The following is a 71,629-nucleotide window of genomic DNA, read 5'->3' as shown; positions in this document are numbered from 1 at the left end:
CCCACCAATGGTTAGTCATTATTATGACGCCCGTCAAACATGTCGAGCTCCTATTTGAGGCAATCCCTATTTGACGTTTCAGGCGTCATTTTGCAAGCGGATGCCTGAAGCGCACACCCCCTTCTGCGCTTGGGTAGGCCCTTTTGATTTTCTCTTTTCCAGTTAAAACTGGGAAAAAAATGAATGTGTTGTGACAGGTTAGAACCAGAAGCATCAAAAAGAATAACGCAGCAACCACTCGGACAACAACCCGCATGTGTCGATTTACATCTTTTTTGCCTTTCATTCTTTCTATAGATCGCAATGCCTATGGATTTTTTCTTTTACTTACTTTTCTCTGTTTATTTTTTGTTTATTTTGCAAATGCGACTTTTGCTATTTCTTTTCAAAAATCCATGGCCTCTTTTTCAAATTTGTAAAAAAATTCAGAATTGATGAACTTTTTCGCAATGCCTGAACTTTTTCAATTTCGATGAACATTTTTCAAATTTGAGAAAACAAATCAATATCGGTGAAATTTATTTCAAAATCAATGCACTTTTTTCGAATTCAGTGAAAATTTTCTAAAATCCTATGAACTTTTTTCAAATTTGATGAACTTTTCTTCAAATTGATGAACTTTTTTTCAAAACCATGAACTATTTTATCAAAATTAGTGATTTTTTTAAAAAAATCTGTGAACTTTATTTCAAAAGCCGGTGAACTATTTTCGAATGCATGATTTTTTAATTCAAAATTGATGAACTTTTTTCAATACCCCGTGACCTATTTCCAAATTCGTTATTTTTAAGTCCAAATTGATGAACGTTTTATCAAATCAATCAACTATTTCGAACTAGTTTTCAAATTGATGAACTTTATATAATTTCATGATTTTTTTAAATTCATGAACTTTTTTTAGATCATGAACTTATTTTCGAATTCACAAAAAATTTCCATTATCTCAAACTTTTTCCAATTGGTATGATCATTTTTCAAAAAAAATATTATTTTCAATTCATTGGTTTTGTGAATTGTTTTTCAAATTTATATTTTTCTTTATTCAATTTATAGTGGGTATAGAATACTACTATATGCTACTGTTGCACTAAAGGAAGGGTTAACGATATCTCTTTACTCTCTGTAGGCAAGAAAGTTGAGCCTGGTTTAGTGGTTAGTGCGCGGTGCGGTGGACTTTGGCTTCTGTTGTTCGAGTCCCACTTCACTCGAAATAAATTGAAACTTTTCCATCGCGTTTGTTTTTCAGCAGATTGCTGGGCTAGCACTTAAAGCGCTGAATAGAAGCTCCCCCTATTACCCCTCGAAAAAAAAGGAGCTCCCCCTATTCGACGCGCTGCGCACTGGAAGGAAATGCAACATGCACCATTCAGTCCCCCAGCGCACCCGTTTGGGCCTGCCCATTTTCCGGGCCCCATTTTGAAAGTCAAATTTTTTCATTCTTTTTTCTTTTCAGTGTATATTTGTATTCTAGTACATATTTTGGGATTACAAAAGGTTACAAAATTTTAAAAAGTGTGTGTTTGGAAAAAAAATATAAAGAAATCATAAAATGTTCACGATCTTACAAAAGTGTACACATATTCAAAAAATATTCATGATTTTGAAAAAAAACTTTGGGAAATCAAAAAATGTTCATGATTTTTGTAAAAAAACTTGTATTTTGGAAATTTTATGAAATTGAACAAATGTTCGCAAATTCAAGAACAATCATGAATTTTGTAAAGAAATAGGGAAAAATGAAAAATGTTCATAATTTACAAAACAAGTTCATCGATTCAAAAAAATGTTTGCTGATAAAAACAAAATCACGTATTCGAAAAATGTTTATGCATTTCAAAAAAATGTTCATCTAAACAAAAGAATTGTTCGTGAATTTAACAAAAAAAATCCCCCAATTACCAAAAATATGTTCATCGATTAAAATTAAAATTATCACGGGTTTCAAAAAGATGATCACTTTTTTCCAAAAATGTTTGCACGTTTGTAAAAAAATGTCAATTAAAAAATGTTCATGATTTTAACAAATGTTCGTGAATTTAAAAAATTCTCACGAGTTCAAAAAATGTTCATTACTTTGAAAAATAGTTCAAGATTCGAGAAACTATGTTCAAAAGTTTGAAAGATGGCCGCAAAAAAAGTAAAAAGAAAAAAAGGGAGAGAAAAGGAAAAAACAGAACAATAGAGGAAAAACGAAAAAGGAAAAAATGTAAATGGAAAATAATAAAGAATAAAGAATAAACAAAGGGAAAAAAGGCTCGGGGAAGGTGTTCTAGAACCTTCCCAAGATCGGCGGCGGAGAAGGAATTCCGAAATGGGCCGGACCAAAATGGAGCGGACACAGGGGGTGGCAATAATTCACCTTGAACAATTTATTTGTGAAAATGTATGTCTATTCAAATCGCACATAAAAAAATCTGGTCAAATTTTTATTGTAAATATGGATTCCTTTGTTATAAGAGCAGCTAAGGCCTCTTTTGGTTCATAGGATAGGATTATCATAGGAATAGGAATCTTATAGGAAATGAGATGACATGTATCTCAAATCCTATGAGTAGGAATAGGAAACAAGATGTCATTTGGTTGACACCAAAGGAATTTTTCCATTGAGTCTAGGCTCATTTTTATTTTCCTATGAAATGTGGAGGATATGAATCAATCCTATGTAGGAATAGGAATCCATTCCTATGAACCAAAAGGCTCTAAAGAAAAAAATCCTATAAGAATCCTATCCTTTAGAATTCCTATAAAATTCCTCTAAACCAAACCAAAGGAGGCCTAAAACTTATTTGGTCACTACAGGAGCAACTATTAATGGTCGTTATGGAGAAGCCTGCCTGCCCATCTATTCGTGTCGGCAGTACCGCGCGCGACGTGCCAGCTTCTGGGCTAATTTTGACGCAAATACAGTAATAGATTTTCCAAATACGAACAAGACCAGAAGCACCTGGACAGGACAGCCAGCCTACACCCAGGAGCAGGCGTCAGGTGTAGGCAGTGCCTGCCTGGCAGCGGGGCACGCACGCCGGGATCTGACCAGTGACGACCCGACTGCGGCGAGCAAGCTCAACATTTATTCCGCCAGATTTCATTAGATCAAGGGTTTGTCTAGGACACATTTAGATGTGACATACTTATGTCACATCTAAGCTGATATCCACTCTGTTTATGGTCTATTATTTTATCCTAGTTTTTTTTTGTTTCTTGTTGTTGCATTATATATTTGTGGGAGCTTAGATGTGACATCCTTAAAAAACATCTAGATGTGAATTAGACAAACTGTTAGATCAAATATTATCAAGGAACAGATAGCAGTGCACGGTGACATTACGAAAACCGAATAACCTATTCTCAACATTTGTATTTGTTGTTCCTGCTGGACTGCACAAAAGTGAAATTTGCCACAAGAATATGAAAGCATTCTAGGTTATCAATGAAGAAAAGATAACAGTGAATTGGTTGAACTCATCCATGTCGTTCTTAAATGATGTAACACGTGCTAGAGGTTTTTTTGCCTTTTTACTTCTCCTTGTCGAATTAGCCCGGCTTAGGTGAACAACTTTCATTTTTCCCGACATTTCAACCTAAGAGAGTTCAAACATCAGAACCAGAAACCCTAAGTTATCTAGGATCTGATCCAAAGGCATGCGATATTGTTTATGGTTATACCTTGCAAAGCAAGATCCCGATGCCATGCCAAGCACATACATCATTCGTGTACTCATCAAGGATGGACACAGATGAGACATCATAGTAAGAGTCTGGTGACTACAGAGGATTCCTGATAAATCAACACGAGCAAGCTTTGTGACTTCGACAAGAAAAAAGATATATCGCCTAATAGTTGTCACTAGATGATAATTTGTGGTGGAAGTACAATCTGCCATACCTGGTAAGCAACAACTGCACCATACGTGCCTAAAGGAATGCTGTAGAGTATGGATGCATGCAAGGACAGACCCCTAGTACCGCAAATGGCCAGAGAAGAATAGCAAGACCTACAAATGGCACACTTTAAAAAAGTACTACTTCAGTACTTCTCTCCCAATCAAATCCTTGATCAGTCGTTTCCACCATTTGAAAAGCATCACAGGGCACTTGTAGTCTTGTAGATGACAATTATTGTGGACATTGGTACATCCAGAACGAGTCCACAAGCAACAGTTAACAATGCCCCAAGAATATGAAGTAATCTGCCAGCAGATATTTGTGCACCGCATTTACCATTTATAGTTCTCCAAGGAAGAAAAGAAAAGTGCTGCCTAAATAACAGAGTATTGCATCTAGGGCTCGTTTCTCTCAGCTCTGACTGAGGTCAGGCATAAAAGGTCATATATTTTAGAAGGACCAAAGAGGAAAGATAACATAGAAAAAACACACAATCAATGTAATGCATTTTGCAGCAGCGCAAATGTATGATTTCACACAGTGGGGATTTCAAACGTTTAAGCCATAAAAGTTCATTTTTAAATAACCTGCGTGAGTCAGCTTCTGTGGGTGCCTAAATTTTTTTCTGCTAACCATGGACCATCAATCTGTAATATGTGCACTAGTACCCTACGATTAGAACCAGAAAATGCTTATTGAAAGAACAGAAACCTACTGTAGATGGGTCAACAAGATCCCACCTTGCTATCAGGCCACTCGCCTGCACAAAGACAGCCATTTCAACTCATATTTGAAAGATGCACGCATATTACAATACAAGCATAAATTGCTCTAGCCAGAATGTACATTTAGCGCTGTTAACATACAACCAAGGGGGAAGCGAAGAAACGAACCTGCATGGCCTGACCCTCAGACATGACAAAGTGAATGACACCAGAGGCCGGTAGTAACAGTGGCATGCACATTTTCATGACTTCCACCACTTCAGCATATGGTGTATCAGCAACCACATGAGAACCATCCGCGATCAAAACCAAAAGAAGTTTGCATGGTGTATCAGCCAACAGCACTAGGAAGGATCATGCTCTTTCAGTAATATTGTCATTCAGAGAACATAACTAATTCATGTGTTTCCATACAATTTGCAGTCACAATTACAACTGAAACAGCCCGTATATTATGGGCCTGTTTGGTAATCCACCAGCTCCACGAATCTGGCGGAGCAGGAGCACCTATTCCACCGCTCTGGAAATTTGAACTGCAGCCTGGCGGAGCAGGAGCACCTATTCCACCGCTCTGGAAATTTGAACTGCAGCCCGCTCCGCTCCGTGGCAGAGTTGTGGAGCGGAGGGGCTCCGAACGGGCACTATGTAGTGCTTCAGTTAGATATCCCCGTAGTGAGGATTTCTCATAGTCCCTCATTTACTACCATGAATTGAATTCCAGAGGTTGTGCACAAAATAATATGGTCTTTCTAGCATTTTCTCCTGAAATATATGTCAAATCAGCGTAATAGAGTTCTGGAAACAAAGCTAAAAATATGCAGCAAATATGCATCCTCACAAAATGTGGCATTGCATGCTCCCTTGACTCCACAGAACAAGATATATTGTGCTGCACACATCACAACTCACCTGAAACATACAGCTGTTAATGCCTTTCTATTCAGGTGCAACTAATTCATTGCTGCATGCTTTCAGTAATATGCGCTTCTGCTTGGTTAGCACTGAAGGCCTATATGTTATTATTATTGCCACAGGCACACAGAAATCCCCAGAGTGGTGAACCATGCATATTGTCTCAGAAGGAACATTTGACTGATATTCATAAGAAACACTAACAAACTCAATTTCTCAAAAAAAAATCAGAAAAGGTGTTCTAAGATTCCATGAATTGATTGTAGGGGTGTTCAAACAAGATTCCACTAACATTTCTCAAAAGGGGCCAAAAGAAAAAAAAGAAACAAAAAGAAACGAGCATACATGGACATTTCAACATATTGGACTTCTGGAACAGTTGAACTCTGGCAAGAAATCTTTGTATTGATAATTCATTCAAAGCAGCGCCATAAACCCGACAACAGGGAAATTTGATACCATTACACATTAGTCTATGCAGCCTGGATCACTCCTTAGTAGCATCAAGTGTCGGCAAGAGACTATTTACTGCAACCTGTGAAGCTTCAACAATCCCACCTTAGCATCAAAACATCTGGTAAGAGCGTATTTACTGCGGTGGTAGGTTGCTGCTGCCGCCACCACCTAATCCCGCTTTCTGTCCCAGTTCTGCGAGCTGCTGAATAAATTCCACCCCATTGAGAATCTCCGTTGCTCCATATATGACATGCTTTGAAGGCTGTGAGCGCTGCCCTAGCTCAACTAAGCTCCTATACTCGATGTAATTTCCACCACCAATCATGAAAACAATGGCTTCTCTGAAGGGTCCTCTAAACTGCCCACCAGTTCCTGATCTAGGGGCCCGTGGATCGAACAGTAGGTAGTTGTCCACCTCTGGGTTTGGTTTCCCTTCCATGAGGGCTTCGACAGTCCTAGTAAGAGCCAGCTGCCTCCCATCCGACAAGAGATTCTTCACGCCTGCTGTCACGGCACTAATGGACTGTCCGTAAAGCTTCTCTGCCCAGTCAACAATGTTGCTCCTGCTTGCCGTGCTTGATGCAGCAGCAAATTGAGTGTTCAACGACTTTATCCTCTTCACATACTGGAACGCAGACATGTCTACTTCTGACTCCCGCAGCGCAGCCTCAACCTGCTCAAGTTCAGATGCCAGTGGTGCCTCAAATGATAGCAGGTAGGTAACGGCCAGACGGAGCTTGTCCTCCTTGGTGCCCTTCCCTCTGAGTAGACTCAGCAGCATGTTCCGATCCACAGTACCATTCACGAGCATGTCATTCTCACACTCATAGTATCCATCCAGAGACCTCTCCTTGATGTGCCCAAGCAGCGCAGTTGCAATATTCGTGTGTTTATCGATCATCTTCTTCCGTTCGGTCAGCTCCGGGAGCGAGTTCACCGCATTCATGAGGTGCTTGGTGTTGCCAATGAGATCTGTTCCATCAAACTCAACCCCATCCCTACCGCCACCGGTGCGCTGGTTCACCTCGTCCACATCCTGCTTGTACTTGGCGAGCTGCGCTTCTATCTCCTCGGCCACTTTCGGAAACGGCGACCAGCTGTTTGCCACCCAAAATGGGTCAGAGTCATCGAGATCATACTTCTCTGTCGGCAACTTCAGCTTGTTGAGCTTGAAGCTCAGCACGTCGTGGACCAACGGGCGGTAGCTCCAATCGTGCTGTATCCCCACCGACAGCTCGAAATTCCTGTCAAACAGGCAGAGGACCGGGCGCTGGAACGACGAGGCGGCACTGGATGCAGCCTCCGTGAACAGGTTTGGCTTGGCTAGGAGGTGATCTCGAAGGCGGGCGTCCAGCGCGGCGGCCACCATCTCGGCCGGCCCGCCGCGGGCGCACCTGATGATGGGCACGGCGCCGAGCGTGGCGACGACGCAGAAGAGGCCGAGCGCGACTGCCTCGACGAGTGAGGTGATGTCGGAATCGGCGGCGGCCGGGTCGTTGAGGGCGACGTAGGCGCGCGGCTGGGCGAGGGAGAAGAGGCCGTCCTCGAGGCAGACGAAGTCGAGGTACTGGTCGGCGACGCGGGCGACGCGGTGCGCGGAGCGGGACGCGGCGGTGGCGGCGGCGAGGCGGTCGAGGACGGGCCGCGGGACGGAGGTGGAGAAGTTGACGTGGAAGGAGGCGTAGAGCCCCGCGGCGGCGTCGGCGGCGATGCGGTCGGCGTTGGCGGGCGTGGGGCGGACGAGGTAGACCGCGGGCGCGTCGGCGACCTGCTGGCGCGCCTTGTCGATGTTGAGGTGGAGGGTGACGCCGTGCTTGCGGAGGTCGCCGACGCGGAGCACCGGCGAGAGGAGCGAGATGCAGGGCCCGTCCATCACCAGGATCTTGTACGCCTCCTCGTCGCCCTCCCCGCCGCCGCCGCCGTCCGGCGACGGCTGCTGCTGGTTCAGGTGGAGCATCCGCGTGATCAAATCTGGATCAGACACGCAACACAGTTGTCAATCAGGGGACAGCTGCCAGCGGTGATGGGACTGGGGGGAGCGCCGCGGGACGCTTTGGAGCTTACCGAGCTGCTTCTTGCGGAGGCTGAGCGCCATGGCGGTGCTCCGGCCGGCGACCGGCGGGGCGGATCGGATCTGGGAGGGGAGGTGGGGCGAAGGGAGGGAGGGAAGTCGGGAACAGAGAGGAGAACTACCAGCAGTTTGGCGAGTGAGATTGTTTTGTGGGCTGCCACCTCATTTTGGGTCCACATGGCAGCCTCGTAGCTCCTTTTCTTTCTTTCTTTCTTTCTTTCTTTCTTTCTGAAATCCACCCATTTTGTTGAATGAAACCACAGCAAACGTAGTCATGAAGGAGCTCGCCAGCAGTCTAATAAGTGATTGACCGGACGAATACAAACACGGTTTAACTCAAATCAGCAAATTCAACCTAAAATGGAACCAGCCTGAAAGGCATCCTCCAACACTACCTACAACATCATACTTGAGTGAAACCAATTGATGCTCGCAGCAAGAATCTTGAGTCGCGAAATGGAGGCGAATCCAGCAAAAAACCGCGAAGGAAAGAGAGAGATAGAGAAATGAGCAAGCGTCGGGGGGAAGAAGACGGTCGTGACATATCCCAATTTCTTTGTTCATGTGTTGAACAAAGACCGCTTCTTCGGTCTCGATGCAGCTGAAGGTCATCTCTTTGGCCCACTGCCTAGCAAAGACCGCTCTTCGGCCCACAGGCGACCGGGGAGGGTATCTTCGACCACGCGTTGGATGAGGTGATCCGGCCTACGAAAGAACGAAGGGTTCCTCTTCTGTCCACACGTGGACGATAGAGGCATAAAACTGAAATATCTGAATTAGGGTATACATTTTCAGGATTTGTAAAAAATAAAATTGAGAAAAACTGAGGGAGGTGGGTATGAGACCCACTTAAGTTGCCATGAAGGTAACTCAACCTATGTGATCCGAGATCCCGTGAAGTAGGACCTGAGAAAACAAGCTACTAGCTAACTAGTGAGAGTAACCTTTCAAAGATAGACGCATACACATCAAATAATATCTACTACACTTTTGCCCTCAAAAAAATCTACTACACTTCTTTAGACAAATTTTATGTCATGGCAAAAACAGCTTTCGTGCCATGAAAACATTCCTTTTGACCGATGAAAGCATGTACTTTGTAGTGTGGCGGAAGCATATTGCTCAACAGAAGCATTTTCATCTGTGCGTATTTTTAAGAGCTTCAGAGCAATTCTTGCCACCATAGAAAAATACGAACAAAAATGTGAAACCTTTAATTTCCGCCAACATTTTTGGTATCTGTGTAGATTTATTTATTTATTTTGAAAAAAAGAACATTTTTTAAATTCTGAACAGCGTGAACATTATTTGAACTCCCCAAACATTTTTTTTTAAATTTGCAAACAATTTGTTTTTGCCTTATATGACCAATTCAAGACCCCATGCCAAATTATTTGGGTTCCAACAAGTTTGGTAATTTCTGGAGTTTTCTCGATGAAAAAAGGTCGATAAAGGACCGATCATGTAACAACATGCATATAGTGTCGAAAGTCATTCAAACTTGACATGGATGCCCATCATCTACATGCCAACCTGATGGCAAAAGTTAAGGTCATTTCAAGAATGTTAAAAAAACACCATGTTCAATGTAGGGTGCCTAAATAGGCCAAAAGGCTCCGTTCGAGAGCACTTTTTTTCTAACATCCATTAAATAGCCTCAATTTTTTCCATGGTCTTATATGACCAAGTCAAGTCGCCATGCCAAGTTGCTTACGTTTTTCACTACTTTTCCAGTTTTTGGAGTTTTCTCGATCAAAAAGACCAATAAATGGTCGGACATACCGCAACTTGCATACGGTGTTGAAACTCGTTCAAACCTAACATGGATGCCTACCATGTGTATGCTCACTTGCTTGCAAAAGTTGGGGTCATTTCAAAAATGTCCAAAAATAACCCATGTTTAACAGAGGGTGTTCGGTCAGAGGCCTGAAGGCTACGTTTGAGAGTACGTTGTTTGTCGACATCCGTCAAATGGCCCCACTTTTTATTCATTGGCTTGTATGGACAATTCAAGGCACCATGCAAGTTGTTTTGGTTTTCGTCTAATTTTGCATTTTTTGGAGTTTTTCTCAATCAAAAAAGGTTGGTTGATGGCCGGATGTGTCGCAACTTGCATACATTTAGAAATCGTTTAAACTTGACATGGATGCCTACGATGGGCATGCCCACCTGCCTGCGAAAGTTGGGATCATTTCGTGGATGCTCAAAAATTAGGGCCATTGGTAGGAATCACGCCTACCCAAACACTCTGTTGAACATGGTCTAGTTTTGGACATCATTAAAATGAACCCAACTTTTACAGGAAGATGGACATGCCCATGGTAGGAATTCATGCTAGGTTTGAATGATTTCCAATCGGGTAAGGTTACGACATGTCCAGCCATTTATCAGCCTTTTTTCATCGAGAAAACTCCAGAAAATGCAAAACTTATTGAAAACTCAAACAACTTGGCGTGATGCCTTGAATTGGTCATCCAAGGCCATGGAAAAATTTTGGGCCATTTCAAAGATGTCAAGAAACAACATGCTGTCAGACGGACCCTTCTCGTCTACCCGAACACCCTCTGTTGAATATGGTCTAGTTTTGGACATCCTTGAAATGAACCAACTTTTGTAGGAAGCTGGGCATGCCCATGGTAGGAATCCATGCCAGGTTTAAATGATTTTCCAACATCGTATGTAATTTGCGACACGTCCGGCCATTTATCCGCCTTTTTCACCGGGAAAACTCCAGAATGCAAAACTTATTAAAAACCCCAAAAACATGGTTGGTGCCTTAAATTCATCATACAAGGCCATGGAAAAAAATGGGGGCATTTCAAGGATGTCGAGAAACAACGTGCTCCCGGACGGAGCCTTCTCGCACCCGAACACCCTCCGTTCATCATGGTTTATTTGGACATCCTTAAAATGACCCCGACTTTTTTTAGCAAGTGGGCATGCCCATTGTATGCATACATGTCAGTTTTGAATGATTTCCAACACCGTATGTAAGTTGCGACACGTCCGATCATTTATCGGCTTTTTGTCACCGGGAAAACTCCAAAAAATACAAAAATTGTCAAAAACCCAACAACTTGACATGGTGTCTTGAATTGGTTATCAATGCCATAGAAATTTTCTTGAGCCATTTCAAGGATGCCGAGAAACAACGTGCTCCCAGACGGAACATTCTAGCCTATCCGAACACCCTCCGTTCAATATGGTCCATTTTTGGACATTCTTGAAATGACTCCAACTTTTGCAAGTTGGTGGGCATGCCCATTGTAGGCATTCATGTCAAGTTTCACAATTTTTGACACAGCCTATATGCAAGTTACGACATGTCCTGGCATTCATCAGCCTCTTTTCAACGGAAAAACACCAGAAAATGCAAAATTTGTCAAAAACCCAAAAAACTTGGCATGATATCTTGAATTAGTCATACAAAGTCATGGAATTTTTTTGAGCCATTTCAAGGATGTCAAGAAACAACGTGCATACAAATGGAACTTTCTATCCTACCTGAACCCCCTCCGCTCAACATGGTCTACTTTTGGACATCCTTGAAATGACTCTAACTTTTGCAAGCTGGTGGGCATGACCATTGGAGGCATCCATGTCAGGTTTGAAAGATTTCCGACATCGTATTCAAGTTACAACACGCCTGGACATTTATTCACCTTTTTTCATCGGGTTTGCAGGAAAATGTATTTAAAATCATAATTTAAACAGTAAATGTTTCTTACAAGCATTTAATAAATTGTTATTTTGGTATTCCAACAAGTATTTCAAATTTCTGGACATGTTTCAAAAAGAATAATAAAGTTCAAAAAGGAGAAAAGTGAATTAACGAAAAAGACAAGAAAAATGAAAAAAAATAGAAAAAAGAACGCTTATGCCTTGGCCCAACTAGGCAACGACAACGCTCCCATCAGGCGTCTCTTGGGTCGGACGAGCGCTTGTGGATTTGAAAATTTTCACCGATTTAGAATATATCTCGATTTTCAAAATGTGTTCATAAATTCATAAAATATTGATATTTATTGCATTATGGGCTGTTATTACACATTATGTCACAATACTTATGCATATTCTCTCTTATTTTACAAGGTTTACACGAAGAGGGAGAATGCCGACAGCTGGAATTCTGGGCTGGAAAATGAGCAAATATTAGAGACCTTTTCTGCACAACTCCATGATACGTCTCTATCGTATCTATAATTTTTGATTATTCCATGCCAATATTCTACAACTTTCATATATTTTTGGCAACTTTTTATACTATTTTTGGGACTAACATATTAATTCAGTGCCCAGTACCAGTTCCTATTTGTTGCATGTTTTTTGTTTCGCAGTAAATCCATATCAAACGGAGTCCAAATGGGATAAAAACTAATGGAGATTTTTTTGGAATATATGTGATTTTTGGGAAGAAAAAACAACGCGAGATGATGCCAGAGGGGGCCACGAGGCAGGGCGCGCCCTGGGCCCTCGTGGCCACCCCGTAAGGCGGTTGATGCCCTTCTTTTGCCGCAAGAAAGCTAATATCCGGATAGAGATCCCGTTAAAATTTCAGCCCAATCAGTGTTACGGATCTTCGGAAATATAAGAAACGGTGAAAGGGCAGAATCTGATAGCGCAGAAACAGAGAGAGGGGCTCTCGCCCCTCCGCCTCCATGGAGGCCATGGACCAGAGGGGAAACCATTCTCCCATCTAGGGAGAAGGTCAAGGAAGAAGAAGAAAGAGGGGGCTCTCTCCCCCTCTCTTCCGATGGCGCCGGAACGCCGCCGGGGGCCATCATCATCACCGCAATCTACACCAACAGCTCCGCCATCTTCACCAACATCTCCATCACCTTCCCCCCTCTATCTACAGCGGTCCACTCTCCCGCAACCCGTTGTACCCTCTACTTGAACATGGTGCTTTATACTTCATATTATTATCCAATGATGTGTTGCCATCCTATGATGTCTGAGCAGATTTTCGTTGTTCTATCGGTGGTTGATGAATTGCTATGATTGATTTAATTTTCTTGTGGTTATGTTGCTGTTCTTTGGTACCCATCACACGAGCGCGCGCGTGGATCACACCATAGGGTTAGTTGTATGTTGATAGGACTATGTATTGGAGGGCAAGGGTGACAGAAACTTGAGCCTAGCATAGAAATTGATGCATACGGGATTGAAGGGGGGCCAATGTATCTTAATGCTATGGTTGGGTTTACCTTAATGAACGTTAGTAATTATGGATGCTTGCTAATAGTTTATAAGTGCATAGAATTCCAAGTCAGGGATGACATGCTAGCAGTGACCTCTCGCACATAAAACTTGCTATCGGTCTAGTAAAGTAGTCAATTGCTTAGGGACAATTTCACAACTCCTACCACCACTTTTCCACACTCGCTATACTAACTTTATTGTTTCTTTATCTAAATAGCCCCTACTTTTTATTTACGTGTTCTTTATTATCTTGCAAACCTATCCAAAAACACCTACAAAGTACTTCTAGTTTCATACTTATTCTAGGTAAAGCGAACGTTAAGCGTGCGTAGAGTTGTATCGGTGGTCGATAGAACTTGAGGGAATATTTGTTCTACCTTTAGCTCCTCGTTGGGTTTGACACTCTTACTTATCAAAAGAAGCTACAATTGATCCCATATACTTGTGGGTTATCACTCCAAAAGTCCTGAAACTCCATGGGAGTCATTTTTAGAATATATAAAATATATTGGGCGAAGGAAGCACCAAAGGGGAGCCACCCACCATCCACGAGGGTGGGGGCACGCCCTATCCCCCTGGGCGCGCCCCCTGTCTCGTGGCCCCCCTGGCAGGCCTCTGCTGCCCATCTTTGGCTATATGAAGTCTTTTGCCCTGGAAAAAATCATAAGCAAGCTCTCGGGATGAAACTTCACCGCCATGAGGCGGAACCTTGGCGGAACCAATCTAGGGCTCCAGCGGAGCTGTTCTGCCAGGAAAACTTTCCTTCGGGAAGGGGAAATCATCACCATCATCATCACCATCGACCCTCTCATCGGGAGGGGGTCAATCTCCATCAACATCTTCACCAGCACCATCTCATCTCAAACCCTAGTTCATCTCTTGTATCCAATCTTTGTCTCAAAACCTCAGATTGGTACCTGTGGGTTGCTAGTAGTGTTGATTACTCCTTATAGTTGATCCTAGTTGGTTTATTTGGTGGAAGATCATATGTTCAGATCCTTTATGCATATTAATACCCCTCTGATTATGAACATGAATATTCTTTGTGAGTAGTTACGTTTGTTCCTGAGGACATGGGAGAAGTCTTGCTATAAGTAGTCATGTGAATTTGGTATTCGTTCGATATTTTGATGAGATGTATATTGTCTCTCCTCTAGTGATGTCATGTGAATGTCGACTACATGACACTTCACCATTGTTTGGGCCTAGGGGAAGGCATTGGGAAGTAATAAGTAGATGATGGGTTGCTAGAGTGACAGAAGCTTAAACCCTAGTTTATGCGTTGCTTCATAAGGGGCTGATTTGGATCCATATGTTTCATGCTATGGTTAGCTTTACCTTAATACTTTTTTTGTAGTTGCGGATGCTTGCAAGAGGGGTTAATCATAAGTGGGATGCTTGTCCAAGTAAGGGCAGTACCCAAGCACCGGTCCACCCACATATCAAATTATCAAAGTACCGAACGCGACTCATATGGGCGTGATGAAAAGTAGCTTGACGATAATTTCCATGTGTCCTCGGGAGCGCTTTCCTTTATATAAGAGTTTGCCCAGGCTTGTCCTTTGCTACAAAAAGGATTGGGCCGTCTTGTTACACCGTATTTACTTTTATTACTTGTTACCCGTTACAAATTACTTTATCATAAAACTATTTGTTACCGATAATTTCAGTGCTTGCAGAGAATACCTTACTGAAAACTGCTTATCATTTTCTTCTGCTCCTCGTTGGGTTCGACACTCTTAATTCTTGAAAGGACTACGATAGATCCCCTATACTTGTGGGTCATCACCTCGCAAGTCCCATAAGGCTGCAGACGCAAGAGACTTGGCGCCACTAGAGCTTATACATTCTGATCTTCGTGAGATGAATGGCGTGTTGACAAAAGGTGGAAAGAGATACTTCATGATGTTGATTGATGACTCCACTGTATATTGTTATGCATCTTCTGAAATCAAAATGTGAGGCTTTAACTTTCTTCAAAAACTATAAAGCTGAAGCAGAGAACCAACCTGATCGAAAAATTAAACGGCTTAGGTCTGATCATGGTGGAGAGTACTTTTCCAATGAATTTGATTTGTTTTGTGCGGAACATGGTATAATCCATGAGAGAACACCTCCCTACTCACCTCGGTCAAATGGGGTAGCCGAAAGAAAGAACCGAACTCTAACTGATATGGTTAACACCATGTTAGACACACCGGGTCTCTCCAAGGAATGGTGGGGGGAGGCGCTAATGACTGCGTGTCATGTCCTAAATCGAGTTCCCACAAAGTATAAGACCATGTCTACATTTGAGAAATGAGAAAGGAAAATGTTGAAACTCTCTTACCTACGTACTTGGGGTTGTTTGGCGAAAGTCAACATACCAATTCCCAAGAAGCGCAAGCTTGGACCAAAAACCGTGGATTGTGTTATTCTGGGCTTTGCTTTTCATAGCATTGGCTATAGATTTTTTATAATAAAATATGAGGTATCGGACATGCATGTTGGTACGATTATGGAGTCGAATGATGCAACTTTCTTTGAGGACATATTTTCTATGAAGGATATGTCGAGTTCATCAAATCAGGAGATACCTACTCCATCTAGTGAGGAATTTGTTGTAATTCCTGAACCCCCCCCCCCCCATTGTGATGGAACACGTTGAGAATCTTGTTGAAGGTGACAATGAAACTCCTGTGAGGAGTGAGAGACAGAGGACTGCAAAGTCCTTTGGTGATGATTTCATTGTGTACCTTGTGGATGACACACCCAGGACCATTTCAGAAGCATATGCATCTCCTGATGCTGACTACTGGAAGGAGGTTGTTCGTAGCGAGATGGATTCCATCTTAGCTAACGGAACCTGGGATATCATTGACCGTCCTTATGGGTGCAAACCTGTAGGATGTAAGTGGCTGTTCAAGAAGAAGCTTAGACCTGATGGTATGATTGAAAAGTACAAGGCACGGCTTGTGGCTAAGGGTTATACCCAGAAAGAAGGTGAGGACTTCTTTGATACTTACTCACTCGTGGCTAGACTAACCACAATTCGGGTGCTACTATCACTGGCTGCCTCACATGGTCTTCTCGTTCATCAAATGGATGTTAAGACGGCTTTCCTCAACGAAGAGTTGAAGGAGGAAATTTACATGGATCAGCCAGATGGTTTTGTAGTACCTGGTCAGGAAGGAAAGGTGTGCAAGTTATTAAAGTCTTTATATGACCTTAAACAAGCTCCTAAGGAGTGGCATGAGAAGTTCGAAAGAACATTAATTATTGTCGGCTTTGTAGTAAACGATGGTGACAAGTGTGTGTACTATCGCCATGGTGGGGGTGAAGGAGTTATTCTCTGTCTGTATGTCGACAACATAATGGTCTTTGGAACCAAACTTGTTTTAATCAAGGAGGTTAAGGATTTCTTATCTCGTTGCTTTGAGATGAAGGATTTAGGAGTAGCTGATGTTATCTTAAACATCAAGTTGTTGAGAGATGAGAATGGTGGGATCACACTGCTTCAGTCTCACTATGTGGAAAAGATCTTGAGTCGTTTTGGGTATAGCGACTGCGCGCCTTCTCCAACTCCATATGATGCTAGTGTGTTGCTTCAAAAGAATCGACGGATTGCCAGAGATCAATTGAGGTATTCTCGGATTATTGGCTCGCTTATGTATTTGGCGAGTGCCACGAGGTCTGACATCTTTTTTGCTGTGAGCAAGCTGAGTCGGTTTGTGTAAAAACCGGGAGATGATCATTGGCATGTGCTTGAGAGAGTTATGCGCTACTTGAAAGGCACTGCGAGCTATGGGATTCACTACACCGGGTATCCAAGGGTATTGGAGGGTTACAGTGACTCAAACTGGATATGTGATGCTGATGAGATTAAGGCCACAAGTGGTTATGTTTTTACACTTGGTGGTGGCGCTGTTTCCTGGAAGTCTTGTAAGCAGACCATCTTAACGAGGTCAACTATGAAAGCAGAACTCACAGCATTAGACACTGCCACTGTTGAAGCAGAGTGGCTTTGTGAGCTCTTGATGGACTTACCTATGGTTGAAAAACCAATACCCCTATCCTGATAAAATGTGATAATCAAACTATGGTTGTCAAGATAAACAGTTCTAAGGACAATATGAAGTCCTCAAGGCATGTGAAGAGGAGACTAAAATATGTCAGAAAATTGAGGAACTTCGGAGTTATTACATTGGATTACACCCAAATATCGACAAACTTGGCAGATCCCTTCACAAAGGGTTTATCACGTAATGTGATAGATAATGCATCAATGGAGATGAGTTTGAGACCCATCGCATGAGTTGTCCATAGTGGTAACCCACTCTATGTGATCGGAGATCCCGTGAAGTAGAGGTGGGAGACAAGCTGTTGGTCAGCTGAGAGGAGAGTATCCCTATTTCGATTATCCCACTCCATGAGAGCATCTCCAACAGGCGCGCTAAACAGGCGCCGCGCCGTAAATATACCCACTTTAGCGAGCGCGCAACCCGGTGGATGGCTCCAGCGGGCGCGCAATGACCGTGTGCGCGGTATAACCAGTTGGGCGCGTGGCAGGAAGCGGTACCTCGTGCGGTGTATTTGCGGCGCCCGCTTCCGCGCGCGGCACACTCGACGCTTGCGCTGCACTCTTCTTCTCCCCCTCCAAAGCCCCGCGCGCGCCGGCGCCGGCGACCCGCACCCATGGACGCACGCGCCGGCACCCCGCTCACCCCGTCCTATAGCCGCGACCCCCCTCCCCTCCCCCCGCCGCCGCCGCCACAAACCCTAGCCCGGGTGGCATTGGCCTCGCCTCCGCCGGAGCTCCTCCGACCAGCGGCCTCGCGCGCGGCCTCTTCATGCCGCCGCGGTTGACCTCGGCGGCGGGTGGCGTCGCGCCGGCGCCGGCCCGAGCCGCCGCCCCCTCCTCCTCAAAGCTCCCCAATGCGGCGCGGCCAAAGAAGGGCAAGACATCGGCGAAGAAAAACAAGGCGACGGACGGCTCTGGCACCTCCAAGGCGAGGAGGAAGAAGCTTGCAGGGCGTGCGACGGGCGCGGCGGCTACCGAAGCGCCGGCAAGCTCACTCGTTGAGCCGGCGGCCGGCGCGCACAACATGTTCGACGAAATGCCTCCAAGGTAAAAAAAATCTAACTTTTCATTTTTTGTTATTTTTTGAATGCATTCGTCACATATAGATAGCTTATTTGCATTGTGCAAAAAAATTTGTAGTCTCAATGATGATGCATACATGTCAACGATGGGTGTTGGCTCCAACAATTCGCATTGGTCTCAAACCAATGACATGCATTTTGAAGACCATGAGTTCGAGGTGGACGAGGAGGGTGAAGGCATTGTCGACACACCGAAAGGAAGAGCGAGCAATTACACCAACGCCGATGACATCTTACTATGCAATACTTGGTTGCAAGTGTCGAGGGATCCATCCGTTGGAGGTGATCAAAGTAGAGAAGCTTATTGGAACCGGATGAAGGAACACTTTGATGCTCGCAACGTGAGTGGAATTGACCGCTCCAACCGATCACTTAGGTCCCGGTGGTCGACAATCAGCTCGGATTGTCAAAGGTGGGCGGCCTGTCAAAAGGCGGTTGACAAGTTGAACCCAAGTGGCACAAATGAGGATGATAGAGTAAGTGCCATTTCATCTTACATGTTGGTGCTAACTTGCTTTGTTTTGCTTGTTGTTGGTGCTAACTTGCTTTGTTTTCATGTAGTACAACATTGCGCAAAATTTGTTCAAAGAAGAGGAGAGGAAAACCAAGAAGGGGAAGATCAAGAAAGGAAGGGTATTTACTTTGCCTCATTGCTATGAAGTGTTGAAGGATGATGAGAAATGGAAGAAGCATGAAGATTTGGATGATTTGCATTTGAGCGACAAGCGGAAGCGAACAATTAAGTTGGATGATGATGATGAGGAGGATGATGCATCAAGTGATGACGGCAAGAGAAGCCCCACACCCAACTCAGTTTCATACTCGAAGCTAAAGCGACCGGATGGGTGCAAGAAAGACAAAAACCTAAAAGAAGAAGAGGAAAGGAGATGATGAGCTCAAAAATGCTATGGAAGCTATTGTGAAGGCAAGAAAAGAAGTCAATGAGGTGAGGAAAATAGCAAGGACCCAAGATGCCGCGGCCGAGGAGAGGAGGTTGGCGGCCGAGGAGAGGAGGGTGGCGGCCGAGGAGAGGAAGGTGGCTTTGGAGGAGAGGAAGGTGAGCAATGAGGAGCGAACTAGGTTGTTGGAATGGGAGAAGCACTTGTTCTTCTTGGACACAACTAACTTCAATGCGGCGCAAAAGGAGTATGTCAATCTTGCCCAAGAAGAAGTCTTGATCCAAAAAAGAGCCATGGTTCATGCAATGGGTGGCGGTGGCCTCGGCGCCATGGGTGGCGGTGGCCTTGGCGCCATGGGTGGCATGGGTGGCTTCGGAGGTACCGTGAGCGGTTTAGGTGCAATGGGAGGCATGCCTAGCTTTGGAGCACCCCCCGACGCTATGGCCACCATGGGAGGCATGAGTTTTGCTTCTCTCATGGGAGGCATGGGTGCACCTCCGGCTGCCATGGGCGGAATGTCTTTCGATGTGCCTCCTCGCACACGTTCCCATGAAGATGCCGTTGAAGATCTTGCCAACACCGTCGGAGCTTCACGTGATGCGGTGCGCGATGAGGAGAGGGAGGAAGATTCATCTTCGGAGGCGGAAGAATCGTCTTCCGAAGATGAGGACGAGGACGAAGACGAGGACGAGGAATGATGTGTCTTTCATTTGTGTATTGAACTTGATTTGCATTTTGAACTTGGTTGGATGAATTTGTGGGCATGATTTTAAACTTATGGGCATGAACTTCATCAACTTGTTTGTGTGAAATTTTTATTGTGTTGAAAATGTTTATCATTTTGTGTTGAAAATGCCATATGCAATGCACCGGCGAGTCGCGCGCGCTGCATTTTTGCGCGCTGCTGGAGCGGCGCGCGCGCTGCATTTTAGCGCGGCTGCTGGAGCCAACGATATGCGCGCGGCATATCTGTTTTTTGCGCGCGGCGTGACCGGCGCCTGTTGGAGATGCTCTGAAGATGCAATACTCTCCTGATCTGCATGGCAGGTTGATACTTGTCTTAATGTGTTCCAAGTGGCTTATTCGGGTAAGCAGAGATGTTGTCCTGCTGAGCATCTCCTGAGGAACACACCTATATGAATTTGACTGTTAAATGTCGCGGTCTGTGAGAATTGGGTGTTCTCTAATAAATTCATGAAAGACCCTGAAGTATGACATATACGCTCCACCCGCGGGGAAGCCTTGCGGCAGCCCAGTATCGATCAAGAATTTGTGTGAACCTAGTCTCGCAGAAAACTTATAGTTCAAGGCATAGTCCACTATTCAAGTTGTGATCTAGTGTAGTATAAATTTTTGAGTGAAAGTTCAACTTTACAGTCTTCACTGAGCACCGGTATATAAACAATGTTTTGGAACTAAATGATGAGATGTGCCAATGAGATTTTGTGGGGGATTATTGGAATTTTGCCAGTAGGCCTTTGGCCCAAAGCCCAACTAAAATTTTGAAATTCTCTTGGCCCATTCATGCACACATGTGAGTGAAGTGAGCGAGACTAAAGTTTAGTCCCACCATGGAAGTTGAGTGAGAGTTGCACATCTTTATAAGGTGAACTCTTCTATCACTTGTATGAGCATGAGAAGAGGAGACCTACACGCGCGTTCCTCCTCCTCGCTCGCCTCGCCACGCCTCGTCACGCCGCGACACGACGCGCCGCGGGATTGAGCCGAGCCGAGGACAAAGCTATGCACGTTGTCTATATTTTTGCTGCTCGGGAAAAATTAATGAGTCGGAACCGTTTCCGATTCTTTTGGATCACGACTCGGACGTGGGGTTTACCCTAGTCGCCACCGTATCGTATGGTTTCGCACCACCGTTTCAGATCATTGCGCCGCCACGCAAGTCTTCTCCATCCCTCCTTCCGGCGTGCACCGCAAGAAGGGACAGCAGGCCTCCGGAACCCCGCCTCTCGTGATCCTGTACGGTAGAGGGGTGATCAGGTTTTTGGGAGCGCACTCGCGCGACTGCTGGCAGCGACGACTTCGCGAACGACGACTTCTTCTCCGACCTCGGCAACCTCATCATCGACGACATGGGCGACAACGTCAACGCAGGCGGTGCTGCTCCTGTTGCATCGTATGTGATTATATCCTTGTCCGAGATCGTGGTAGAATTCATGTTTCTAGTATGTGCCCTAGATGTGATATGTTCATCTACTATGCTAGCTCACATGATTAGTTTAATATCTGTTAGTACTATCATGATTTATCTTCTGTTTATTCGGATTAAATCTTGTAGTAATTTGCTCTTGTTTTGAATAGTTATGAATAATTGGTTGCAGTGGGTGGAAGTAAACAACGAGGTTGGAAGTTAGTGATCTAAACGCTCTAATAATACTCCCACCGTTCCAAAATAGATGACCCAACTTTGTATTGTCATCTATACAAAGTTGGGTCATCTATTTTGGAACGTATGGAGTAGTTTACAGAGGGAATATTCTTTAATCTTTAAAAAAGAAAAATACCTTATATGATCAAATAATCATACTGCTTTTTTAATACGGGTTGTGAGGGGTGTGCCGAAGGGCTCCGCAGATCACACGCAATGATCCCCGCAAGCAGCATGTGAACGCAGATCTTCTAGTCAAGCAGAGAAAAGGCGACGCGGCAGGCGGCACTGCAACAGTACAGACAGCACGCCGGGCAGCATGCATGGTGGTTACCACATGCAAGGTTAGACGCGTTGCATATTTGGCAACTTTTTTAGCAACTGGGTACGTACGTACAGTAGTTGTTAATTTGCAACTGGGTACTGTAGTTGCTAGTTCCTCGCCGATTCCTCGTGTCTTTTCTTTTTTGTTTTTGTTTCTTGCAGGGGTTCTTCGTGTCTTAGAGCTAAACACTTTCCCGCTGCTTCCTAGAAATTGCTGCACACTTTCGCGCATCCTCTCCTATTAATATCACGACACGTCTCGGTTTCGCATCACTCCTCCTTCACCTGTTGTTGCATTTGAAGATCCATCTACACCCACTCTCTCTCTCTCTCTCTTCAGTTGGCTCTTGGTCCGCTAGCTCAATTCTGCTACACAACAACTGAAGGGAAATTGATAAGCGGAAGGTGGTATATATATATATATATATTCTAATTTATGGTGGGTTCATGAATCGGCGAGTCCCACTCAGATTTCCTGGTTTGATTCCTCCGCAGGGGTAAAACAATGGAGATGGTACAGTCAGCACTTGTGGCTGAGGCCGTGAGCGCAGCCGTGTCCTTCCTGTTCACCGGCCGCGGGGAGAAGGCGTCGCCGGAGCGCCTCATGGAGAGGATGGAAATGGCGCACACAAGGCTGTCTCTGGGGCTCGAGAGGACCAGGAGGATGCCCATGACCATCATACCGTTGTTTTGCCTAAAGAAGAAGCTCAAGGATGCGTTTGAGGAGTGCGATGGTCTGCTCGACAAGGCGAGGGATCTCCGGCAGGTGGTGCCCTCTTTTCCCACAAAGATTATGCAAGCCGTCCTGCCCTCTTTCGTTGTCCCGAAACCGAAACAAGATGTGCTGAGCAGCTCTGTTGTTGCAAGATTTGAGTGGCTTGCCGAGGAAGCCGACAAGTTTGTCAGGGACGTGGAGTCCGGATCGTCGCTTTCTCACTACAGGTTCCTGAACCCTCTCATCGGGCAGCTTCTTGAAGGTAAAAATATCCTCTACCACAAGGTGCAAAGAAGCCAGTCGTGTTCTCTTGGCATATGGCCGGTCTTTGTGGAAGAGTATGGCAGGGTTGCAAGGCTAGCTTTTCTTTATGAAGACCGCATGGCGCCGCATAAAAGTTTTAGGCTAATGTTGGCTCTGAGACTGTACGAGAGCACAAACATAGTTGGAGTTGCCGCGCAGTGTTTGCAGTCAATTGGAGCTCAGTTCAAGCCTATGGCCAAAGTTGGAGCTGGGGAACTCACTCGATTACCTACACAAGATGTCATGTACTGTGATTCAGTCGATTCGCTATGCTGGGATGAGATAGTCCGAATGACTACAAAATGGAGTCCAGACCCAATGTGTTGCATAGCAAATGGGATCAACAAGCCATGTGCTAACAATACCATCTCATCCGAGTTGACAGGCAGGTTCCCACAAGAAGTGATGTTCGTTTTATTCAAGTGTTGTTTTTCAGCTTCTGATCACTGCTCGAGGAGCTCAAGTAATGAAGCCTATATCAACACCATAAGAGCCTGGCCACCTCTAAAGCTGTCTGTTGGCTTTGCACCTCATATCTCGCCCAACCTCCCGGACGAGAGTAGCTTACACCAAATAGAAGAGGGGATAAGAAGAGAGGCAATCGATTATTTCATTCAACACCCAGAGCTGACGGACTATGAAATGGACTGGAACTCAGCACATGGGTGGGCTAGTTTTCGTGTTTCGAAGCCGATCACTGAAACTAGGAGAGGGTTGAAGAGAAGGCGTTAGAAGTTCAGACTTGAGAGCAGAGAAAAGCTTTCTACTGTATTTGCTTAAATAGCCTCTATCAGATGGTGATGTGCTTGATATATTATATGCCTGTGTCTTGTGAGCCTGCTGGCACGGGGCTGGCTAGTTGCTTAATTCGGATCATGTCTTATTTAAGCATTGGAACTATATGTCTTCATCTGTTTCCTCTGTTAATGACGTGCGATACGCGGCGGATCTGACGACGGCGCGCATCGTTCATCTACACGACGGCGAGCTCCTCCTCCGGGGAGATGCCCTGCGCCTCGTCCTATTCGACGATGAGGACATGGTGATCGACGCGCGGGCACTTCGTGAGCACGAGTCAGTGGATATTGGTTTCGTCGCCTCGTTCCCATGTTTTTTTGCGAGGATTATGGACAGGATTCCGACGACCGCCGGAGTGGATCCACCACGGGTCGGTGGAGGATCAGACCAGAGCAATGTGACAGACCCTACGGTACACGGCACAGGGCGTCGCGCCACCGCACCCGACCCATCACGCATGGGGCCGAGGGGGAGGCGTCACCAATGGCGGATGCCGACCACGTGGACGGCGATCCTGGACGCCTACCACCACGCGATGCACCGAGGGGGAGTACACAAGCCAAATCTCACCTACCTCTTGACCTAGACGCTGCCCTCTCGCATTTGTGGGCGGCGTGGCAGAACCCTAGATCTGATCCCCCTTCCTCCTTCTCCTGGTGGCGGGGAAAAATTGGCGGTGATTGCAGATCGTTCACCGAGATCGTCGCATCTCCTTCGCGCCCGCCAGATGCCATGGCTGACAAGGCGGGGCAAGGATTCTGTGGCAACCGTGGGGAGGGATTCGGTGCTGGACGCGCAGGCCGCGGCGCGGGTCGATTTGACCGCGGCGGTGGGCGCTTCGATCACGGTGGTCGGTTCGACCGCGGTGCGGGCAGATTCGACCGCGGCGGTGGCCGTTTCTCATGGCGGAGGGACTCCAACAACAACAACATCGACAAGACTGGCATCTCTGACACGTCCGAGGCCTCGCGTTGGGAGGCGGCAGCAGCGGCGACGGAGCGACAAAGTTCTAGCAAAGTGGTGGTGGAAGTTGGATACAGGGGAGGGGTTGTGGCAAGATGTGGTGAGAGCAAAATATCTTAAGAACAGCTCGTTAGCTACTGTGAAAATAAAATTTCATGACTCCCCTATCTGGAAAGCCTTGTTTAAAGTAAAGGAGATGTATATGGCCGGGAGGAAAGTGATTGTCAATAATGGCAATGTTGCCAGGTTGTGGCATGACCCCATTGGCACCCACCCACCTCTGGGGATCACCTATCCGGCCTTGTTCAGTATTGCTAACCACCAGGACGATACTGTTGCTTAGTTTATGAACCGTGCTAGTGGAGATATGTTCAGACGCAGGCTGAATATAGACCTATGTTATCAATTCGATGAGGTCAAAAAAATTGTTGACAACATTGACACTTCGGCTGGTCCAGATAAGATTGTGTGGGCTGCTGGACCCAAAGGCAAATACACCACTAAATCCATGTATTCTTATCTGGAGAGAGATCTTGCTGGCTGTGACTATAAATGGATTTGGAGGGCCGGATTACCTACCAAAATCCAGTTTTTCCTTTGGCAGCTTTTCCAGGATGCTGTCCTAACTAGGGATGTTATGAAGCGTCGAAACTGGGTTGGCAACCCCAGTTGTTCTTTCTGCGATTGCAGAGAAACATATCTGCATTTATTCTTTCTCTGTCCAGTGGCAAGGGTAGCCTGGCGTACTGTGGGGGCGATGCTTGGGACCGACTTATGTCCCAACAATTTGTGCCAGTTTTACTCTTGGTGCTATGCATTTCTTCCTCAAGGGGAACGATATTTCACTGCGGGGCTGGCGGCTATATGCTGGGCTATTTGGAATCGTAGAAACCAGGCTACTTTTGAATTCAAAAAATTGTCATCTTCTTTCGAGATTGTTTTCAATGCTTGTATGCACTTGTCTTATTGGGCGGGTCTTCTGAAGGGCGAAAGGCGAATGGAGCTGGAGCGTGGTGCGATGATTCTGAAGGAGAACGCTAAAGAGATGATGAGACTCTGCGCGACTGCACACGCGGGTGACGCCGTGGAGTGATCAGGCCGAGATGCCAAAGTCATTTGGAAGCCTTTTGGAGTGATCGGGCTGAGATATCAAGGCATTTGGAAGCATTTTGTGGAGTCTGTTCTCCCCATGTTCTACATAACTGTGTTGCCTTTGTGTGGGTTGTAATGTGGTCTGAACTTAGTTTGGTTCGTTGCGTGTTGATGGTGCTTCACGGTTTTCGCCTTGTAGTGGGCGTTTCGATTGCGAGCGCCCACAGCGGGTTTCCCTGAAGTGCTTGACCTCGCTTTTTCCCTTTCCCTTGTTTGAATTTGGAAATGGCTGTATTTCCGTTATATTTTAATGAAAAGGGGATTAGCCCGGGTCCAAAAAAAATGTGCTTTACCTTCAAACACAATCATGGTTTGTGTATGGCTTGCAAGTCTGAATCTGTTTGAATCATTGTCAGAATCTGTTTACTACACATACTCTGTCGGCTCTGCTCTTGCTATATACTCCCTCCGTAAAGAAATATAAGAGCGTTTAGATCACTCTAAACACTCTTATACAGTATTTCTTTACAGAGAGAGTATTGCATATCTTCAGACAGAATCGTATAACCTCCTGTACTGGAGCATTCAGCAAGATACGGCAGAACTAGGCTAATCTGATGAGCCCCAGGCTGCAGCGGCCTCCTCACAGAGCGCCTCGTGGATTTAGGAGGAGATGACACTAATCAACCGCCTACAGGTTCAGGAAATGCAAGCAGCTAGCAATTGGATTGAGATTCTTTGAACAATTATTAATTTGTTAATTTAGCTTGAGGAGAGCAGCAAGTGATGACTTGAATTCAATCCTGACGGCATGAAGGTCCTCCATGGCCGATTCATCCTCCGACGTGATCTCGGATGTCTGTCGGGTCCTAGGTAAGGCTTCACCGTGTTTACCCATTCGGCGTGGTTTGCTTTGAATTCGGACCTGAAACACATCTTCGGAAAAATTAATTTTGTCGCTGATGCACGCACGTACAGTTTGGGGATACTCCTGACATCCTATGTGCCCTACAGCTTTATTACACCGATCGAGTACAAATGCCTGCCTGAATTATGAATCTAGTAGTCGGCATGGTGGTGGTGTGCATTATCGATCGGGCACACAGTTAGGGCATCTGCAACTTCAACCCGTAAATTTCCTCTCACATTCGTCTTTGGACAGACGGACCAATCCACGGATACAGATGCGGGAGGCCGCCATCCAACATTAGCCGTATACATCCGCTCTTCCTCATTTTTTTTCCAAGTTCGCATGATCAAATAGCCGCATGCAAAGGGTACAGATGTTCAAATAGGTGCATACAGCACTAGTTCAAATTTTAAAAAGTTCAAATAGCCGCACGGAAAGGGTACATGCTCCGCGTCTTCAAGGACCGTGTGCAGCATCACTGTCTCATCGGAGTACTCCTCGTCCGATGTGTCATCGGACGACTCAACATACTGCTCATATATGTACTCCAAATAGAAATCCATTGCTAAAAAGAAGGGACAACCGTTTTTAGCTTCGATAATTCATCGAACAGTTGTTGGGCATGGTGAAAATTACAACAATGGATGGTACCTGCCAGGGCGGTCGGAGGACAAGGGTTGAACAGAGACGGAGGAGAAGCGGGGTAGAGCCATGCTGGAGCGCCGGAGGTGACGGAGACGCAGAGTTCCGATAGGGGTATGCCGTGGTGCCTGGGTGGTGGAGCGGCGGTGAAGGCAAGAGAGAAAGAAGGAAGGAGAGAAAACGGGGAGGATGGAGTCCCGGGGTCCGGGAAAGGTTTTGGGTGGGCAGGAGTGTCGAATTCTGATGTTTCACGTGTCCGGACTCCCGCAAAGCTCCCCCACTTTTGTCTCCGTTTTGCGGTAGAAATCGCATCTGGACCACCCCGCAGACCGATACAGGCCCACATTCGATGGCTCCCGCGGTCCGGACGGTTGTAAGAGGTTTGCGGGTCCGTATAATTGACAGAGGCATTTGCACAAGAGTTAATACCAGTTTTAGAACACCCTTCGAACAAAATTAATTGACGCAACCTTTATACGATAAGAACTAAAAAATCCATAAAAGTGACCCTTAAACTTAAAAGGTCACTTTGGTGGACGGGCTCTAGTGAGCCTATATTTTGAATAGTGCCAAAATGATATTGTGAAGTTTCAAGATGCTTTGACATGTGTTGTTGAAAGTTTTTTTTCAGAAAACTGCAGAAACTCATACATGGTTGCATATATAAACAGAAAAGTAAAAATAACCTCTCTTGTTAGCACTACATAGTTCACTCATATTTTGCATGCAAAGACTACATATCCAGTTTGGGTGTAGTTAAAACATCTTCCCAGGGCTTTATTGTGCTTTCCCAGATGGATTCAGTTTTAAAAGATCATGTTACATTTTATTTTTGTTCAGAAATATTACTCCTTGTTTTTTTGTCTTCAGCTCCCTTATATTGTTCTAAACCACTGATCCATACTCAAATTGAATACAGAGCTAACCGGTTTAGTGAGGCAAAAAGATTCATATTTTTTTGCCGGTCAAAGCAGTATGTTCTATTAAATGAACGGGGGTTGAAATTCAAGGTTTGTTAGATTTCGACAAATGGAAAATAGAGCAGGGAATTAGCCGACTTACCTGGACGATTGGAGAGAGGCAATGACGCAGAGATGATTGCTCAGGGAGCCACGGCGTAGTGATGTGGCAGACGTCATTTTGTACCTCACTGTGCAACTGGCGTAACGATGATGATTTTTTTGAGAGCCGTCAGCATAGCAAAGAGACATAGATCAACGCAGACCTGACTGCGTTCTAAAGTGAGGTTGTGAATAGTGACATATGTAAAGAGACCAAACTAACTAAGTCTGTGTGCGTATAACACTCAATTTGAGTATGCAAACAACATTCGGACTATTAGCAAGTAATCAGGTAAGTGCTTATTACCCTGCAAGAAGTAAGCACAAAAATTTATGCTAAGGATCAAACAGATGCTAAAGAAGAAAATCCACATACTTATTCTAGAATGCATTCAATTCACCAGCTTGCTTTGCCTCACTGCCGCCAATCAAATTTATGATACCCAATCAAAAGCATACCTTTGTCTAGCATCATTTTAACAAGTGCTTGTACGAGACAAAGACCATTCTTCTTTTGAGTTTCTTTGAATTCTCTATTGCAATCGCATACTCAAAGAAATAATCTTCTGGTTCCAACTTCCAATAAGACTTAATTGTCTTAAAAATAATATACCTTACCAGGTCAAGATACCTTATATTTTGCTCGCGTACTGAATAAACTTTTCCAAATGATAGGTGCCTGACGCTCCAGCTACCGTTTGATCGCACTGCTCGGATCTCGGCCCGAACGCTCCAGCTACCGTTCGATCGCACTGCTCGGATCTTGGCATTGGGTTGTTGCCATGTCACTCCAGTAGAATCGTTCGGGCTGTAAGGGTTGGGCCCGGACGCCTCACCCACTTCAACCCATCCTCCTCTCTCCCCCTTACCGTATACAGAGTGAGAGAGATAGAGATCCCGCACCCATATGATGTACTCCGGCCGATGCCAGCGACCAGCCGACCACGGCAGTGGTAGGTGGTGGAGCCAGAGCTGCGGCCGTGGCAGCGGCGCATCCTCGATCGAAGAGGAGGAACTTAGCGGCGGTGGCACCTTAGGGAGTTCGATCCACGCCGCCGCCACCGGGCATATCACGGCTCCCGAGATACAAGCGTGTGTGGCACCCAAGAGCCACAAATCCTCATCTAGAATTAAAGCCTATTTTTATTGTCATTTTTTTAATACTCCCTCCGTCACAGTTTACAAGTCCTACGCGTATACCTAGGTTATCAATTTTATCACCCTAATATAAACTATATAACACAAAATTATACCTTTTGAAAATAAAACATCTGAAGTTTATATTGATATATTTTTTGTAATATATGACTTGTATTATGTTAGTCAAATTGACAATCTAGGAGTACGCGCACGCCCTATAAACTAAGAGAGAGGGAGTATAAGAGAAACACCTCAGAATCTCAGATTACCAACCACACTTTTAACACTATATGTTCGAGGGTTACTTCTTCGTGAACATAACTTTTGACGTGCCAAGCAGACAGGGAAACGAATGGCCTCTCAAAAAGTCGGTATCCCTATGGTCTGCACTTTGGCACGCATGTTATCATGATCCGGTCCAGCACTCCAGCATATCAAACAACCACCCTATGCAACTTTACAGGTCAAAGCTCACAAACAGAACATAATCTTTGACTCCCAATACAGCGGATCAACCACACTTAGTTCACGGCGAAAAGTCGAGGCTCCAGCCGGAATGATCAGTTTTAGGTCTCCAGTCGGAATACTCGGTTTCAGGTCATACATATTGCTACATAATATAAGGTGGTCACTTCCACGGTACCATACTGCCTCCATTCATAAGAGCGGTTCTTGTCTGCCATTCCGAGACTAGGCTATCATAGAGCCGAAGCAGCGATCATACAACATATCCATGATCGGAATGATGTCGGTAGATCGTCTAACTATATTATTGACTAGAGTTCATGGCGAGGAGAGGACTAGCTAGGGTTGGTGAACCGAACACGTCGCGATACCGTGATGCTGCGGTCCTTGGAGTGCTGGGTTTAGTTCTGGACTCCGGTCTTCTCTGTTTCAGTAGTCCAGTGGCGGTACGGAGGCCATGTTGCCGGTGAGATTCTGCAGGTCGTGGCCCCCAGAATAACCGTCGCAGACATTGCCGTGCGCCATCCTCGCTCCAGGTGCAGAGGTCAGAAGGCCCTCGCCGCCGCGGACCATCTGCTGCACCTCCTGCTGCGAGAGTATCTTGATGCACCCTACGCTATTCACAAACTCCCTGGGAAAGAACGGCATTCGAAGATGTTATGCACGATGAGGAGATCGAATTTATTGTATGTGCAAACGACCGGAGATGGTTTTTCTAGGTCACTTACTGCCATGGGTCGTCGCCGACGAGAAGAATATCATTTTCTCGGTCGACGAATACAAGCTGCCAGCCTGATCTTACGGGGTCCTCCAGTTGGCCTTCGAGGCCAAATAGATGCTCCAGCTCACTACGTAACTCATAGTAGCTGCTGAATCTGGTGATGTCGAGCGATCTTCCAGGGGACCCTGATTTGTAAACCTAATAAAACCAATATCAAAAGTATTCAGCCTTCAGTTCATGCAGAAGAAATATGCATAATAAGATGGATTAGCTGGTAACTGTGTGTTGGCACTCATCAAAATGGTGTCATTAGTGACCCAACAATTGTGCTCAAGATATTGTAAGACTTCACACAAAACTTTAAGAAGTACAGTAATTGATATGAACTCTTTGCCTCTTAAGTCCACCTAATATGAACTCTTTACCTCTTAAAGTCATCAGATCCACATTACCTCTTAATTCATCAGATCCACTTTGAAGAATGTGCATTGAAGAATTTAAAGAACATAATACATAAGTAGAAAATGCATACCTTCACAAAGGTTCCATCTTGTGATGGGTTTACACCACACATATTATCAAGAGAGTTGAAGGTTCCCGATTCGCCTAAACAACTGGAAGTTGCTAAGGTGTCTGCGGGTGGCAAATCTTCGCCACTATACCTCAACAAAGGTATGGCCATAGAAACAGTTCCGCTGCTGCTGCCACCCCTTGCACCTGCCATTCCGTCCTGGAATGCAAATGACGATGACAGAAATTGGTTGTCAACATTTGCACCATAAGCCTGGACACTGGATGAGTCTCTTGCTGACTGCGGCGCCAAGGTTCCAGCAAAGTGGGACATATTACTCTGGTGATTTACGTTCTCATGTTTGGGTTGCACAGACCGAGATTCAATATGACCAAGGGGTTCCACAGCCAACCTCTTTGAAGGCCATCCCTCCGGCGCCATTAATTGGTCAGTTCGAGGCAAACTAACAAGGTTTGAGGAATCTTGGCTAGAGAAGTTACGAAAACCATTGTGAAGATGCAACGATGGGTCATTGTTTCCTTCTAAGAGGTTCTGCTGGTAGAATGAAGATTGTGACTGCGAAGCAGACTCAGAACCAGGCATGCTAGAATCTACATCGGAAATACGATGACAACCAGATGAAAGCTGCTGTTGCATCTCCTGGTGAGATTGCTGTATAACCTGATGCCCTTGCTGTGGTGGTGCCGGAGGATTATGCAAATGCAGCTGCTGAAACTGACTTTGAAGAAACCCAGGATTACCACTGTACTGACTATGGCCGTGCTGAACAGTTTGCAGAGACGACTGCTGAGCCTGATACTGCATCTGCTGCAGAACATGATTGGCATACACAGAATTCAACCCACCGTTCGGATTCTGAGTCTGTTGGAATTGCAAGAGAGCCGAGGACTGTTTCGAAGGATCCCCAGTTCTAATTTCCTCCAGTGCTGCTGCAGCCATTTGCTGGTATGTGTCTGGCTTAAGACCCAGCAATGGAGAATCCATTCTTGGCTGAAGCCAAGGTGACGCTCCAACTCCCTGGAAGTTCAACGACTGAGCCCCTCTATCCCCATCTCCGAGCCACATGAGAGAAGAATAACGAGCAAAATCATCATTTTTGACACCTGCGCATATGATACAGAACAGAACTTGATTAAAAGGACACTTGGTTGAATTGTATAAAAGCAGAACCACGTATACTGCTATTCTTGTCACATCGATCAACCTACCATTGAACATGCCATGCATAGAGGGCAGCCCTGAAGCCCATGGACGCTTCAGTCTTAAAGGAAAAGCAGTTGGATACATCGGAAAGGTTGTTAATGGCTCAATCTCCCAGAGTGACACTCTAGGTTGTTTCTCACCAGCGGTGGACTCGTCCCAACCAACCTAAAACAAATAAAATTTCAGCCATTACCATTTAAGGTTGAACATGTTCTCACGAAGCAAACTGTGAAGCATGCGGAATAGGTTGAGGTGAATAACTAAAGAAGATAACAGCAGGAACTCTGGAATCATGACTAGTTACCTTCACAGAACGCCAATGTGAATTTGGCCAACGCACAGAGTCAAGATCACTTATGGTTGTGATTGTACCCATGTATCTGAAAGAAGAACAAACTGTCAGCTCACAGTTTTCATGCTGTTACTCAGTTCAATGTTTGACTTACCGTCTGACACTTGACTCCTCTGTCTCAAAAAGCATTCTAAACCGCATTCCAACAGACACACGTGTGTGGTAAACAGATTTGACATACTTAGCCAATGGAATGATGAACTCAGAAGGGCTAGCCCTGATAAAAGACAAAGATATTAATTAGGTATAGAAATAGAGTTATCTATTAGTTGAATTGGGATTTTGATGAATATACCGGGGGTTATAGAAAATAGTGAAACGACTGTTTGTGGCCGCAGCATGAGCTGCTGCTGCAAGAAGGCCTATATGCATGCTGTCGCTTGACAGCACAGAAGACGGCATAATTGTCTGAGGACGATTTGCATGACGAATCCCCAAGAGAAGTTGGTTATTATCATTCCTGGGAACATGGAAAAGTGTTATGTGTGATCAAGGTGTAACATGAACAACTATGGTAACAGCATAAAATTGGTTAGGAAATAAAGTAGTCGGTACCAGATGAAAATAACAGAATCCCCTGCTACTAGTCGCTTTGCACTTACAAAGACACTCCAACCTGTAGTCAGGAGATGCCTTTTTGGCTGACCTGCATAACAAGTGCAAAGGGCTAAGAGCACTGGCCAACTAAGAGTCCAATATTAGAACAAAATTAAAATACATCAAAAACTCTGCAACATGGGAACTATAAAAGATGAATACAACATTTTCCAGAGAAATTCCCCAACCAACAAAACCCCACTAATTCCAGCTGGCAGAAGGAAATGAACAATTCTAGGGACTAACAAGAAGGTGCTAGAACCTTCTCATCTAAAAGCTGCAAAATGTACTTTTTGTTAAGTCTTTCTAGGATTCTTATAAACTACTAGCCTTTACTTGATCAATACTAATCATTATCATCTATATGCACATGCTGCACAAAATCTGAGACAACTTGAGTACATACCACGGAATATGTGGCGAAATTTCCATTCATTATCATGCAGATCTTTTGCAATGAGCTCCTGGCATGGAGGCTGCAGAGAAAAATCCTGTAGAAAATTGAACGTGTCATTTATCTAATTAACCCAATTTAAAAAGTACAAAATAATGACCATTTCTTATAAATGCATTGAGAAAAACAAACTAAATTTCACTGGACGTTACCAATGGAGGGAAGACTTTCTCAGCAGACCGGCGAGGAACAGAAAATCCGCCATGTGTACTTGTATCACTTGCAGTCAAAGTCTTGCAGAAGTAATTAGTCGGCTGCTTGCTAGCAGCACCCAACTCGATTGGAAGAAAAGGCTCTTTTTGCTCTTCCTGTCATTGGAACCTCGTGATGAATACATAATTATTTCAATTATTTAACCTATATAACCTATTATCAGAATCCAGGCTACAAGAACAGAGAAATGTGATTAATACCGGGCTCAGCGGCTGCAGTGTCATTTGGGCATAAACTTCATCAGTCTCTGCATCGGCCTGCGTTAGCATCAAGAAATGATCTCAGGGCACCTCTTAAAAAACTACATGATGGTCCCTTCTATGTGTGAAGTGTAAACTTACATGCATGGTGACATTATGAAGCTGGCAGATCAACTGAGGGGGGAGATTTGGATAATTAGGGATTTGAGCATCAACCTCCTTATTAGTTGATGCGGCAACCTACACAAAAGTAAAATCACTTTAGAGAACTGCACTAAAAATGACTTTAGAAAACTGTAATTGGACAACATCCATGCAACAAAATTGATTCTTCATATAATGACACCTTCAATATTTCACTAAAGCTATGTCTCAGTAGAATCGCAAACCGTATGATGTTTACATGCTGCATTATGCAAAGAATAAGAACCTCCTGAGCACTCATGGCACAGCCACAAACTATACTTTATCTTTATCTTTATCTTTTTGGAAAACATAGTATATATTGGTGGTACAAACTGAAAAAACCTACGGACCTGCTCGCTATGGCCCTGTGGGAAATAGATGACCCGGCTTCCAACCGCGGGCAGAGACACAAGGGGCCCAGCGCATGCATGCCATAGCTCCGAGTTCAGACACCTTTGTTCCCCTGAAAAGTGCCAAGCACACATGAGCGAACAGAAACCACCAGAAAGCAAAGCTCATGTGAAGCTACTATTCGTACTTGGGACACAGACAAGAAGTCACAACGGGGAGGAGGCACAGTGAGTGACAATAATGCCATAACATGAGAACGATGAATAAATAATAAAAGCAACCGATGCAAGCATTTGTTTGTGCAGGCCAGCAATGGAGGCTACATGTATGCGATCAATCATGCGCAAACACAAGCAGGCTGAATTTGCACATTTGTTTAGCATCTTCGGTGGTTCAAGTGCACGCACGATCAGCACATTCCACAATCCGTAATCCACTGGAGATGCAGACAGGAGTACAAGTTGAGAATTGAACAGCTGAATTAATGAGGGGGCCGTGAGACGAGATGTACCATCGTTTTCCGGGAGGGACTGCGGCATCTCGGACATGGAGAGCTTTCTCTCCATCCAGGGATGCGACCGACGCCAAGAACACCCAACTCCGCCGTGATGCGGCAGGGACACGAAGCAGCTGGCTGCTCAGAGCTGCGCCGCGCTCCCAGCAGCAACGCCCGACCTCTCCCTCTGCGCCCAGAGAAGCTCCTCCATCCTCCGCCGCTGCTTCGTCCAACCTGTTATTGCCCCTTCGCCACGAAGCAGCAGCCGCCTCAGCTTGAAGCAGGCCCTAACCGAAGCCCGAGCCGCCCAGGCAAACCCTCGCCATTGCCGACTCACCTCGGCGCGCCCAAATCCCAGCCACTCCAACGAACCTCCAAGCCCGCTCACCGATCCAAATCCTCCCCGGTGAACAGGAGAGAAGCGCCAACCAACCCGGCGGCACGGCTCACCGCCCCAGACCCGATTCCACCGAGCACGGAGAAACCGAGGAAGGCAGCCGGCCCGAGCTCATTCAGCTCAGGAGGAAGCAGAAGTAGCGCGGCTCGCGGAGGCACAGCTCGCCGCTGACCGAGAACCGCGACCACTCGCCCCCTCGAATCGCCATTGCTCGCGCGCGCTCGCTCAGGACCAGACCACGGCAGACCAGACCAGACCAGACACCACGGCGGCCGGACCAGACCCCACCCGGCGGCCGAATCGGACGCCGCGGCCACGGGGCGGGAGCTGGGCGCGCGGCGGAGAAGGGGAGGGCGGCCGCGGAGGCGGAGGGCGCGTCGGTGCGGGCGGAACCCTAGCGGGGCGGGGCGGGGCGGGCTAGGCGGCCATGGCTGGATCGAGGGAGCGGAGGCCGAGAAGTGGTGGGAATTTCTTTTCTTTTTTTCCGTTTCGGGTTTAGTGTGCAGCGGAGGAGGGAAGAGGTTCTCTCTTCTCGTAGGGGGTGTAAAAAAACGATCGGATGAATTTCTTTTTCTGCTTTGCCCCCTTGCAATAGCTTGAATTACGTTTTTGGTTGCTCTGGGAATTTTTGCTCCTTTTTCCACACACACACAATTTGCGATTGGGTGTGTCTGTGTAAAAGAATATTTAAGTTTAGTTTTTTTACTTGCCATTTTGTTTCTAGTTTGCCCCTTTGCAAGAGCTTTAATTGTATTCAACAAAAACATTCAAACTTCGGCTTTGTACTACAGTCACTCGTATGAGTTGAGCTTTTCACATCCAGCATACTTTATGATACACAAATAAATGAGTAGAGATGCTTTTTACTGAGAACCAAGCTATCAAACATGGGCATAATCAATGTTTCGCCTACATAAGACAAGATGTGGCGTGATTTCAACTTTTCGTTTCACCTTGAGCACGGAAGTGATGGGTCAATATGCATTGAATTTGAACTAACTTTGTCAATTGCTTACGAGTCACTGCCACTTGTTACTAGCTTAGCTACCCTAGTCTTACACTTGTCACATAGTCAAAAAAAACATATTAAGATGGCCTTATCTTGCCCGCAAAAAAAAAAAGTCGGCCTTATCTTATTTAGGGGTCAAAAGTGTTGCAAAGTAAGAATCCATGGTGGAGTACAATAAACACACCTAACAAGGTGTGCATAAAACACAAGAAAAACTGCTAGCTCGGTCAAGTCTTGCTAGTCTTCTACGAGAAAAGGTAGGATTGTCAAAATAAATTTAGGTTCCAGTGTCTCCTTGATAGTGGATGGTTGTTATTTTTACTTTAAATTTCTTTTCCACCTCGAAAGTCGAGTCAACAGGTGAGTCAAGATGCATTAAGCATTCACACTATGTGTGAGTCACCCCCAACATGTTTTTCACCTGTTTAAATTTAAATTTATTTAAACTAAAATTTGAACACTTACTTTGAAACGAAGGAAGTGTTATTTTCCATGCCTACGAGCCAAACATGTTTCAGAAAAAAGCATCCATGGAAAAAGAAAAGAACATGAACCTAGGGCTGAAGACGCAAATAAGAGAGCAATCGAGGTGCCAACACAAAAGTCCACCCCAGCCCTCCTCGTATGCGTACGTCGGTACGTGTGACACGAGACCGCTGGAAATCACCACCGGCGCCGGGGAAAATTACCGTCCCGCCCCCGCCGGGCCCCGCCGCGGAGCGACTGAGGCTGGCGCGAGCACGTGCAGGGGCACTCCCGTCATTGTCTCCACCTCCCGGCCCCGGGCCCCCTCTCGTCGTACGAGGATTCGTCCCTTTCCTCACGGGGGCTGGCGGGCCCGCGCGCGGACCATGACTGATGACGCCGGGCGTACCCGCGCCGTCCGATGCGCGATGGACGGGCCAGGGTACCTCGGTCGGGGCGACCGGTTGCACGAGGGGGCAGCGGGTGGCGCGGAGTGGAACGGGTGCGCGCTCGTACTCCGTGCAGTGCTTCTCTCGGCGGTGGGTCACTGGGCTCACTGCACCGGGCTGGGCTTGCGGTGTAGGGGTGTAGTAGACGTGCACTGCTGGTGCTGGTGATCCTCCTGTGGTGATGGGGTTGCATGTTTGATTTTTATGTTGATCCATTCCATAGTACCTCACCATGATAACCCATGTTAACTTTCGGAGAACGTGCCGCCAGTTCCCAAGTGTTAGTAGTACTCCCTCCGTTCCACGTATAAATTTTTTAAGAAGTGAAATTTAACTAACTCTGATCAAGTTTGTAGAGAAAAACATAGACAACTAGACTACCCAATACACTTCATTAGATACATACATCACAAGATGTACTTTCATATTGTATACATTTTTGTGTTGTAGATATAAAAAGTTCTTTTTTAAATTTGGTCAAAGTTTGCAAAGTTTTTCTCGCATATTTTTTGATAAAGTTTGACTTTAAGAAAAATCTATATGCACTACATTATGGAACAGACGGAGTACCACACAACCGCCTCCTCTCACAAAAAAAATAGGGTTCCTCTACCTATCGTGGACGTCGTCATCGGTCCGCCTAGTGTTTGGTGGCCTTAAGGTCATGGGGTGCAGTGGATGTCGTCTCTTGCCGGTAGGTGGGCTTCATTTTTAGACGTTTCTTCACTTTTTGTTAGGGTTTACGCCTTGCTCGGAAGGCGAAACGGCAGCGGCTCTACGAAGATGGAATAAGATTCTTTCCGCCTAACTCCCGTTTCGATGGTGCGTCTAACAATGTTGATGGATGTCCGGAGGTGTGTCTTTGACGAATCTGTTTTTGATGGATTTTGCTCGGATCCAGTTGTCGTTCGTCTATATTTGTGTGTCTTTAGATTGGATCCTTTCGATCTACGCTACACTTCATCGACGACGGGTGCTATTTTGGTGTGCTGGTCCTACGGGGCCTTCGCACGACGACTTCCTAACTGACTATTACAACAAGTTTTGCCCGACACCAATTAGGGAGGGGCGATGACGGCGACGCGCCTTCAGCTCGCTTCAGTGCTTGTAATCGTCGCTAGGCAGTCTACGGATCTGAATGTAATTTTTATTATTTCTAGTGTTCATTGTACTGGCATGATTGAAAAAAATAGATCGGATGTTTTTTCCAGAAAAAAATGGAGTAGGGTTCTTCTTGCATTTTGTATATGTACGTGGTGTCACAGTTTTATTTGGTCTCGTAGGAACAGTACGTACAGGCAACAGGTCATGTATATCGCTTCAGGGAATTGTACTTACCGGGCCGGAACAACGACGCACTCAATCATGTGCTCTCCACGGGCACGGGCACGGCTAATGTGGGCACGTATGTGCGGGACTACTGGTACCGCTTTGCCGTGCACGCGAACCGGCCGCGGCGGCCTCGCGTTCTCTTCTCACCACCCACGCGCACGACGCTCCATGCATGCATGCATGGCCGACGGCCGGCGCTGCCGACACGGAGGCCCCGCCGTTTTCCTCCTGCTTTTCCCAGCTGCGGTGCCGCTGCGTGGAAAGGCGGGCGGGGGAGGGGCGCCGACACGACGAGACCTGACGGCGAGCGGGGCCCCGGCCGGCCGACGGGACGGCTCCTGCTGGTCGGTCCTGCTACACGTTTCGCCTACCTGCGCGCTGCGCGGTGCAGCGTACGTGCTGCTGACGAGATGACCGCTCGTGCAGCTGCATGCGGAGGCCTGGTTTGCGTAGTTATTATTCGCGCCCTTTCTGTCTCTGATTTTTTTTTCTAAAATAAACCCTAAGAGCAACTTTAATGGGGCGATTCATTTCGTTCGCTGTCGTCTGTTTAGGTCGGCGCAGACATAAAATGCGGCTCAACGGGCCGACCCAAACGGAGTCGCGTCCGCTTTTGGTCCGCGCGCGACCCATTTCCGATCCATTTTTGAGCCGGATTTGCGTCGGCGCGGACACGCGACGGACGCGTGCATACTCGCCTTCTCCTCTCCCCGGGCCCGCTGGTCGGTGGCTCATTGGCCCCCCCTCACCCCCAGCCAACAACAACCCTCGCCTGCCTCCTTCGTCGCCGACGCCGCCATCTATTTTTGTCGATGACTCTGCCAGCCGCCGCTGCCTCCACATCCGCCCAGCAACGCCACCCACTCCCCGGTCGCACGCCACCGCCGTCTTGCCGCCGGGGAGCAAGCTACTTCCCACCGCCGCCCCGCGGCCAAGAAGTCGCCTCGCCGCCTCGACCAGATCCTCACCGGCGCGCTCGTCGGACGCTAGCTGGGTCTTTGCGCGCCGCGACTCCCCTCACCGGCCGTCCCCTATGTTATTTGACAATATATTTGAATGCAAATCAATGTAATATTGGGCGGCCAGCCGGCCACGCCGGCACATACCCAAATTTAAAAAGAGGGCGGACGTCGGGCGGGCGGTCGACCCAAACGGACAAAATACGGACGAAATCGTTGTCCATTTGGGTCGACCCGTTGGAGTTGCTCTAAATCGATAGACGATGGCCCTGTTTGGATCCATGAGTTAGAGTTGGTTTGAGCTAATTTGGGCTCAAATAGCCCTAAAGTATCCAATATGAGGGCTAGTTTGAGCTAGTTGCATCTATAACCCATCAAAAAACTATCCCACCCAAGAGGTGCTAATTGGAGCTAGTTCTCCTAGTGCACTTATTGCCATCTAACCCTGTCATCCAAACACCACTTCCGATAGAGTTAGTTCAAGGTTAGTCATGAGCTAAAAACTAACTCTAGCATTTAGCTAAGTTAGAGTATCCAAACAGAGCCAATGGCTATATCGGACCCCCGAACTCCAAATTCCGAGAATCAGCACACTCAACTCTTTAATCCCAGTCTAAAATGAACCCTGAACGTATTTTAGGTCAAAAAAATGGTGACATGGCACCCAGGTTCGGGGCCTCTCCGAGGGAGGTAACACCCCTAGTCCTGCCGAATTGACTATAGGAATCACAAGAACTACAATGTTAATGTTGCTCCTTTAGCTCTATGGATGGAGAAGAAAGTAGGAGCTAGCTCTCCTCTTCTCCTTGCATGTGTGTGGGTGTGGGTGATGAATGAGCTGACCCCCTCCTCAAGGGGGCTCCTCGGAGGTCTTATAGCTGATATGTCTCCGTCGTATCTATAATTTTTTATTGTTTCATGTCAATATTATACAATTTTCATATACTTTTGGCAACTTTTTATACTATTTTTGGGACTAACATATTGATTCAGTGCCCAGTGCCAGTTCCTGCTTATTGCATGTTTTTTGTTTCGTAGAAAATCCATATCAAACGGAGTCCAAACGGGATAAAAACTGATGGAGATTTTTTTGGAATATATGTGAATTTTGAGAAGTGGAATAACCGCGAGACGATGCCCGAGGGGGCCATGAGGCAGGGGGGCAGGCGCGCCCCTGACCCTCGTGGACACCCCGTAAGGCGGTTGGTGCCCTTCTTTCGCCGCAAGAAAGCTAATATCCGGATAAAAATCGTGTTCAAATTTCAATCCAATCGGAGTTACGGATCTCCGGAAATATAAGAAACGGTGAAAGGCCAGAATCTGGAACGCATAAACAGAGAGAGACAGAGAGACATATCCAATCTCGGAGGGGCTCTCGCCCCTCCCATGCCATGGAGACCAAGGACCAGAGGAAAAATCCTTCTCCCATCTAGGGAGAAGGTCAAGGAAGAAGAAGAAGAAGGGGGGCTCTCTCCCCTTCTCTCCCGGTGGCGTTGGAACGCCGCCGGGGCTATCATCGCGACAACGATCTACACCAACAACTTCACCGCCGTCATCACCAACTCTTCCCCCCTATATGCAGCGGTGTAACCCCTCTTTTACCCGCTATAATCTCTACTTAAACATGGTGCTCAATGTTATATATTATTTCTCAATGATGTATGGCTGTCCTATGATGTTTGAGTAGATCCGTTTTGTCCTATGGGTTAATTGATGATCGTGATTGGTTTGAGTTGCATGTTTTATTATTGGTGTTGTCCTATGTTGCTCTCTGTGTCGCACAAGCATGAGGGATCCCCGCTATAAGGTTTGAAATATGTTCATGATTTGCTTATGGTGGATGACGTGAGTGACAGAGGCACAGACTCGAGTAAGTAGGTTATTTGCGTATGGGAATAAAGAGGACTTGATACTTTAATGCTATGGTTGGGTTTTACCTTAATGATCTTTAGTAGTTGCGGATGCTTGCTAGAGTTTCAATCATAAGTGCATATGATCCAAGAAGAGAAAGTGTGTTAGCTTATGCATCTCCCTCAAATAAAATTGTAATAATGTTTACCGGTCTAGTTATGGATTGCCTAGGGACAAATAACTTTCTTGTGTGACAACAAGCTCTCTACTAAAACTAACTTAGTTGTGTCTTCATCTAAACAACCCCTACTTTTTATTTACGCGCTCTTTATTATCTTGCAAACCTTTCCAACAACACCTACAAAGTACTTCTAGTTTTATACTTGTTCTAGGTAAAGCGAGCGTTAAGCGTGCGTAGAGTTGTATCGGTGGTCGATAGAACTTGAGGGAATATTTGTTCTACCATTATCTCCTTGTTGGGTTCGACACTCTTACTTATCAAAAGAGCCTACAATTGATCCCCTATACTTGTGGGTTATCAAGACTTTTTTCTGGCGCCGTTGCTGGGGAGTTATAGCGTGGGGTGAATATTCTCGTGTGTGCTTGTTTGCTTTATCACTAAGTAGTTTTTATTTTGTGCTCTTGTTTTCTATCTTTAGTTATGGGTAGGAAACGCAAAATACCAAAAAATAGTTGTACCTACTACACCAATGGTTGAAGAACCACTCAAAATCTATCACACTACTGAAGCTTTTTACTTGGATCATCTTCGATCCCCATGTGCTCGTGCTGAAACCCCAACTAGCTTAGTTGAGGGCAAATCTTTAGATGAGCATGCTTATTATGTGCGACACCGCTTATCTGAAAAAGGGAATTTTACTGGATCAAATTCATCGTTTGCAGTGCTATGCTTGAAATTTATGTGAAATATATGATTGTACTTGTTGTTCTAAAGACCCTAAGAAACACCTTCCTTACCAATGTGAATTTAGTGATAATGGAATCGTATCTTCGTATACTAAGGGTGTTTATAATTACTATGATGTTCAACAAATTGAAGAATTTGTTGCTTTTGGGGGCACTTGTGAAATTGCTTCTTTTATTGAAGAGTGTGATACTACTCTCTACAAATCTGAAAATTGGACATACTTAAAAATTGCTATGATAATTATGCTTCTAATCCTTATATTAAACCATATATTGAGGACTCCTCCGCTGTCCAAGAAGAGACTAATATTTTGCAGGAGTCTATGGAAGAAGAAATTAATGACACTATGAGCTCATTGGATGAAAAAGATGACGAGGAGAACAAAGAACAAAAGGCGGAAGAGCGGATTAGCTACCCGTTCCCACCTTCTAATGAGAGTAACTCTTCAACTCATACATTGTTTAATTTCCCTTCATGCTTACCGAAGGATGATTGCTATGATGATTGTTATGATCCCGTTGATTTTTTTGAAATATCCCTTTTTGATGATGCTTGCTATGCTTGTGGCCAAGATGCCAATATGAATTATGTTTATGGAGATGAACTTGCTATAGTTCCTTATATTAAACATGAAATTGTTGCTATTGCGCCCACTCATGATAGTCCTATTATCTTTTTGAATTCTCCCGACTACACTATATCAGAGAAGTTTGCCCTTATTAAGGATTATATTGATGGATTGTGTTTTACTACTACACATGATGATTTTGATAGATATAATATGCATGTGCTTTATGCTCCTATTTGCAATTATTATGATAGAGGAACTACATCTCCTCCTCTCCATGTTTCCAATATGATAAAATTGCAAGAAACTGTTTATACTATGCATTGGCCTTTACTATGTGTGCATGAATTGTTCTTTTATGACATACCGATGCATAGGAAGAGAGTTAGACTTTGTTTTTGCATGATATATGTTGCTTTGTGCTCACTACTAAATGCCAAATCATTGCTAATTAAAATTGGCTTTGATATACCTTGGGATGCGGGTGGATGCATTATTTGATAAAACTGTTTATGGCTTTAAAGAAAGTGCTGCCAGGGAGACAACCCGGAAGTTTTAGAGAGTAATTTATTTCTGTTGTGTGCTTTTTATAAAGTTTAAAAATAAAAATAATGTGCCAAGGTTTGCCTTTAGGATGTTTACATTGCTTGTTGGTTTGTGCGGTGCAAGACATAAACTTTGGCTGTAGTGCACAATTTTACATGTTTTACTGGAACATCAAACGGTTCTGAAACTTTTTGCACTGTCTTTCTATACAAATTTTTTATTTTTCCTAATTTTTTCAGAATTTTTGGAGTAACATAAGTATGGTGAATGTTCACATTACTACAGACTGTCCTGTTTAAGACAGATTCTGTTTTTGATGCGTAGTTTGCTTGTTTTGATGAAACTATCGATCAGTGGATTAATCCATGGAAAAGTTATATTACAGTAGCTACAATGCAAAAACAAAATATGAACTGGTTTGCAACAGTACTTAGAGTAGTGATTTGCTTTATTATACTAACGGATCATACCGAGTTTTCTGTTGAGTTTTGTGTGGATGAAGTGTTCGAAGATCGAGGAGGTCTCTATGTGAGGAGAAGGAGGAGAGGCAAGAGCTCAAGCTTGGGGATGCCCAAGGCACCGCAACTAAATATTCAAGGAGACTCAAGCGTCTAAGCTTGGGGATGCCCCGGAAGGCATCCCATCTTTCTTCAACAAATATCGGTATGTTTTCTGATTCGTTTCGTTCATGCGATAGGTGCAAATCTTGGAGCGTCTTTTGCATTTAGTTTTCACTTTTCTTTTATGCACCATGCGGGTATGAGATAGTCCTTGGTTGATTTATAGAATGGTCATTGCACTTCACTTATATCTTTTGAGTATGGCTTTATAGAATCCTTCATGTGCTTCACTTATATCATCTGAAGTTTGGATTGCCTGTTTCCTGATATGTTTCCAATGTATCTATTTTTCCAAACACTTTTGCCCTTGTTTTGGACTCTAACTTGCATGATTCGAATGGAACTAACCCGGACTGACGCTGTTTTCAGCAGAATTACCATGGTGTTATTTTTGTGTAGAAATAGAAGTTCTCGGAATGACCTGAAAATCAACAGAGAATATTTTTGGAATATATAAAAAATAATAGCGAAAGAATCCATGTCAGGGGGCCCACACCCTATCCACGAGGGTGGGGCCGGGGTGCGCCCCTGCCTCGCGGGCCCCCTGACGCTCCACCGACCTCAACTCCAACTCCATATATTTACTTTCGGGGAGAAAAAAAATAAGAGAGAAGGATTCATCATGTTTTACGATACGGAGCCGCCGCCAAGCCCTAAACTCTCTCGGGAGGGCTGATCTGGAGTTCGTTCGGGGCTCCGGAGAGGGGAATGCGTCGCCATCGTCATGATCAACCTTCCTCCATCACCAATTTCATGATGCTCACCGCCGTGCGTGAGTAATTCCATCGTATGCTTGCTGGACGGTGATGGGTTGGATGAGATTTATCATGTAATCGAGTTAGTTTTGTTAGGATTTGATCCCTAGTATCCATTATGTTCTGAGATTGATGTTGCTATGACTTTGCTATGCTTAATGCTTGTCACTAGGGCCCGAGTGCCATGATTTCATATCTAAACCTATTATGTTTTCATGAATATATGTGAGTTCTTGATCCTATCTTGCAAGTCTATAGTCACCTATTATGTGTTATGATCTGTTAACCCCGAAGTGACAATAATCGGGATACTTACCGGTGATGACTGTAGTTTGAGGAGTTCATGTATTCACTAAGTGTTTATGATTTGGTCCGGTACTCTATTAAAAGGAGGCCTTAATATCCCTTAGTTTCCAATAGGACCCCGCTGCCACAGGAGGGTAGGACAAAAGATGTCATGCAAGTTCTTTTTCATAAGCACGCATGACTATATTCAGAATACATGCCTACATTGCATTGATGAACTGGAGCTAGTTCTGTATCACCCTATGATACGTCTCCAACATATCTGTAATTTTTGATTGCTCCATGCTATATTATCTACTGTTTTGGGCAATATTGGGCTTTATTATCCACTTTTATATAATTTTTGGGACTAACCTATTAACCGGAGGCCCAGCCCAGATTTGCTGTTTTATGCCTATTTCAGTGTTTTGAAGAAAAGGAATATCAAACGGAGTCGAAACGGAACGAAATCAACTGGAGAAGTTATTTTGGAAGGAAACCTACCGGATAGACTTGGACCCTACGTCAGAAGATGAAGGAGGAGCTCACGAGGGTAGGGGGCGCGCCCACCACCCTAGGGCGCGCCCCCCTGCCTCGTGGCCCCCCATTAGGTCCACCGACGTACCTCCAGCACCCATATATACCTACATAACCTAAAACTTCCAGAACAGAGATTAGATCGGGAGTTCCGCCGCCAGAAGCCTCCGTAGCCACCAAAAACCAATCTAGACCCGTTCCGGCACCCTGCCGGAGGGGGCAATCCTTCCCCTGTGGCCATCTTCATCATCCCGACGCTCTCCATGACGAGGAGGGAGTAGTTCTCCCTCGGGGCTAAGGGTATGTACTAGTAGCTATGTGTTTGATCTCTCTCTCTCTCTCTCTCGTGTTCTTGAGGTGATACGATCTTGATGTATCGCGAGCTTTGCTATTATATTTGGATCCTATGATGTTTCTTCCCCCCTGTCGGTGTCAAAACCGGTGGATCTCGGGTAGGGGGTCCCGAACTGCGCGTCTAGGCCGGATGGTAACAAGAGGCAGGGGACACAATGTTTTACCCAGGTTCGGGCCCTCTTGATGGAGGTAAAACCCTATGTCCTGCTTGATTAATATTGATGATATGGGTAGTACAAGAGTAGATCTACCACGAGATCGGAGAGGCTAAACCCTAGAAGCTAGCCTATGGTATGATTGTATGTTGTGGTTGTTGTCCCCTACGGACTAAAACCCTCTGGATTATATAGACACCGGAGAGGGTTAGGGTTACACAAGGTCGGTTACAAAGGAGGAGATATCCATATCCGTATTGCCTAGCTTTCCTTCCACGCCAAGTAGAGTCCTATCCGGACACGAGACAAAGTCTTCAATCTTGTATCTTCATAGTCTAACAGTTCGGCCAAAGGATATAGTCCGGCTGTCCGGAGACCCTCTAATCCAGGACTCCCTCAGTAGCCCCTGAACCAGACTTCAATGACGATGAGTCCGGCGCGCAGTATTGTCTTCGGCATTGCAAGGCGGGTTCCTTCTCCGAATACATCACAGAAGAATTTGAATACGAGGATAGTGTCCGACACTGCAAAATAAGTTCCACATACCACCATAGAGAGAATAATATTTTTGCAAATCCAATTTGCTGACTTGTTTTGGTAGCATGACGTTATGTCATGGCCCGATGATTATTCGAACCGTTTTTCTTCAACCAGCTCCAGACATAACGCGAGGCGGTTTCTTGGCACGTCTTGTCAAAGCAGAGATCGTGTTCCCCCAATTACGGGATTCTCATTAATGCGGTCATGGGTAACCCAACCATGTCTAGGACTCCTAGATTATAGGCAAGTCCCAAACGGCTACGGAGAGGACGCTTGATATTCACCCTCTTTATAAAGGGACAAGGTTTTCCCTTTTTCCCTCTCGTGCTCAATCGAACCCCTCCCTCGCCTCGAGTTCTAACACCCGAAGCCTAGGTTAGGTGCTCCGGATCTTCAATCATGTCCGGATCCAGCCTTCAAGGCCGATGGATGCCCTCCTCCATCACGGAAGAGGATATCAAGAAGTTGAGGGAGGCCAGATACCTGACCGCTGAGGTTTCGCATCGGCTGCCTGCTCGAGGGCAGGTCGTCCCTACTCCCGAACCCAACGAGAATGTCGTGTTCGTCTCCCACTTCCTCCGAGGCCTAGGCCTCACTCTGGATCCCTTCGTCAGGGGTTTGATGTTCTATTACGGGCTAGATTTCCACGATCTAGCTTCGGACTCCTTTCTCCACATCTTGACATTTATTGTCATGTGTGAGGCCTTCCTCCGCATTACCCCTCACTTCGGCTTGTGGCTCAAGGCCTTTGAAGTGAAGCCGAAGATGACAGAGGGGCAACATGCAACGTGCGGAGGTGCGTCAATAGGCAAGATGGCAGGAGCTCCGTGGCCGAAAGGTTCCTTTCCAGAGGTGTCCGAATTATGGCAACGGGAGTGGTTTTACGTCACGACTCCCAGAAGTGCCAAGTGGGTTGCTGCCCCCGCTTTCTGCTCGGGCCCCCCACCACAACTGATGTCATGGATTAGCAGAGGTCTGAGCTGGGGTCCAGCCAAGGACGTGCCTATACTGCAAAGCCGCATTCAAGATCTCTTCGAGGGAGATTTTAATTTGGTTGTGGTAATGCAAGTTATGCTGGTTCGTCGAGTCCAACCTTGAAAACGTCAGCCCCTTCGCTTGTGGGAGTTCAACCCAGAAGGACCGCGTGCCATTCAAAGTTTCCTCGGCCTAACGCACGAGGAGATGTACAAGTCATTCTTCGAACCTCAAATAGAGTGTCCGGATACTACCGAGGACGTGGGCCTGAGCAGTAACCGCGCCGCCGAACAAGTAAGAAATCCTCTAGCCAAACACACCGTCTTTTATTCATCATGAAGTTATTTCTGTGAGATCGCTCTTTGACCAGGACTGGCTAATAAAGGCGAAGATGATTCGGTGTTTGGCCCCCCTCCCTGAGGGTTTGGAAAACCCGGTATTGGAAAAGATGCTCGAGCTCGCACCTTGCCCGGAGCCCTCAAGGGAAGATACTGGGGGGAATAATATGGGTGGAAGCGGGCCCCCATCGCTGCCAGTTCCAACCGAGGGAATGAGCGCCACCATGAAGGAGGGTAACCGGGGGAGGAAGAGGACTGCTTCCGAGGATCCGAAAGCCGAGGCCTCCAAACGGGAGAAGAAGTCTCCAACAAAGGGTCCTTCCTCGGGGGGTGCTCTTGTCGCACAAAGTCCGCGGGGGGATCAGCCCTCCAACGAGTCGTAAGTGATCCAAAAAATACTTTAATAGTGAAGGTATACTATCTTTCTTCTGAGAAAATAACCGCCGCATATATCTTGCAGTTCGGGTCTTAGCCCTTCTCAGCTGAGCTCGTCTTCGGGGGATATTCTTCCGGAGATGATGGAGAGTGAAACGCCTCCCCCGGACTCCTCCGCTCAAGAAGCGGGCGACCCCGAAGTGTCGTCACGGAGGGCCTCTCCGGATCCGGTGAGGCCAGAAGATAATCCCATAGACCCCCGAAGTCCCCAGCGTTCGGCTCTCGAAGAGAGCGAACAAAAGAGTCCGGCACCGTCTGGTATGCGGTCAGACGTTCTGAGGGAGCTGTTGGGGCGAGCGGACATCTCAGAAGAACACCGTACGCTGATGGGTACGGTGATGGAAATAATTTCGTCCGCCGAAAGCGGATTACATGAAGCCTTTATGAGTCTACTGACAGGCTTTGAGGTATGTGAGATAATATGTGATAGTACCGCACATGTTAGGTGTGCCCTATGTAGATAGTAGCCCCTGAGACTCTGGTTGTCGTCGAGAACAGCAGTGAACAGAGGATCATAGTCCCAGGCAATAACCATACTGCCTTTATGTGCAGGTGGTGGAAGCTCCGGTGGCTAGCTGGACTAGTGAGTTTGCCGAATTAAAACGACAACTGGATGCGGCAGACGCCGACATCGAGCTTGTTAACAAGCGGCTTGACGAATCACAGGGTAAGTAATGTTTTCTGGTGAATGTCACACAATAAGAGCAGCATGATGCCAATATCTTTAATATGTTGTGACTCCAGACGGAGCTGCCACCGTGGAGACCCTTCGGGCGGAGCTCGCCCGAGCCAAGGAACAAGCGAGGATTAGTAATGCGGCTGCTTTGAAGGCGGCCGAAGAGTTGAAAGCCGAGAAGGCCGCACATTGCGAGAGCCAAGAGAAGATGGCCAAGATGGCCGTAGAATTAAAAGGCACTACCGACCGTTGCCGGATCCTTGAAAAAGAAAACCGAGCGAAGGCAACGAACCTTGAGAAGACCACAATGGCGGACAAAGACACCCGCTCTGCTACGAGAGCAAAGAAGGAGGAGCTGCGGGAAGCCGGGGATATTGCGGCTGGGAAGCCCTTCATGCTACGGAGGAAGTCCGGAGATTCACGGTATGCCCCTCTGGATCGGCTGTGGAGTTCGGCAGATGCGTATATGGACTTGGCGGCGAGCGCTGCCGATGCGGCCAAATACTTCCAAGGCCAAACAGATCGTGAAGTGGACAAGCTGTTCTGGTCGCAATTCAACGTTCCAGAGTGTCCGCTTCCATTGACTGATCAGCTGGCCGAATGGGCAAAACTAAATAGGTTGTCCAGACTCGCCATGAGGTCTGTCGTGGATCAGCTATGGTCGGAAAAGCCAAAGCCGAACAGCTATTTCAGCTTAGTGCAGCAGTTCCTTGGTGCGGTGCCACGCATTAATGCGATGAAGAGGTCAGCGTGCATACAAGGCTCGCGGATGGCCCTTGCCCGTGTTAAAGCATACTGGGCGGAGATGGACGCTACCACTGTTGCGGCGCAGGGTTCGGCCATAGACCGAGTGGCTGCCGAGCACTATTTCGAGGAGGTTCTCGAGGGTGCTCGTTTGATAGAGGCCCAGTGCTCGAAGAATATTATGTTTGAGTGATATGTATTTCCATTGTAAACACAATGTTTCTATGAAATTTATTAAGGCTGTGTTTATACTTTTGCCTGAAAGTAATATGATGCCTCATGTGCGGCCGTTTATGTATACATGTGTATAACCTGAAAGATTGCAGTCGTCGGCTTCACCCCCCACGCATATAATGCGGAGGTGCTCGCAAAAAACGCGTGTTCACACTTAACCCAACGTCTTGGTCCTATTAAGGAGGTGATAGCGCAGCGAACGAGGCAACCGGACTATAATGCTTTAACACTTTCACTTAGCCATAGGAGTTTGACAGTGGGGCTACTAGATAGCCCCTGGTGGCTCCACACTCTCCCGATCTCGGGGTGCGTACATGCCTGGCCGGAAAACGGCCCTTCGTTAAGGCGGAGGAATTCTAACATTCCAATAGGTCATCGAGTGGTTGACCAGTCTCACGCTATATCATGACAGTCAGTTTTCGGCTTTCTCTACCGAGGTGCTCGTCCGGATGAACCAGGGCACAATCGCAGTAGTTCTCCTGGTGCTGCCTTAGCCGATAAAGCGGAACGTAAGGCACCAAAACACAGGAGCCGGGCAAACCCAACATTTGACTAAAGACAATGATTCGGAGCTAATGCATATAAGGCCAAACTCGCAACGCCGATCACTCCCTAAGGTATTCGGTCTTTATGGTATGAACCGGGCCTAATAGTGCCCTTTGTAAGAAGCCCCTTGTGTCTAGGTATGTGCATTATTCTGACGTGGCCACATGCCAAGACGTCAGCATTCCTCTCGGTTATACTGAGTATCCGAAGGATGTGAAGCAACAAGAGACAGTAAAAAAGGTTTACACAGGGTCTTAATCTAAAAAGAATCCTTGGAGCGGGTCCCTGCTACACGTCTGTGCCTGTGTCTCCGTTGTGCCGTATCCTGGACGGGTGTAGCACGATGATCATCTGTAAAAGAGAGGAACTTAGGTAAAAAAGTTGTCGTGCAAAAAGATAGTTTTTAAAGAAACCATGTATATCTAGAAATGAGTAGAAATTGCCACTTGTCTGCGCGCGTTGAGCCCCTTGTATTTGTAATAGGGGTGTGTCCATCAATCTGGTACATAGCAGCGCCGGACTCATCTAACCGCGTCCGTGGTCTTGACGACCTATCAAATGCTTTAGTTGGTGAGGCCGTTTTTAGTGTGCGGCTGCCAAGGCAGTCACATTCTCTTCGGCGCGCAAAGATCGCTTAATACTTCCGTTCACTGTAATGATGCCACGTGGACTGGGCATCTTGAGCGTGAGGGAAGCGTAATGCGGTATTGCATTAAAGCGAGCAAAAGCTTCGCATCCAAGTAGTGCTTGATAACCGCATTGGAACGGAGCAACGTGGAAGGTTAAATGTTCGCTACGGGAGTTATCGGGGAAGCCGAATATAACCTTTAGTAGCAGGGAGCCCGTGCAGTGAGCCCCTGGGCCTGGTGTTACTCCTTTAAAGGTAGTGTTGCTATGGCAAATTTTCGTTGGGTCTATCCCCATTTCGCTGATTGTATCCTGGTATATCAGGTTTAAACTGCTGCCACCGTCCATCAGGACTCGTGCAAAGTGGTATCCGTCAATTATTGGGTCTAATACCAGGGGAGCACATCCTGCCCGCTAGATACTTGCTGAGTAATCACGATGGTCGAAAGTGACCGGTTGAGACGACCAGTGGCAGGGTTTCGCGGTGATAGGCCCTTGGGCATATTTATCTGGGAGGGCCGCTTTGCTTCCCTTGATCACGTGTAATACGTTGACTGTTTTGACTTCTGATGGAAACTTCTTTTGTTCCCCAGTGTCTTGCTTGAGAGGCTCATCCTCATCTTCGCTTGGTGTATCCTCCCCCTTGTGTACGGCGTTGAGCTTGCCGGACTGCTTGAAGACCCAACATTCTCTGTGGGTATGATTAGCGGGTTTACTAGGGGTGTTATGGATCTGACATACTTGGTCCAGAATTTTGTTCAGGCTGGACAGTTCATCTCTGGCGCCTTTAGAGAGCGGCTTTTGCTGACCTGGCCGAGAGCTTCGAAATCCGGCGTGTACCGCCGTGCTCTTCGGGTTGTCTTCTTTATTCCGACGCTTATTATTTTTGTTGCGTCGTGATTTCCTGTTTTCATCTCTAACTTCGGATGTGCTTGGGTCGCTGGTTCTGCATCTGGCTAGCCAGCTGTCCTCACCCGCGCAAAAGCGGATCATGAGGCTTGTTAATGCTGCATTGTTCTTGGCTTTTCTTGGCCGAGGTGTCTGGCAAGCCATTCATCACGGACGCTATGCTTAAAAGCTGCCAAGGCTTCGGCGTCCGGGCAATCAACTATTTGGTTCTTCTTAGTAAGAAACCTGTTCCAAAGCTTTCGGGTTGACTCTCTGGGCTGTTCAGTTATATGACTCAAATCGTCCGCATCCAGGGGTCGGACATAAGTCCCTTGAAAATTTGCCCGAAAAGCGTCTTCGAGCTCTTCCCAGCTTCCAATGGAGTTTTTGGGGAGGCTTTTAAGCCAGTGCCGAGCTGGCCCTTTGAGCTTGAGGGGTAAATACTTGATGGCGTGGAGATCATCTCCTCGAGCCATATGGATATGGAGGATATAGTCCTCAATCCAGACCCCAGGGTCTGTTGTTCTGTCGTATGCCTATATGTTTACGGGTTTGAATCCCTCGGGAAATTCATGGTCCAACACCTCATCGGTGAAACATAGGGGGTGTGCGGCACCCCTGTATCTGGGTGTACCACGTTGTTCTGATGTTTGTTGTGTTACATCATATGCCGGGGCGTGCTTGCATGGTCCATAGATGGATCTGGTTGCACCATCCTTTTGGTGCGAGCCCTCGTGTGGATCGCGTATTGGCTTGTGAGTGGCGTTGTTTGCCGCTCCATGTTGGCCGTGAGGTCGTCTATCCAGCCAGGTGGCCGTTTTGATTTTTGGTTGTGGGGGATCTAGGGCCTCCTCATCGAATTCGGGTAGCAACTTCCGCTTCGGGTAGCTCTTGGTGGGGCGATTACCACCATACTTCGCTGCTGTGTTGAGTACTTTACTCCATCTGATTTGGAGTGTGTCCTGCGCAACCTTGAGCCTTTGCTTCTGCTTTTTCAGACTCCTCGTGGTGGCAACAAGCCTTTGACGGGCATTCTGCTGCTCCGGGTGCCTGTCCGGCGTTATGTCGTCCGGACTATTATCTTTGACAGAATTGGTTTGTTCGGTTTGATTCTCCGTATTGCCGTGGTCCGGGAGTGGTTCACCCTGCTCCAACGCTGGGTTTGTATGATCGTTATTCCTGCCGAGGCGGGATTTGGGGCGGCACTTACGCCACCGCTTTGACTGCTTCTCGAGGGGACAAGCCTTCGTTGCGTCCTTCCGTTCCTCGTCGTCGTCTTCTTTTGGTGTGTCCACCATATATACGTCATATGATGAGGTGGACGTCCAGCGCCCTGTGGGCGGTGGTTCCTCTTCGCCTCCCGCATAGTCGTCCATACCGTCGATGTCTTCGGAGTCGAAGTCAAGCATGTCGGTTGAGTCATCGACAGTGGCTACTAAGTGGGTGGTGGGTGGGCCTCGAATTTCTTCATCGTCCGCGTCCCAGTCCTGCCGTGCCGGACATAGTTCGGCCAGGATTCTCCTGACAAGGAGAGAGACCTTAATGAGTTCAGTATGTCGCCAAAGGGCGAGTGCTGAAAATATCCGCGGAGGTAAACTCCATGATCGGCGCCCAATCGGATTCGATAGGAACGGGATCAGGCGGTTCGGGGTCCGTGGCCGGAGAAGGATTCGGCAGTTTAACAACACGGCTCTCGTGCAAGGCAAGGTCGATGTTCGGCTCGATCGCCGCTGAGGGTGAGGCCTCCATGGCGGGGTCCATCCACCCGTCCGCGGAAGGCGCAACTGGATCCGAATTGAGGGTCGGAGTGGCTGCTAGTGCGATCTCCTTAACACTGTCCGATGGGAGAGCTAAGTCATGCTCATCGTGACCGCGTGGCGCACAAGGCAGAGGCTCGAATCTGTCGAAGATCAAATCTCCATGGATATCGGCTGTGTAGTTTAAGCTTCCAAACATGACCTGGTGGCCAGGGGCGTAACTTTGCATCTGCTCCAGATGGCCAAGTGGATTGGCCCGCAGTGCAAAGCCGCCAAACACGAAGATCTGTCCGGGGAGAAAAATCTCACCCTGGACCGCATCACTATCGATGGTAGTAGGAGCCACCAAGCCTAACGGTGACGACACAGAGGAACTCTCAATGAAAGCACCAATGTCGGTGTCAAAATCGGCGGATCTCGGGTAGGGGGTCCCGAACTGCGCGTCTAGGCTGGATGGTAACAGGAGGCAGGGGACACAATGTTTTACCCAGGTTCGGGCCCTCTTGATGGAGGTAAAACCCTACGTCCTACTTGATTAATATTGATGATATGGGTAGTACAAGAGTAGATCTACCATGAGATCGGAGAGGCTAAACCCTAGAAGCTAGCCTATGGTATGATTGTATGTTATGGTTGTTGTCCCCTATGGACTAAAACCCTCTGGTTTATATAGACACCGAAGAGGGTTAGGGTTACACAAGGTCAATTACAAAGGAGGATATATCCATATCCGTATTGCCTAGCTTTCCTTCCACGCCAAGTAGAGTCCTATCCGGACACAAGACGAAGTCTTCAATCTTGTATCTTCATAGTCTAACAGTCCGGCCAAAGGATATAGTCCGACTATCCGGAGACCCCCTAATCCAGGACTCCCTCACCATCTCTACTCTCTTGTAATGAATTGAGTTTCCCCTTTGAAGTAATCTTATCGGATTGAGTCTTTAAAGACTTGAGAACACTTGATGTATGTCTTGCCGTGCGTATATATGGTGACAATGGGATGCCACGTGATTCACTTGATGTATGTTTTGGTGATCAACTTGCGGGTTCCGCCCATGAACCTATGCATAGGGGTTGTCACATGTTTTCGTCGTGATTCTCCAGTAGGAACTTTGGGGCACTCTCTGAGGTCCTTTGTGTTGGTTGAATAGATGAATCTGAGATTGTGTGATGCATATCGTATAATCATACCCACGGATACTTGAGGTGACATTGGAGTATCTAGGGACATTAGGGTTTTGGTTGATTTGTGTCTTAAGGTGTTATTCTAGTACGAACTCTAGGGCTGTTTGTGACACCTATAGGAATAGCCCAACGGATTGATTGGAAAGAATAACTTTGAGGTGGTTTCGTACCCTACCATAATCTCTTCGTTCATTCACCGCTATTAGTGACTTTGGAGTGACTCTTTGTTGCATGTTGAGGGATAGTTTTATGATCCAATTATGTTAGTATTGTTGAGGGAACTTACAATAGCGAAAGTATGAACCCTAGGCCTTGTTTCATATCATTGCAATACCGTTTACGCTCACTTTTATCACTTGCTACCTTGCTGTTTTTATTATTTCAGAATACAAATACCTTTATCTACTATCCATATACCACTTGTTTCACCATCTCTTCGCCGAACTAGTGCACCTATACAATTTACCATTGTATTGGGTGTGTTGGGGACACAAGAGGCTCTTTGTTATTTGGTTGCAGGGTTGCTTGAGAGAGACCATCTTCATCTTACGCCTCCTACATATTGATAAACCTTAGGTCATCCACTTGAGGGAAATTTGCTACTGTCCTACAAACCTCTGCACTTGGAGGCCCAACAACGTCTACAATAAGAAGGTTGTGTAGTAGACATCAAGCTCTTTTCTGGCGCCGTTGCCAGGGAGGCAAGGAAAGTAGCAATAACACACCCCGTCAACTAAGCTCTTTTCTGGCGCCCTTGCCAGGGAGGTGAGTGCTTGAAGGTATATCTTTAGATCTTGCAATCAAGTCTTTTAGTTTCTTGTTTTATCACTAGTTTAGTTTATAAAAGAAAACTATATAAAAATGGAATTGAGTTTGTCTCATACGCTTCATCTTTTTAATATCTTTCGTGAGTATGATGGAAAGGATAATTGTGCTCAAGTGCTAGAAGAAGAAATCTATAAAATGTTTGGCACTAAATATTTGAATGATGAGCATGATTGCAATGTTGTTAGTATGAATTCCTTGAATATCCATGATGCTAATGATATACAAAGCCACAAGCTTGGGGAAGCTATGTTTGATGAAGATGATATTTTCCCCCAAGTTTTGATGAGCAAATTTATTATGATGAAAGCATGCCTCCTATCTATGATGATTATTGTAATGACCGTATGCTTTAAAGAATAATGATAAGCATGAAACTTGTCATCTTGATCTTAATTTTCAATCACATGATAGTTATTTTGTTGAGTTTGCTCCCACTATTATTCATGAGAAGAATTTTGCTTATGTGGAGAGTAGTAAATTTTCTATGCTTGTAGATCATGAAAGGAATGCTTTAGGTGCTGGTTATATTGTTGAATTCATTCATCATGCTACTGAAAATTATTATGAGGGAGGAACTTATGCTTGTAGGAATTGCAATAATATCAAGTTTCCTCTCTATGTGCTTAAAGTTTCGAAGTTATGCTTGTTTTGCCCTCCTATGCTAGTTGATTATTGTTCCCATAAGTTGTTTGCTCACTAAATCCTTATGTATAGGAAGAATGTTAGACTTAAATGTGCCAGTCATATTCTTCATGATGCTCTCTTTATGTTTCAATTCTTATCTTTTATGTGAGCATCGTCGAAATCATCATGCCTAGCTAGGGGCGTTAAACGATAGCGCTTGTTGGGAGGCAACCCAAATTTATTTTTGTTCCTTGCTTTTTGTTCCTGTTTAGTAATAAATAATTCATCTAGCATCTGTTTAGATGTGGTTTTATGCTTTTAATTAATGTTTGTGCCAAGTAGAACCTTTGGGAAGACTTGGGGAAAGTCTTGTTGATCATGCTGTCAAAAACAGAAACTTTAGTGCTCACAAGAATTGCTGCCATTTTTATTTGGAGAGTGACATTTAGTTAATTCTTTTTGAAGATGATTAATAGATAAATTCCTCAGGTCCAGCAATTTATTTGAGAATTTTATGAGTTCCAGAAGTATACGTTTGATCCATATTACTACAGACTGTTCTGTTTTTGACAGATTCTATTTTTCATGTGTTGTTTACTTATTTTGATGAATCTAAGGCTAGTAAAATAGTTTATAAACCATAGAGAAGTTGGAATACAGTAGGTTTGACACCAATATAAATAAAGAATGAGTTCATTACAGTACCGTGAAGTGGTGATTTATTTTCTTATACTAACGGAGCTTATGAGTTTTCTATTTAAGTTTTGTGTTGTGAAGTTTTCAAGTTTTGGGTAAGGATTCGATGGACTATGGAATAAGGAGTGGCAAGAGCCTAAGCTTGGGGATGCCCCGGAAGGCATCCCCTCTTTCGTCTTCGTTCATCGATAACTTTACTTGGAGCTATATTTTTATTCGCCACATGATATGTGTTTTGCTTGGAGCGTCAATTTATTTTGTTAGTATTTGCTTGCTGTTATTTAGAACAATGTTTTGCATCTTTTATTTCAATAAAAGTGGCATTAATAGCCTTTACTATGCCTATTTTAGAAGTCCACATGTTGCTGTTTGAAAAACAGAAAGTTTACCGCTGTTGCAATAATTCCCTAGAAAAGTCAGAATGTGATAAAATGTTGAAACCTTTTGCATATTAAGCTCTGATAAATTTACTACAGTGGGAATTTTATTTCATAATTTTTGGAGCTAGGGAAGTATGGATGTTGCTGCATTCTTTACAGACTATCCTGTTTAGGCAGATTGTTGTTATGTTTGCATTTTTTGCATATGTTTGCTTCTTTAATGATTCTATTTGAGGATAGGACTATTAAATATGCAGAGGCATTTAGTATGCAATGTTGAATAATAATTTTAGTGATTTGCTACAGTAGAGTATGATAAGGTTTTTGCAATGGTTTATACTAACTTATCTCACGAGTCCTTATTGAGTTTTGTGTGGATGAAGCTTTTGAGATTTAGGGAGACCTCGATATGAGAGGAATTAAGGAGACACAAAAGCTCAATCTTGGGGATGCCCAAGGCACCCCAAGATAATATTTCAAGAAGTCTCAAGCATCTAAGCTTGGGGATGCCCCGGTTGGCATCCCACCTTTCTTCTTCAACAATTATCGGTTAGTTTTGGTTGATCCTAAGTTTTTGCTTCTTCACATGATGTTTGCCATTCTTAGAATGTCATTTTATTTTGCTTTGCTTGTTGTTTGAATAAAATACCAAGATTTGAAATTATTAAATGTTAGAGAGTCTTCACATAGTTGCATAATTATTCAACTACTCATTGATCTTCACATATATCTTTCGGAGTAGTTTGTCATTTGCTCTAGTGCTTCACTTATACCTTTTAGAGCATGGTGGTAGTTTTATTTTGAAGAAATAGATGAACTCTCATGCTTCACTTATATTATTTTGAGAGTCTTAAATAGCATGGTAATTTTCTTAAAATCCTAATATGCTAGGTATTCAAGAATAATAAAATTCTCTTACGAGTGTGTTGAATACTAAGAGAAGTTTGATGCTTGATGATAGTTTTGAGATATGGAGGTAATAATATTAGAGTCATGCTGGTGAGTAGTTGTGAATTTGAGAAATACTTGTGTTGAAGTTTGTGATTCCCGTAGCATGCACGTATGGTGAACCGTTATGTGATGAAGTCGGAGCATGATTTATTTATTGATTGTCCTCCTTATAAGTGGCGGTCGGGGACGAGCGATGGTCTTTTCCTACCAATCTATCCCCCTAGGAGCATGCACGTAGTGCTTTGTTTCGATAACTAATAGATTTTTGCAATAAGTATGTGAGTTCTTTATGACTAATGTTGAGTCCATGGATTATACGCACTCTCACCCTTCCACCATTGCTAGCCTCTCTAATACCGCGCACCTTCCGCCGGTATCATAAACCCACCATATACCTTCCTCAAAACAACCACCATACCTACCTATTATGGCATTTCCATAGCCATTCCGAGATAAATTGCCATGCAACTTTCCACCGTTCCGTTATTATGACACACTCCATCATTGTCATATTGCTTAGCATGACCATGTAGTTGACATCGTATTTGTGGCAAAGCCACCGTTCATAATTCTTTCATACATGTCACTCATGCATCATTGCACATCCCGGTACACCGCCGGAGGCATTCATATAGAGTCATATCTTGTTCTAAGTATCGAGTTGTAATTCTTGAGTTGTAAGAAAAATAAAAGTGTGATGATCATCATTATTAGAGCATTGTCCCAGTGAGGAAAGGATGATGGAGACTATGATTCCCCCACAAGTCGGGATGAGACTCCGGACGAAAATAAATAAATAAGAGGCCTAAGAAGCCCAAACAAAAAAAAGAAAAAAAAGAGGCCATAAAAAAAGAGAAAGGCCCAAAGAAAAATTAAAAAATGAGAGAAAAAGAGAGAAGGGGCAATGCTACTATCCTTTTACCACACTTGTGCTTCAAAGTAGCACCATGATCTTCATGATGGAGAGTCTCCTATGTTGTCACTTTCATATACTAGTGGGAATCTTTCAATATAGAACTTGGCTTGTATATTCCAATGATGGGCTTGCTCAAAATGCCATAGGTCTTCGTGAGCAAGCAAGTTGGATGCACACCCACTAGTTTCTTTTGTTGAGATTTCATACACTTATAGCTCTAGTGCATCCGTTGCATGGCAATCCCTACTCACTCACATTGATATCTATTGATGGGCATCTCCATAGCCCGTTGATACGCCTAGTTGATGTGAGACTATCTTCTCCTTTTTGTCTTCTCCACAACCACCCCTCTATTCCACCTATAGTGCTATATCCATGGCTCATGCTCATGTATTGCGTGAAGATTGAAAAAGTTTTGAGAATGTCAAAAGTATGAAACAATTGCTTGGCTTGTCATCGGGGTTGTGCATGATTTAAATATGTTGTGTGGTGAAGATGGAGCATAGCCAGACTATATGATTTTGTAGGGATAACTTTCTTTAGCCATGTTATTTTGAAAAGACATAATTGCTTTGTTAGTATGCTTGAAGTATTATTATTTTTATGTCAATATGAACTTTTGTCTTGAATCTTATGGATCTGAATATTCATGCCACAATTAAGAAGAATTACATTGAAATTATGCCAAATAGCACTCCTTGTCGGTGTCAAAACCGGCGGATCTCGGGTAGGGGGTCCCGAACTGTGCGTCTAGGCCGGATGGTAACAGGAGGCAAGGGACACAAAGTTTTACCCAGGTTCGGGCCCTCTTGATGGAGGTAAAACCCTACGTCCTGCTTGATTAATATTGAAGATATGGGTATTATAAGAGTAGATCTACCACAAGATCAGAGAGGCTAAACCCTAGAAGCTAGCCTACGGTATGATTGTATGTTGTGATTGTCGTCCTACGGACTAAAACCCTCCGGTTTATATAGACACCGGAGAGGGTTAGGGTTACACAAGGTCGGTTACAAAGGAGGAGATATCCATATACGTATTGCCTAGCTTGCCTTCCACGCCAAGTAGAGTCCCATCCGGACACGAGACGAAGTCTTCAATCTTGTATCTTCATAGTCTAACAGTCCGGCCAATGGAGATAGTCCGGTTGTCCGGAGACCCCCTAATCCAGGACTCCCACAGTAGCCCCTGAACCAGGCTTCAATGACGATGAGTCCGGCGCGCAGTTGTCTTTGGCATTGCAAGGCGGGTTCCTTCTCAAAATACATTACAAAAGAAGTTGAATACGAGGATAGTGTCCGATCCTACAAAATAAATCCCACATTTCACCGTACAGAGAATAATGTTTGTTCGCAGATCTAATTTGCTGGCTTGTTTTGACAGCATGACGTCATGTCATGGCCCGGTGACTATTCGAACCATTTCTTTTAACGAGCCCCGCACATAACGCGAGGCTGTTTTTCGACACGTCTTGTCAAAGCAGAGATCGTGTCCCCTTATTACGGGATTCTCATCAATACGGCGTGGGTAACCCAACAGCGCCATCAATTGCGGCGCTTGGGGGATAAGCGAGTTTTACTAGGCAAGTGGGGACGTTTAATTTTGTCCGCCCATATAAAAGGATAAGGATTCACCTTTCTATCCACGCCTTCTTCCTCCTCTGCTCATCCGCTCCCGCATACTCGAGCTCTAGCGCCCAAGTCCTCACTTCCATCTCAACCTTCTCCAACCATGCCCGGAGCGGGAAGCAAGTGGATGGTCTCCTCCGTCACGGAGGGAGACATCAAGAAACTAAGGAGAGCCGGATACCTGCACGACGACATCGCGCATCGGCTACCAGATGAGGGACAGCTCATCCCCACCCCAGAGCCCCATGAGAGGGTGGTATTCCTGACCCATTTCCTTCGCGGACTGGGATTCCCTCTCCATCCCTTCGTCCGGGGACTCATGTTTTATTACGGCCTGGATTTCCACGATCTGGCCCCGAACTTCATCCTCAACATCTCGGCGTTCATCGTCGTGTGCGAGGCCTTCCTCCGCATCAAGCCCCACTCTGGCTTATGACTGAAGACCTTCAATGTCAAGCCGAAGGTAGTGAGCAACTGCCAGGCAGAGTGCGGAGGCGCCATGGTGGGCAAGATGCCCAACATCACATGGCTCGAGGGCACCTTTGTGGACACCATAAAGGGGTGGCAATCGGGGTGGTTCTATATCACCGAGCCGCGCGACCCTGCATGGGTAGCGGCCCCCCGAGTTCCGATCTGGCATCCCCATGCGGCTCACCTCCTGGAAAGAGAAGGGCCTGTCCTGGGGTAATTCAAAAGAGCTGACCGGACTCCAGTCATGTATTCAGAACATGGTGGATAAGAAGCTCAAGCTTGTCAACATAGTCCAGGTTATGCTCGTTCGCCGGATACTCCCGTGCCAACAACGGGAGTTTACCTTGTGGGAGTTCAATCCGGCGCAGCACCAAACTCTGAACAGGCTCTTCGACACGACTCACGAGGATGCCTGGAGGGTGCTGTTCAAGGGTTCCGCGGTCCCTCCCCCCATTACCGAGGATCGCGGATTCAGCGCGAAGCGCCACGCCAGTGCGGTAAGTTGTTTTGCCTTTCACATGATACTTGTTTTTTATATAGATTGATTCTATGCAGGATCTAAACTCCCGTGCCATTAACAGGACTGGCAGAAGATTGCCAGACAAATTGACTGTCCGTCTCCCTTGCCCGAAGGCCCTACAGACGCCCTTCTGGCGAAGATGTTGACTCCAGCCCCTTATAAGGTGCCGGAGAAGACCCAGAAGGCCAAGGGAGCTCGAAAGAGTTCCCGACGCCAGGCGTCGTCGGACTCACCGTCCGACGAGTCTACGGCGCACTCTTCCCCCGAAGACGAGGAAGAGGAAGAAGAGGCTCCCCCACCGACTGGGGGAGACAAGAAAAGGAAGGACACCCCAACTGGGGAGGCCGGAGGGTCCAAGAAGGGAAGGACGCTCCTTCCGGACAGCTCCACCGCCGCCGACAAAAGTGAAGACGAGTGGTTGCCCAGGGCCAAGCCCCAGGGGAGATCGTAAGTATTCGGATACCAAAGTAACCCATAGGATTCCTTTGTCGCATTGCTTTTCCTAACGCCGAACTCAATTGTGCAGGCCGCCCCGAGCCAATATCGAGGTATCCTCGGACGGCTCCCTGGGTGCGTCGGACATGGATAGCAATCCAGTCCCGACGGCCACCTCCCCTCATCCAGCCGACGACACCGAGGTGCTGTCTCAAGAGGCACCGGATCGAGGGGGGACAGTCCCGGAGGCGCCGCAAGGCGACCTTTCGGACTCCGGGAGCCGAGGGGATGGGGTCCCCGAGAGCTCCAAGTTCAGCCCTCAGCCGAACACCGCGCCGGACCCTCCAACGGATCCGAGCTCGGGCATGCGGTCCCCTTCTAAGGAGGGTGAGACGCCTGTGCCGGTGACCTCTGTCCACCCAGAGGCGCCGGACACTATGTTGGAAGCGCTTCACGGCGCTTCCATCAAGGAGGAGCACCACACTATCATGAGTGCGGTAATCCAGAAGGTTCAGTCTGCCAAGAGCGGATTGACCGAAGCCTGTACTAGCCTTCTAACAGGCTTCGAGGTAAGTGTTTTAAAATGTAGTAGAAGTGTTACTGCATAGACAGTAGCCCCTGATGCTTTGTTCGGTGTTCACAAAGAAAAGCCGAACAGAGGATCAAATAATATCGCAGGAGTCTAATATAAGTATGTCAATATGCATGTGCAGGCTTCGCTGCTGGCGTTCGCCGCACTAACTGCGGAGGCTGTCGTACTGAAGGAGGCCCTCGAGGGGTCCCAGAAGGAGCTCGGCCTTACTAAGAGGCAGCTCGAGGAGAACAAGGGTAAGTGATACCCCGTCTGTAGATGAGAAAAAGGACGCGATTGCTAAATGACAGGATCATTTTATGTTTGCCAGGGGCCACGACCGAGGTGGCGACCCTGAAGCAAGCGCTATCCCAGGCCGAAGAAAAGGCGGCCCAGGAGCGCACCAAGCGAGAGAGGCACGAGGCTCGGGTGGGCGAGGTGCAGCAAGAGCTCCAAGCTCTCGTGACGAAGCACGAGGCGTTGGAGCTTGACTTGAAGATGAGAGAGTCTGAGCTTGCCGCGGCCCGTGAGAGCGCGAAGAGTGCCAAGGCCGAGGCCCAGAAGGCCCTTCAGGAGATCGACGCGATGAAGAAGATAGCGGCGGGTAAGGCTTTCTATATGCAAAGCAAGCATGCAACGGTGAATTACCGATTACTTACCCGAATCCGGAGCTCTTCAGGAGCATTCACAGATTTGCCCCGCAGTGTGTCCGATGCCGCACTATTCTACCAGGCCGAGGATAGAAGCTCGACGGAGAAGCTGTTCTGGTCTCAGTATGTTGAGGCCGAACATCCGGTGCCAATGAGTAACCAGCTGAAGCAGATGGCAGAGCTACATAAGGCGGCCAATCAGGCCATGAAGGGCTTCATAGTCCGGTTGTGGCCTGGCGACGCCCTTCCGAACAGCTTCTTCGGCCTGGTGAGGCGGCTTGTGGATGCCTGCCCACGGCTGGAGGTCGTCAAGCGATCCGTCTGCATTGAAGGTGCACACCGGGCCTTCGCCCGTGTGAAAACGCAGTGGGTCAAGCTAGACGCCGTGAAGCTTATCAAGGAGGGGCCGCCGGAGGGCAAGGAGCACCGCCACCCCGAGATGTACTACGAGGGTGTTCTGCCGGGCGCCCGTCTTATCGCGGATGAGTGTTCACAAAATGTAATATTTGAATGAGACTTGCTCGTTTTTTATCCTGTGTAATGAAAACTTGTTTCATATGCGCTATGCAACACTTGTGTGAATTTAAAATATTACCTTCTGTTTGGCTATTTATCCAATCTGAGAGATGGCTAGTCCTCGGCTTCTGCCCCCATGCCACGAGTGCCGGGGTTTTCGGGATAAACCTGAGCACTCTTGTTCCCATGTTTGGGTCCTTCGAGGGAGGTGCTCAGCACAACGAACAAGGCAACCAGACTAATAATGCTTTTATCACTCTCACTTAGCCATAGAATTCTATAATTTTAAATTTCGGCGAAGCCCCTGGTATTCGGAAGGCCGCATTCGGGGCGCGATACACGCTGTAAGCCGGACGGAGCCGACCCCTCGCCCTAAGCGGCATAAGTCTTTAGGGACTCGAAAAACCTCGCCGAACAGCGACCAGTCTCTCGCCTTATCATGACAGTCAGTTTTAGCTTTCTCTACTGAGGTGCTCGGCCCGGCAGAACTGGGGCACAATCGCAGTAGTTCTCCTAGCGCTACCTTAGCCGATAGAGCGGAACGTAAGGTACCAAAACATAGGAGCCGGGTAAACCCAACATTTAACCAAAGACATGATTCGGAGCTGATGCATATAATGCTATAAGTTCGGGGTGCCGCACTTGTGAAAGTGTTCGGACTTTTCACACCATATTGTGGGTACGTAAGCCCCTGGTGCATTGGCCGTACCAGAGTGTACGGTTGCTAGGCGTCATTAATGAACACATAGATATGTATACATATAACAAAAATGCGATAATAATCATAATGTCATGCATTGTATATTAAAAAATTGCATTAAAGCAGAGTGATACAGATAGTGTAATGAGCAAAAGAGTAGGACTATGTCCCTTCCAAGGGCGAGCTGAGGAATTATATGAAATCTGTAATCCACCTGGGAATTCCGTAGTCGTCGGCCTCCTTGGTTGTTGTATCATGTGTTCGGCAATAGAGCTGCCGGACAGTGTTTCTGGAGATTGAAGTCCTGAAAGAAAAAGAAAAATAACCAAACGGGAAGCCCCTGGTGCGGTTTAGGCCGCGTTTTGGGACGTGCCGTAGTTGTGCCTCCCCCTCCCCATCTGTGCCCATGGTATTTTTAATGCGTAATGATGTACGCGCGGCACGAACAACGTCGTTGGGCTGGGATTGGGGTGGCCGTTGTATTGCTACGCGAGCTCAAATCGTGCCAGGCGGTCTATTTGCCGATTGCCCCGAGCGCGCTTGAAGGTGTCCGGGCTTTGAAACGCCAAACTGGTAGATTGCCTTGAGAGGCTGCTTTGCGCTTCTACTGCGAGGGCCGCGGTGTGCTCCTCTGTTCGGAGAGATCGCTCTGTGTTTCCATTGACTGTAATAACTCCGCGAGGTCCTGGCATCTTGAGCTTGAGGTATGCATAATGTGGTACCGCATTGAATCTAGCGAATGTGGTTCGTCCGAGCAGCGCGTGATAACCACTGTGGAACGAGACTATATCGAAGATTAACTCTTCGCTTCGGAAGTTATCCGGGGATCCGAAGACCACTTCCAGTGTAATTGAGCCTGTGCAGTGGGCCTCTACGCCTGGAATGACGCCTTTAAAGGTCGTCTTTGTGGGTTTGATCCTTGAGGGGTCTATACCAATTTTGCGCACTGTGTCCTGATAAAGCAGGTTCAGGCTGCTGCCGCCGTCCCTGAGGACTCGAGTGAGGTGAAATCCGTCGATGATTGGGTCTAGGACCAGTGTGGCGAATCCGCCGTGACGGATACTAGTGGGGTGGTCCCTGCGATCAAAGGTGATCGGACAAGAGGACCAAGGGTTGAACTTTGGGGCGACTGGCTCCAGCGCATATACGTCCCTAAGCGCACGCTTCCACTCCCTCTTGGGGATGTGGGTTGCGTATATCATGTTCACCATCCGCACTTGTGGGGGAAACCTCTTCTGTGCGGCTGCCGGGGTTCTTCCTTGTCATCGCTATGCGGCCCCTTGTCCTTGTTTTCGGTGATTAATTTGCCGGCCTGCTTGAACACCCAACAATCCCTGTTAGTGTGATTGGTTGGCTTGTCTGGGGTGCCGTGTATTTGACACGAGCGATCGAGTATACTGTCCAAGCTAGACGGACCCGGCATACTTTGTTTGAATGGCTTTTTCCGCTGACCAGGTTTAGAGCCTTTGAATCCGACATTGACTGCCGTATCCTCAGTACTTTTGCCGTTAATGCGGCGCTTATGCTTGTTGCGATGTGACCTGCTGTTGCCGTCCTTGGTATCTGAGGTACCATGGTTCTTTGATATGTTGTTACTGCGAGCCAACCAGCTGTCTTCTCCCGCACAAAAGCGGGTCATGAGCGTCGTGAGGGCTGCCATAGATTTCGGCTTTTCCTGACCAAGGTGCCGGGCTAGCCACTCGTCTCAGATGTTGTGCTTGAAAGCCGCTAAGGCCTCCGCATCCAGACAGTCAACGATTTGGTTTTTCTTTGTAAGGAACCGAGTCCAGAATTGCCTGGCCGACTCTTCTGGCTGCTGAATTATGTGGCTCAAGTCATCGGAGTCTGGTGGTCGCACATAAGTGCCCTGAAAGTTGTCGAGGAATGCGGCTTCCAGATCTTCCCAACAACTAATGGAGTCCGCTGGCAAGCTATTAAGCCAATGCCATGCTGGTCCTTTGAGTTTTAGTGGGAGGTACTTGATGGCGTGTAAGTCATCACCGCGGGCCATGTGGATGTGGAGGAGGAAGTCCTCAATCCATACCGCGGGATCTGTTGTGCCGTCGTATGATTCAATGTTTACAGGTTTGAAACCTTCTGGGAATTGATGTTCCATTACTTCATCTGTGAAGCATAAGGGGTGTGCGGCGCCTCTGTATTGGGCTATATCGCGATGCAGCTCGTATGGGTCCTGCCCGCTGTGTTCGGCCCGACCAGATTTGCTTTTACTGTACCCGGCGTGATGTTTACCGTCTCGTAGAGTGGTGCGCCCTCGTGATCCGTAGATTGATCTTGAGTGCTTTGCTTTGTCCTCCAATATGTCTCACAGGTCTGGCGTATCTCCCCATGCCTTTTTATTTGGATGGCGTTGGGGTGGAGGCTGAGCTTTCGGCAGGAATGCCTCTCTATCGTGGCCACGAGGTGGCCGGTCAGCCGTATCATACGCTTCTTCCTCCAGTCGGGGTAGTAACCTGCGCCTTGGGTAACTCTTGGAGGGACGCTCGAGTTTATATTCCTCGGTTGTGAGGACTTCAGTCCATTTGTCAGCTAGTAGATCTTGATCAGCTTGAAGCTGCTGCTGCTTTTTCTTCAGGCTATTTGCCGTGGCCATAAGCCTGCGCTTGAAGCGCTCTTGTTCGACGGGATCCTCTGGTACGGCGAATTCATCATCGCCGAGGCTTGCCTCGTCTTCGGAGGGGGGCATGTAATTGTCATCCTCCTCCTCTCCGCCAGCCGCTCTCTCAGGAGAGTTGGCACCTTCATCCTCCTGATCTAACTCTTGCTGGAAGGGGGTTTTTGTTGTCTTCGGCGCTATCCGGAGTGTTATTATCTCCTGCGCCGGTATCACCACTTTTGCTTTGGCGGGACTTAGAGCGGCGCCGCTGACGTTGGCACTTGGGTTGCTTCTTGGAGGGGTCATCCTCCGCTATCTCGTCGCCGTTGACTTCATTGGGTGTATCCACCATGTATATGTCATATGACGAGGTGGATTTCCAGTGCCCTATAGGTGCTGGTTCATGTTCGTCTCCTACATCGTCGTCCATACCGTCGATGTCTTCAGAGTCAAAGTCGAGCATGTCAGTTAAATCATCGATAGTGGCTACGAAGTGGGTGGTTGGTGAGCGTCGAATTTCTTCATCGTCCGCATCCCAGACCTGTTGGCCATAATCCGGCCAGGGCTCTCCTGACAAAGAGAGAGACCTTAGTGAATTCAGAATGTCGCCGAAGGGCGAGTGATAAAAGATATCTGCGGCGGTGAATTCCATGATCGGCGCCCACTCGGATTCGATTGGCAGGGGCGCGGATGGTTCGGGGTCCAGAAGAGAGTCCGGCACCTTGGAGTCACGGGCTGTGCAGAGGATTATGCTGGTGTTTGGCTCGATCGTCGTCGAGACTGCAGCCCCTGAGGCGGTGTCTAGCCACCCGTCCTCGATTGGCGCAGTTGGCTCCGAGCTAAGGGTCGGAGCTGGTGTGGGTGCAGCCTCTGGAGTACCATCCGGTGGCAGAGCTAGGTCATGCCCATCAAGACAGTGCGGCGCGCCCGGCTGTGGCTCGAATCGGTCAAAGATCAAGTCTCCGCGGATGTCAGCCGTGTAGTTCAAACTTCCAAATCTGACCTGATGGCCAGGGGCGTAGCTTTCAATCTGCTCCAGATGGCCAAGCGAATTAGCCCGCAGTGCAAAGCCGCCGAATACGAAGATCTGTCCGGGGAGAAAAGTCTCACCCTGGACCGCATCGCTACCGATGATAGTGGGAGCCATCAAGCCTAACGGCGACGACACAGAGGAACTCCCAATGAAAGCACCAATGTCGGTGTCAAAACCAGCGGATCTCGGGTAGGGGGTCCCGAACTATGCGTCTAGGCCGGATGGTAACATGAGGCAAGCGACACGAAGTTTTACCCAGGTTCGGGCCCTCTTGATGGAGGTAAAACCCTACGTCCTGCTTGATTAATATTGAAGATATGGGTATTACAAGAGTAGATCTACCATGAGATCAGAGAGGCTAAACCCTAAAGCTAGCCTACGGTATGATTGTATGTTGTGATTGTCGTCCTACGGACTAAAACCCTCCGGTTTATATAGACATCGGAGAGGGTTAGGGTTACACAAGGTCAGTTACAAAGGAGGAGATATCCATATACATATTGCCTAGCTTGCCTTCCACGCCAAGTGGAGTCCCATCCGGACACGAGATGAAGTCTTCAATCTTGTATCTTCATAGTCTAACAGTCCAGCCAATGGAGATAGTCCGGCTGTCCGGAGACCCCCTAATCCAGGACTCCCACACTCCGCATCAAAAATTATCTTTTTTATCATTTACCTACTCGAGGACGAGCAGGAATTAAGCTTGGGGATGCTTGATACGTCTCCAACGTATCTATAAATTTTGATTGCTCCATGCTATATTATCTACTGTTTTGGGCAATATTGGGCTTTATTATCCACTTTTATATTATTTTGGGGACTAACCTATTAACCGGAGGCCCAACCCAGATTTGCTGTTTTATGCCTATTTCAGTGTTTTGAAGAAAAGGAATATCAAACGGAGTCGAAATGGAACGAAATCAACTGGAGAAGTTTTTTTTGGAAGGAAACCTACCTGATAGACTTGGACCCTATGTCAGAAGATGAAGGAGGAGGTCGCGAGGGTAGGGGGCGCGCCCACCCCCTGGGGCGCGCCCCCTACCTCGTGGCCCCCCCTTCGGTCCACCGACGTACCTCCTGCACCCATATATACCTACGTAACCTAAAACTTCCAGAACATATATTAGATCGGGAGTTCCGCCGCCAGAAGCCTCCGTAGCCACCAAAAACCAATCTAGACCCGTTCCGGCACCCTATCGAAGGGGGCAATCCTTCCTCGGTGGCCATCTTCATCATCCCGGCGCTCTCCATGACGAGGAGGGAGTAGTTCTCCCTCGGGGCTGAGGGTATGTACCAGTAGCTATGTGTTTGATCTCTCTATCTCTCTCTCTCGTGTTCTTGAGGTGATACGATCTTGATGTATCACGAGCTTTGCTATTATATTTAGATCCTATGATGTTTCTTCCCCCCTCTACTCTCTTGTAATTAATTGAGTTTCCCCTTTGAAGTAATCTTATTGGATTGAGTCTTTAATGACTTGAGAACACTTGATGTATGTCTTGCCGTGCATATCTGTGGTGACAATGGGATGCCACGTGATTCACTTGATGTATGTTTTGGTGATCAACTTGCGGGTTCCGCCCATGAACCTATGCATAGGGGTTGGCACATGTTTTTGTCGTGATTCTCCGGTAGGAACTTTGGGGCACTCTCTGAGGTCCTTTGTGTTGGTTGAATAGATGAATCTGAGATTGTGTGATGCATATCGTATAATCATACCCACGGATACTTGAGGTGACATTGGAGTATCTAGGTGACATTAGGGTTTTGGTTGATTTGTGTCTTAAGGTGTTATTCTAGTACGAACTCTAGGGCTGTTTGTGACACCTATAGGAATAGCCCAACGGATTGATTGGAAAGAATAACTTTGAGGTGGTTTCGTACCCTACCATAATCTCTTTGTTCATTCTCCGCTATTAGTGACTTTGGAGTGACTCTTTGTTGGATGTTGAGGGATAGTTTTATGATCCAATTATGTTAGTATTGTTGAGGGAACTTACACTAGCGAAAGTATGAACTCTAGGCCTTGTTTCCTATCATTGCAATACGGTTTACGCTCACTTTTATCACTTGCTACCTTGCTGTTTTTATCATTTCAGATTACAAATACCTTTATCTACTATCCATATACCACTTGTTTCACCATCTCTTCGCCGAACTAGTGCACCTATACAATTTACCATTGTATTGGGTGTGTTGGGGACACAAGAGACTCTTTGTTATTTGGTTGCAGGGTTGCTTGAGAGAGACCATCTTCATCCTACGCCTCCTACGGATTGATAAACCTTAGGTCATCCACTTGAGGGAAATTTGCTACTGTCCTAGAAACCTCTGCACATGGAGGCCCAACAACGTCTACAAGAAGAAGGTTGTGTAGTAGACATCACCCTATGTTATAACTATTGCATGAGGAATCGCATCCGACATAATCATCCATCACTGATCCATTGCCTATGAGCTTTTCATATATTGTTCTTCGCTTATTTACTTTTCCGTTGCTACTGTTACAATCACTGTAAAACAAAAAATATTGCTTTTGCTACCG

The 71,629-nt window shown here is 46.4% G+C and overlaps 3 protein-coding genes across 4 annotated transcripts; 1 reads left to right on the top strand and 2 right to left on the bottom strand.

The window, feature by feature from the left end:
• Positions 1-5,680: 5,680 nt before the first annotated feature.
• On the bottom strand, positions 5,681-8,201 carry LOC123102163 (SEC1 family transport protein SLY1). The gene is made up of 2 exons (XM_044523463.1): positions 8,043-8,201; positions 5,681-7,949 (listed from the first exon to the last, which is right to left on the bottom strand). Exons 1-2 carry the CDS (start codon positions 8,071-8,073, stop codon positions 6,112-6,114), a joined length of 1,869 nt encoding a protein of 622 aa, XP_044379398.1. The 5' UTR covers positions 8,074-8,201; the 3' UTR covers positions 5,681-6,111.
• A 14,083-nt stretch (positions 8,202-22,284) lies between these two features.
• Positions 22,285-23,874, top strand: LOC123106465 (uncharacterized). The gene is made up of 2 exons (XM_044528619.1): positions 22,285-22,407; positions 22,498-23,874. Exon 2 carries the CDS (start codon positions 22,508-22,510, stop codon positions 23,750-23,752), a length of 1,245 nt encoding a protein of 414 aa, XP_044384554.1. The 5' UTR covers positions 22,285-22,407; positions 22,498-22,507; the 3' UTR covers positions 23,753-23,874.
• Positions 23,875-30,095: 6,221 nt separating this feature from the next.
• LOC123102161 (auxin response factor 25) lies at positions 30,096-36,301 on the bottom strand. Of its 2 annotated transcripts, XM_044523462.1 has the most exons (14): positions 35,412-36,300; positions 34,900-35,012; positions 34,505-34,603; positions 34,364-34,420; positions 34,103-34,258; positions 33,903-33,987; positions 33,455-33,545; positions 33,195-33,359; positions 32,994-33,116; positions 32,852-32,927; positions 32,553-32,712; positions 31,345-32,447; positions 30,820-31,010; positions 30,096-30,722 (listed from the first exon to the last, which is right to left on the bottom strand). In XM_044523462.1, exons 1-14 carry the CDS (start codon positions 35,464-35,466, stop codon positions 30,521-30,523), a joined length of 2,676 nt encoding a protein of 891 aa, XP_044379397.1. In that variant the 5' UTR covers positions 35,467-36,300; the 3' UTR covers positions 30,096-30,520. The 2 variants fall into 2 exon arrangements, with proteins under 2 accessions (XP_044379397.1, XP_044379396.1); XM_044523461.1 differs by having other exon boundaries at positions 31,345-32,712; positions 35,412-36,301.
• Between the last annotated feature and the right edge of the window lie 35,328 nt (positions 36,302-71,629).

Source organism: Triticum aestivum, chromosome 5A, assembly GCF_018294505.1.
Source record: "Triticum aestivum cultivar Chinese Spring chromosome 5A, IWGSC CS RefSeq v2.1, whole genome shotgun sequence".
Classification (NCBI taxonomy): domain Eukaryota; kingdom Viridiplantae; phylum Streptophyta; class Magnoliopsida; order Poales; family Poaceae; genus Triticum; species Triticum aestivum.
This window is presented reverse-complemented; position numbering and strand designations above follow the sequence as displayed.

Coding starts and splice junctions, on each gene's coding strand:
- LOC123102163 (XM_044523463.1), bottom strand. CDS start 8,073: ATGGCGCTCAGCCTCCGCAAGAAGCAGCTCG. Junction 7,950..8,042: donor CCTCCGCAAGAAGCAGCTCG/GTAAGCTCCAAA, acceptor TGTCTGATCCAG/ATTTGATCACGCGGATGCTC.
- LOC123106465 (XM_044528619.1), top strand. CDS start 22,508: ATGGAGATGGTACAGTCAGCACTTGTGGCTGAGGCCGTGAGCGCAGCC.
- LOC123102161 (XM_044523461.1), bottom strand. CDS start 35,466: ATGGAGAGAAAGCTCTCCATGTCCGAGATGCCGCAGTCCCTCCCGGAA. Junction 35,013..35,411: donor GTCCCTCCCGGAAAACGATG/GTACATCTCGTC, acceptor GGCACTTTTCAG/GGGAACAAAGGTGTCTGAAC. Junction 33,546..33,902: donor ATTTCGCCACATATTCCGTG/GTATGTACTCAA, acceptor CTTGTTATGCAG/GTCAGCCAAAAAGGCATCTC.